The 60,948-nt window shown below is 48.0% G+C and overlaps 1 protein-coding gene across 2 annotated transcripts; it reads left to right on the top strand.

The window, feature by feature from the left end:
* Positions 1–2,882: 2,882 nt before the first annotated feature.
* Positions 2,883–43,023, top strand: NCMAP (non-compact myelin associated protein). 2 transcript variants are annotated; one of them, XM_053898798.1, is made up of 4 exons: positions 2,883–2,975; positions 34,032–34,120; positions 36,838–36,922; positions 40,220–43,023. In XM_053898798.1, the coding sequence occupies exons 2-4, from the start codon at positions 34,039–34,041 to the stop codon at positions 40,359–40,361; spliced, it is 309 nt and encodes a 102-aa protein (XP_053754773.1). In that variant the 5' UTR covers positions 2,883–2,975; positions 34,032–34,038; the 3' UTR covers positions 40,362–43,023. The 2 variants fall into 2 exon arrangements, with proteins under 2 accessions (XP_053754773.1, XP_019317370.1); XM_019461825.2 differs by lacking the exon at positions 2,883–2,975 and adding an exon at positions 30,854–31,036.
* Positions 43,024–60,948: the final 17,925 nt, after the last annotated feature.

The following is a 60,948-nucleotide window of genomic DNA, read 5'->3' as shown; positions in this document are numbered from 1 at the left end:
AAGGAAGTTATTAGCAAAAAAGATAAGGTATTGTTTCAGGCAAGGTCATTTTCCCTGTAGGGGAAGGGAAGAACAGGGCGTTTTATCATGCAGATTACCTCATCTTTCTTTGGAGAACAGAGAGGGCCCATGTGACAGATTACGTCACTGGTGCTGACCAGAAAATTCCTGACTGATCCTTGAAGGCTACATTTCTGGGGGAGGTTGAAACTGCAATTAGATTAGGTTTAATCCTGAGTTTTGTGACTTGGCCTAGCATAAGTGACTCCATCTTGGGCCTGTGGTTTTCTTCTTAACATCCTTCAGGCTCAGCTCACCTGTCTTCTCCTGGTAGGTGGTCCTTACCCTTCCTTCCCTGAAGGGACCCCTGCCTCCTACTTGTAGTGATCAACGACAGCATGTTATTATTTCTTTCAAAGGACTTTTCATAGATTGTCTTTCTCTCTCACAGTTGCCATCTTTTTGTGCTTGAGTATCAGCTGTTTCCCCCACCTCCGCTGGAAAGTGAGGTCTACAGGGTGGGGCAGGACCTCTGCTGACTCTTCTCCACCTTGCAGAGTGCCTGGCCTGTAGTGAACATTCAGGAGGACTTAATGAATGCATCCCCAGAAAGATGAAGGTTACCTAGAGCCTTTCCATGCTTCTGCCTCTCTGGGCTTGGCTCAGGTGTCTGACCCTGGTCCACTCTTTATGGAGGAGGCTGGTGAAGGGAGGGGTTCTGTTCCTAAATCTAGGAACAGAAGTATGTGCAAAGTCATTCTGGTATAGCAGGTGTCCTATGACTTGGTTGGTCTGGGTTAAGGGAGAAAGCAGAAGGCGGAGGGGGGCGTGGGCGTCAAGCCATGGATGGCAGATGGCTGAAGACCACCAAATCCCATGCAGGGGGGACCTACCCAGAGACGTCAAGGTCCCCTTTGTGTTAGCACATCCCCGTCCCCAGCCCCTATCACTTAGCATAGTAATTCTCCCATGTATCCAGCATTTTATAAATATTATCTCACTTTTTACTTTATTTATTTTAATTGTTTTTGATGTTTATTTTTGAGAGAGAGAGACAGAGACAGAGCACGAATAGGGGACGGGCAGAGAGACGGAGGTAGACGCAGCATCCGAAGCAGGCTCCAGACTCTGAGCTGTCAGCACAGAGCCCAACGTGGGGCTCGAACCCATGAACCATGAGACCATGACCTGAGCCAAAGTCGGGCACTTGACTGACTGAGCCACCTAGGCGCCCCAACATCATCTCAGTTTTAATCCTCATCAGAACTATACTGGGGTAAGGATATTATCTTCATCGAACCAAAAGAAACTGAGTCTCAGAAAGGTTTGAAAAAACATCCTATCGTGGCACCTGCGTGGCTTAGTTAAGCGTCTCTTGGACCTGTCTCTGGGCTAGGTCATGAGTTTGAGCCACGCATTTGGCTCTGGGCCGACAGCGCAGAGCCTTCTTGGGATTCTCTCCCTCCCTCTCTCTCTCTGCTCTCCCCTGCTTGCTCTCTCTCTCTCAAAATAAATAAACTAAAAACATTTTTTAAAAAAAATTTTAAAAAAAATTAAAAAATCCTGTCTTGCAATGAAGTTAGGATCAGAACCCGAGACCACTGACTTTGGAGCCCTTGACCCCTGCACATCCCAGCAAGAGCTTCTGGCAGCATCTGGAAGTGGCCGTAGAGATCTCAGATCCCAGAGCCTGAGCAGACTGTCAGTGGGTGCCCCTCCCTTCTTCATGGCCCCTGCTTTGTGGACAGGTCCCCCTCTCCCGCCACAGTGAAGCTCTTTGAAGCCAAGGGTTGTGTCTCAGTTCTTTGGTGAAGCAGAATCTCAGAATTATACTTCTTTAAAAAAAAATTTTTTTTAACATTTATTTATTTTTGAGAGAGAGAGAGAGACATAGAGAGAAACAGAGCACAAGCACAGGAGGGGCAGAGAGAGAGGGAGACACAGAATCCCAAGCAGGCTCCAGGCTCCGAGCTGTCAGCACAGAGCCCACGCGGGGCTTGAACTCACAAGCGTAAGATCCTGACCTGAGCCGAAGTCCGACGCTCAACTGGCGGAGCCACCCAGGTGCCCCTCAGAATGTACTCTTCTCAATCTTTGTGAATAAATACTACCTGGAGTTTCCTGTGAAAACACGGTGGACTCGGTTCTGCCAACCTGGGAGGAAGTGGGCAAGGCTTGGACGGCATTTCACAGGCGGCCCGTGGCAAAGCCAGTAGGCCCATAACCCAGCACTCTCTGTAAATACTCCTGGTTCTGTCACTAACCTTTGATGTGACTTTGGGCCACTCGCCTCTGCTTCCCAGGCCTCAGTTTCCCTGTTTAGAAAAGGAGAGGGCTTGGGATTCTCCTAAGACCTCTTCCCTCTTTCTGTACATGTTGGTTGAAGGCCTGTGGTGTGTCAGGGTTAGAGTGCCGGGGGTACGGCAGCGAGCCGGTCTGATCGAGGAAACGGGGCAGGTTCCCCAGGGCAGAGTTTTTGACCCTTGCTAGTTATCAAACCTGCTGTAACACCTGGCGGCTGTCTAAACCCCAACCTGCCCCCAAACCTTCCAATCAGATGAACACAATCCCACTTTAAAGATCCCTCCATCCGGCCTGCGGTATCTGTCAGGTGCCTTCTCCCCGCTTTCGCCCTTGGAGAAAACGGACCTGGAAGAGGTGGCCGGCTGGGCTGCGCGTCCCGGACGAGGAGCCAGAACTGGAATCCCAAAAAGGACCCAGGCCCGGGAGAGGCGCGAGGACACCACGGGGAGGCGCCGCCACTCCAGCGTCCCTGCCCTGGCGCCCCCGGGGCGGTCCCCAAGGCCGTGGGGCCGAGGGGCCGAGGGGCGAGCTCGGCCCCTCCCCAGGATCACCTGCGCCGGGTGGGGCGGGGCCGGGGGCGGGATCCCCGGCGGGAAGAGCCCGGGCGGCGGCGCCGGCGCCGGCGGGAGGGCGAGCGGGCGGCGGCGCGGGGCGGGCGGCTCGCCGGGCAGGTAAGGGGCACCGGGACGCACCCGGGTCTGCGGGGGGCACACGGGCGGCCGGGCTCCGGCGCGGCGGCTCGCGGTCCACCTGCCGGCCGCCCTGGGCGAAGGAGAGCCCGGAGGGGGTGGGGGGAGTGAGGGGTTCCGGGTGTCGCCCCACTTTCGTTAGAGGGAGGGCCAGGAGTGTGCGCGCGGGGGCAGCGGTCAGGGCTGGTGGGAGGAAAGTTGATCATCTCCCGTGGGGCTTGGAGATGGGGATGGGGCAGGCGTAAAGGTGCCCGGAGTGCCAGACAAGCTCAACTGAGAGCAGGGAAGCCCCCTTGGACTGCGTTTGGGGGGTTGACACTTCGGCATGGAGGAAGCAAGTCGGTCCTTTGTCCCGCCCCCCAGCACGCCTCTGCGGAGAGCCTGAGACTCCCCGGAAGAAAGGGGAGCTGACCTGGCCGGCCGGGAGGTGGAAGGGGCTTTGAACCGCTCAGGACCAGTGTTTGCTTCATCTGTGAAATGGGCGTCTTGGTGGGTGGGCCCTATGCGGAGGCCCCCACCCCTCCGGGAGGAGGGTCTGCGATTCTAGGAGATGAAAAGCCACGTTAGGGTTCGGATCAGCAAGTTCAGTAGACACGTTGCAGCAGCTGCTGGGTGGCTCGCCTGACAAGCTGCTCCAGAGGAAAGAGGCAGGCAGGGCTGCTGTTCAACCGCCTGGGGACCTGGGTGGGAGGAGGAGATGGGTGTGTCACAAATACTAGGGCTGGTTTAAGGGGACCAAGGAAGCCCTCTAGTCTGGGAGGAGGATCCAGAAGGCTTCCCGGAGGAGATGGGATTGAAAGCACTGTGCTTGGGGGCCGGTGCTCTGCAATCAGTCAACCTGGGTGTCGGAATCCCTACAGCGCCCCTTAGCCGGAGGCTAACTTAGCCTTGGGCCAAAGCCTTCATTCCTCTGTGGTTCAGTTTGATGTACTCGTTAAAAGAAGCTGTCTCTCCGAAAGATTAAGTACTATAATCCATATAAAGCACTCAGTACAGGGTCTGTATATAGTAGGTACTCCACAAACATAAGCTATTAATTTCCACTAGACTGAAGCTCCTGGGGGACAGGGACAATGTCACAATGTCCGTTCGGTTTGCCATTATATCGGCATAGAGTAGGTCTCACTACATCTTTTTTTGAATGAACGAATGATGAATGGGTATGTAGTAACTGTTTGACACGTGGTGAGTAGTCAGCAAATAGTAGTGAATTTAGAAATGGCCAGATCCCAACAGGAGGGTATGGATATAGAAGACAATGGTTTAAGCGGACGGAATAGTGTAAATCAAAGCCCAAAATAACAGATCCGGGATCCCTGCTTCCTATGGGGAGGAGAGGTAACATGATTAGCATATCCAGAGCATAGAGGTAGGGAAGGGCACCCAAAATCCTGGAATCCCAAATCCCACACGGATTTGGTGAAGGAGCCACATGGTAATAGGTGAAGGAGCTGGAAGTCTGGGTAGGTCAAATACCTTTCTCATGTCCTCTCAGTGACCATCTCAAAGTTATGGGGGTAAAGGAAGGAAGGGGGCCAAGAAACAGCAAAGGACCATGGGTACCTGATGGGAGCAGAAGATGAAAAGGGAAAGGAGCCCCCGGGACCCCTCCATGGGGGTGGGGCGTTCCTCACCTTGACCCTGCTGGTGTCTGTGCCACCGATGGTGAGGTGGTCAGAGGGGGCAGTGTGGTGCCAAGCAGGCCAACCGCTGGGTGTGTGTGTGACAAGCCAGGCACACAGTGAGCTGGGTTAGAGGAATGTGCTGTGACTTTAGGGGAATCTGCTGTAGTAGTTTTATATCAACGGCTAATCCTAGAGGCCAGTTCCTGTGCTCCCTGTCGCTCTATGGACTGTGGCCAATCCAGCCTCAGGCCGGGAGGAACTGTGTCTTTGGGAATAGAACCACTCGAAGTGAAGTGAAGGGCCTTTCTCTTTTCTGAAGTCCCGGAAGGCAGATGTTGGGTTTCCACCTCCCCGGGGTGACCAGGAAGATGTAAGAGGCAAAGGTCGGAGGTAGAGGGGAGAGTTTGGGGGGGAACACATCCACAGATCAGAGGCACTGTACCCCTCGAAAGAGCCGGGTTCATAACTTCTCCTCATAGCGCTTTCCATAATTTCCATAATCATTTGTTCAATTTGCAATTTGCCCTGGACAAATCAGTGCCCCAGAGACCCGCGGGGGTCCGAAGAGAAGGAAAACAACACCCACACTGATCCCCTCCCCACTGGTCCTGGGACACAGGGTCACAGTGTGTGAGGGCTACGGGGACCCTTGGCAGTAAGAGAGGGCGCCCTCCATTTAAATTTGTTTTTTTTAATGTTTACTTATTTTTGAGAGAGAGAGAGAGAGAGGGAGACACACACTCCGAAGCAGACTCCAGACTCCCAGCTGTCAGCACAGAGCCCGATGCGGGGCTCGAATTCACGAACTGTGAGATCAGACCTGAGCCAAAGTCAGACGCTCAACCGACCGAGCCACCCAGACGCCCCAAGAGTGCACCCTCCATTTAAAGGTGTGGAAGCAGAGGCCACCCAGGCAACCCCCTAGGCTGAACTCTTGCTGTCAGATGGACCTGGGCAGATGCACACTTTGCAGGCTGCCTTCGAAGGGCCCCTGAAGGTGGCCTCGAAGCCACAGCCTGTTTATTTCTCCTGGACAATGTCCAAGCCCTGTGCGTGCTGCCCCATCACCTTCCCCACCTCCATCCAGCCTGCTGATGCAGTCATTGGCATCTTGGCTTCTGGCATCCCACTCTTTGCTTTGGGATCTGGCAGGATGGATCCCTCTTTGTTTTCCCTCAAACAAATTCCTTATCGGAACCAGAGATCCTAGGGCAGGCAGGAGGTAGGAAGAAGGGGGACTGAGCCAAGGCAGAGAGCGGCTGTGGATTCCTGAGCAGGGCTGGGGTGTAGGTAAGGCTGAGGGAGGTGTGGCAGGGGAGGCGGGAACCTCTCCTGTGGTTTGAACTCCCGGGAGTGGTGGCTGCAGGCTGGCCTAAGGAAGGAAAAGAGGGTGTGCCAGTCTCTCAGACAGAGAGGCCTGTAATTCGGCCAGCTTCAGGGCCTGCTGTGAGCGGCCTCCTGCCTGGGCCGCCACTCCTGAGCCGCTGGGGCCCTTGGTGGGACTGCCACATCCTATGGTGGCTGCTGGGGGCCTTGAGGAAGCGGGGCAGGTGGTGCAGACCCCGGAGAGCCGGTGCGCCCTGCTCCAGGCCAGCCTTGGGCAGAAGTCAGCAGCAGGCCTGGGCGAGGAGCAAGGGGTTGGACCTCTGCTTTGGAGTTGTGGGGTCTTGTTTAAGCCATGACACCTCTCTGAGCCTCAGTTCCCTAATTTATTAGAGAGAAAACTATCCACAGCAGTCACTCAATAGATATTAGCTTCCCTTCCCCTTTATTTATTTATTTAAAATATTTATTTTTGGGAGGGGAGCGGGGAGGGGCAGAGGGAGAGAGAGAGAGGATCTGAAGCAGGCTCTGTGCTGACAGCAGAGAGCCGGATGCGGGGCTCGAACTCACAGACCCTGAGATCATGACCTGAGCCGGAAGTCAGACGCCTGACCCTCGGAGCCACCCAGGAGCCCCTCTCTTCCCCTTTTAAGAAACTTGTGTCTTGGGAACTGTGGAGCCAACCTGGAGGGCAAAGAGCCTCCGAATTTTTGAATTCCTGCACAGTTTACACACCATTCACTCATCCCACTTCTCCAGGGCTACCAACGCCCCCGGCCTGCACTGGGGATTCAGACACACCCCCGGTTTCTTGCAGACCCCCCAGCACAGCACCCTGGCTTTGCTCGGAAGCTTCTGTATATTCCTGCACCTGGGGTATCTCCTCAGTCTCTTTCTTGTGCCGTCAAAAGCAATTGTGTAACTAGTTCCCCACTGCTGTACCTCATCCCATCATCCCCCTCCCCCAGATTCTCTGAGGTTTCAGCCTGCAGGTCACAGAGGGAAACAAAGGCGCGCCCACACGGTGCTAAATGCTCCCCGCATGCCTCCCTCCCTGTAACACCCACAGCATCCCAGGAAGCGAGTTAGGAGAATTCCCTAGTTCCGTACCAAGGTTCGGAGACATGTGCAACCTTCCGGTTGTCACAGAGGTAACCAGTGATGCATCCTGACTTTCCTAGGCGGTTCTGCCTTCAAGGGCCCCTTCCTCCATAAAAATATCAAAAGTTTTATTTACGACTGCATTGAATAATTAATTAATAATTAATTAAATAATTAATATTTAATTTTTAAATTCAAACTTTTAATTTTTAAATTTAATATATTTAATATTTAATTGAGTCTATATTTAAGTAATATATATATTTAATATACAGTTTTGAAGTTTATTTATGTTGAGAGAGACAGAAACAGCGTGAGTGGGAGAGGGGTGGAGAGAGGGAGAGACAGAATCCCAAGCAGGCTCTGCACAGTGTGGAGCCTGACCCGGGGTTCAAACCCACGAAGGTGCGAGACCATGACTTGAGCCAAAACCAAGATGACACTTAACCGACTGAGCCACCTGTTGGTTAGTGGGGAGCCCGCTGTCTCCCCATGTCTCCCCAATGCCCCACTGCATGGGTATATTAAAACATTTTCTTCAACCTAGAAGTTCTTCTTTTCTTCTGTTTTGAAAGAAATGGAAACATTTTTGTGCGCCCTGGAGCTTTGTCTCCTGTGCCCAGTGGCAACGTTGGCCCCAGAGCTAATAGGCCTGGAAATCCAGCCGACGCCCGTGGGGTCGCTGTGAAGTTCTAACTCCTCCCTGCGCTGCTCTTTAGCAGTTAAAAAAAAAAATGAACAAAGAACTGGGGGAAAGGACTGGTTATCTGAAACCGTACCACCTGGAGTGGTATTAATAGTTCTTTCTGGAAAAGGAAACTTGATTCGTATATCCCACACCCCCGCCCCCCCCCCACCCTTCAACCCCCTCCCTGCCTTGCTGGTTTTGGACCAAAACTTTAAAAACATTTTTAAAAATATTTATTTATTTATTTATTTATTTATTTACTTATTTACTTATTTTTGAGAGAGAGAGAGAGAGCGCACTAGTGGGAGAGGAGCAGAGAGAGAGACAGAGAGAGAGACAGAATCCGAAGCAGGCTCCAGGCCCTGAGCTGTCAGCACAGAGCCCTCCATGGGGCTCAAACCCACAAACTGTGAGACCATGACCTGAGCCGCAGTTGGATGCTAAACCGACTGAGTCACCTGGGTGCCCCTTGACCAAAACTTTTTAAAGGTCAAGCCCGCTGAATCCTCCTTCTCAAAAACTCCAGATGCCCTACCTGGGGCTTTTCTCCAGTCACAGACCTTAAGGAGAACTGGTTTGCCCAGAGGACAAAGGGGATTCATTTATTTTTTAGAAATAGCTCCAAGTTCCTGCCTAAGCCCCGAAATCAATATCGTTGGTCATAATAATAACAACCACAATAATTAACACATTTGCGCGCTCTCCGAGTGCGGGGTGCTGTGCCAATCCCTGGGTGCACGTTGTTTCCTAAAAGCCTCGGTAACCCTAAGGATAGATACTGTGATTATCTCCATTTTGCAGATGAAGAAACTGAGGCTTAGGGAGACTGAGTGGCCCAAGTGGCAGGGGGTCTGCTGGTTGATTGTCAAAGCATAACCTCCACGAGGGCAGGGACTGTTTCCCACTGTCTCCCCATCACCCGGCACGATGTCTTGGTACACACGAGCCTTCAATACAGAATGAATGTTTGACCCCAGAGCCTGACCTCCTAACCTCTCCTCTGTCCTGCTCTTTAGGGAAGCTTACCTGCTTCTGGTCCTGCCCTTACGGGGCAAAAATTGGTAGCTACAGCCCAGGGGTGGTCTGGGACGGGTCAAAGCTGGGGGCAGACTTGAACAGAACAGGCAAAGGTGGAGGCATTCACTGCCCCATCAACACCCCTCCTACCACCCCCACCCCCAGCCTATGGAATCCCACTGGGAGAGTCTACCCCCTCGCCCAGGCCGCTGCCCAGCTAGGAACTCAAAGGTGCAGCCTGACAGTCACGCAGGAAGAGTGCGGCAGGAAGGGGATGGCCGAGGGTGTCTGTGTGGCTCTCCACCCTGGGGCCCATCTTTTTTCCTCTCCTGTTAGGCCTTTGGCCCTTCCCCGGGGTTCATTTACAGCCAGATAGCTGGTACCCCCAGGGGAACTTGAACTCACCTGACAAAGTAATTAGACACCTAAGAAATACAGCTACTGTAAAAGAAGGACAATAAACCAAGCTACACGTTCCATCTGAAGCAGAATTATTGAAGCAGAGGGACCAAGATTTGAAAAAAAAAATTTTTTTATGTTTATTGTTTTGAGAGAGAGAAAGAGCACAAGCAGGGGAGGGGCAGAGAGAGAGGGAGACACAGAATCTGAAGCAGGCTCCAGGCTCCAAGCTGTCAACACAGAGCCCTATGCGGGCTCAAACTCATGAATCATGAAATCATGGCCTGAGCCGAAGTGGGATGCTTAGCCGACTGAGCCACCCAGGTGCCCTGGGACCAAGATTTTAAAGTAAAACCTGATCATAATACTTAAGGAGATAAGAGCAGACATTTGTAAAATGATGCAAGAATAAGAAGTCATGGGTGAGAACCAAGTGGAAACATGAGCTATTTAAAATAAAGGACCGAATAGACCGGTATAAATATCAGGATGGATACCACTGAAGAATTCACTAGTCAAGAGCCAATTCGGGTTGAGAATTATCCCCCCCAAAGCAGGAAAAGATAATGAGGTAACAAATAAAAAAGAAAAGCAGAGAGAGATGGAAAGTAGGAGCAGGAGTCCCCAAAGGAGAGGAAAACAGAAATGGAGAGGGGAAATAAGGAATCAGATGATGGAGAGTAAACATTCCAGAATTAAAGAAACATGGATGAACTCAGATTAAAAGGGTTCCCAGAGGAGCCAACGGGAGAAATAAGGGAAAATCCACACTGATGGGGGTGAAATTGAGACTATGAAAGACAAAGAGGAAGAGCAGAGAGAGAGAGATGATGACCCTTACCAAGGAGCCAAGAATCTGATGGCCATTCTATTCCTCACTATGGACTCTTGATAAAGGAAGCCACAAAGTTATTAACAACTGAAAGAGAAGGACTCTTTCCATCCAGAGTTTTAAAGCCAGCCGAACTGTCACTCACACATGAGGTCATAATAAAAATATTCCTAGGTAAATAAGACTGCCAGAGGGGAAGTACACAGACCCACACTGAAAATCTTCTTAGAGGAGATACTTCAATAATGAAAGAAACAAATCCGGGAGAAGCTGCAAGAGCTAAGGGGAGTCGGTGCTTCAGGCCAGGCTGAGTGCAAGCGGCAGGGGTGGTGGTCCTCAGCATTTTAGGTGGGAAGAGGGTCTGTAAACATATTGGAAAGACTGGAGAATGCCACGACACGACGGACTGGCCAGACCAGGGAGCTACATACAGTGCCTGCTCTGATCGGGAAAGTGAGAGAATCCCAAAGCCGCCCCTAACTGTTGAAGTTAAGGACACAGTGGCCAGAGCCGTGCGATCCAGGGTCTGGAAGCTGCTCTGCTGTAACTGCCCGGATCCTGGAACTCAGAGTCCGGCTCCAGTGTTACCGACAAAACTTGCTCATCTTTTCAACAAAGAGAGGGTCAGCCCCGGGCTCAGACACTGGGAGGTAACTGTCCAGCTAGAAAGCTGGAACTTAACGACATTGATCTGCTTCATCTAATTTATTTTGTTACCTTCTGTTGATGGCAATGGACATTTTTTTTTTTTTTCTGTTTTCAGAAGTGATAGGAAATTTCTGTTTCAAATAAACTGGTAACATATTTCAAAGGAAAAGTAGGTCCCGGAATCTCAATACAAAGTCATCATGATTAGTGTAAACACTTATTAAAAGAGGTCAGAGGTGGCAAAGGTGACCTGGGGAGGAGGGGGCGGTTAGGTCTCATGATCGAGGCAGGTTTAGCGGGCTGGAGTTGGGAAGACGTGTTCCTGGGGAGCCAACTGCTCCAAAACTTAGTGGCTTAAATCAACAATTTATTATTTTTTCTCCTGGCGCTGTAGAGCTGAGAGGTTCTCGCTCAGGATCTCTCACCAGGTTGCGGTCAGATATTCAGGCGACTGGCCTGGGTATCTGAGGTGGTTCATGTGCATGGCCACCTGTTGACCCTGGCTGCCAGTTGGGAACATAGTTGGGGCTGTCACCTAGAGCATCTACCTGTGGCCTCCCCGTGTACCTTGGACTTCTCACGGCATGGCAGCTGGGTTCCAAGAGGGAGGTTCCCAGGAGCAAACACGCAGGAAGCAAACCATGGCACCTAAGGGCTGTACCCAGAACTGCCAGGGTCACTCCCACCATATTCCAGTGGTGCTAGCTGTCACAGGGCCCGCCTAGATTCCAGGGAGTGGACAAGTAGACTCTGCCTCTTGGTGGGATGAGTGGCCAGGAGACATTGCTGGAGATCTTGTGGGATGGAAAACTGTGCAGCCAGAATCCGGGAATCCTGGGAAGCACCCGTGAGTTTGGGAGAACGGAAGTGGCTCATTCTGCCTGGGGCAGGAGGAAAGAAGGAGATCCGTGCTGGCGGATCAGACTGAGAAAAGTTCATGGAAGATGTCGGGTGCCAAGACTAAGTCAGAAGGGACCTATGGTATTGGAACGGCAGAGAGACCCCGTGCAGAAGACTAAGGTCTTGGCCGTTCTACACTTTGAATTCCTTTTGCAACAAGTAGGTCCCCAGGGAAGAGGCTGGTGGCTTCTGTTCCTTCGCAGTGACATATCCCAGCCCCGTGATGGAGTGAAAAACACTCTGCCCTCAATCCACTGGGCAGTTGTTGGATGGTTATCGTATGCTGGGTGCTTGGCCAGGCCAGGCCAGGTACTATGCAAGTAAGTCCAACTCATGAACCACTGGCCATCCTGGAAATTCCACTATTTCTATTTTCATTCTGATGCTGGCGGGCTGGGTCTGGGGACCCAGAGGGGGTCCCACAAGACCAGCCTAGAGGGTCCTTCATAAAGGATAGAAATTGAACTCGAGGGGCGCCTGGGTGGCTCAGTTGGTTAGGTGTCTGACTCTTGATTTCAGCTCAGGTTATAATCTCATGGTTCATGGGATCGAGCCCTGCGTCGGGCTTTGTGCTGATAGCGTGGAGCCTGCTTGGGATTCTCTCTCACGCTCTCGCTGCCCCTCCCCTGCTCACGCTCTTCCTCTCTCTCAAAATAAATAAACATTTAAAAAGAAATTAAATTGGCACTTGTTATGAACAACTATTATCTCATTTGACTGTTGCAACCAGGAATTAGATAGAAATCACAAAGCCCAGCTTGCATAGGAGGAAACAGGCTCAAAAGAGGTTCAGTCACAAGCCCAAGGTGACTCCATTCAGCCAGATTCCAAGCCCGGGGGAACTCTAAAACCCCTACGTCTGGCCTAACTCTAAAACCCATAAGTCTGCCCACTGTAGCACACTGCCAGTTCACAGGGACCAGAGTACTTGCCAAGAGAGGGGAAAAACCTTGTGGGAAGGAAAACTCGAGAGTCCCAAAGAGCCAAGCTGCGGGGTGTGTGGGTGCCAAGGTGGAATGGGAGAAGGGGCAGGAGAAGATGTGAAGGGCCTTGAATGCCAGGCCAGGGGAGGGGCGGGGCCTTTATTCTATCTGCAAAGAGAACCGACCGAGGGATTTGTGGCTCCCAGCCCATACTGGAGTCTCTCCTCCCAGGTCACTCTCCCATGAAAGCTAATGTCCACGTCCTCTGACGCGGAGCCAGGCCCTGAACACGGGTCTCCTGACTCCCAGCCCAGAACTCACTCCACACCCAGTTTCCTCCCTGTCTCGGCCTCCCTTGCAGGCTGTGGTGTTTGCTCAGAACCTGAGCCCAGGGCAGAGAGCACAGAAATATTTATTTATGTCACGGCCAACCCTGCCTCCTGGAGGCCCCCAAGGGGTACCTCACAGAGAGGTTCAGTTATATAACCCCAAGTTGACACAGCAGGAAGAAGTTATAATTACTCATTTTTCTCAATCTCGGACACATTTTGAAACTGACTAGCTTAATGTTTTCCTCTCTTCTTCTCCCTCCCTCGTCTTATTGGCCTCGGATTTCCAGGATCTTGGTGGTTCTAGATCAGTTGTTGATTTTAGCCTCGTTCTGGTGAGACGGGGGGTTTGGTGGGATCTTCCTACATGGGGCGGAGGGGAGAGAAATGAATGTATTCAAGTTCTCCTTTGTGCCAAACCCTACCCCAGGGGCTCTGTAGTCATGATCTCATTTCCCCCCGAAACAGCAACCCTATCCAGAAGGTCCCATTCATTACCTTGATCTTACAGAAAGGAACGGAGGTACAGAGAGGTTAAGTAACTTCCCACAGGGCACCCAGTAGAGCCAGGTCAATCTGGCTTTGATGCTTCTGGGGTTCAAACCTCTCACACGGATATGTAACAGGGATTCTTGAGAGAGCAGGGTGCTGGCTTCTCCCAATCCCAGTAAAAGGGGCGCCTGGGTGGCTTAATTGGTTAAGCATCTGACTCTTGTTTTAGCTCAGGTCATGATCTCACAGTTTGTAGGTTCGAGCCCCACGTCAGGCTCTGTGCTGACAGCAAGAAGCCTACTTGTGCTTTTCTCTCTCCCTCTCTCTGCCCCTGACCTACTTGTGTGCATACTGCCTCTCTCTACCTCTCTCAGTCAAAATAAACAAACATTAAAAAAAAAAAAAATCCAGTAGGGGCGACTGGGTGGCTCAGTCGGTCAAGCATCCAACTTTGGCTCAAGCCATGGCCCCACAGTTCATGGGTTCGAGCCCCACGTCAGACTCTGTGCTGACAGATTCTGTCTCCTTTTCTGTCTGCCCCTCCCCCACTCGTGCTCTGTCTCTCTCAAAAATAAACATTTTTTAAAAATCCCAGTAAAATATAATAGCAATACCAATAATAATAAAACTTATAAAGTTTTTAGAAAACTGCTTGGCACATACTAAGCGATCATTACATGCTTATTCTTAACATTGAACCCTCAAAATATGGAACAGACGCTAAGTCAGGTTGCCTGGGTTCGTGCCCCATCTCAGTTGATGACCTTGGACAAGTTATTTAACCTCCCTGGGCTTTGGTGTCTTTCTTTCTTTCTTTTTTTAAAGAACATACTTTAGCTTTTTTTCTTTTTAATGTTTATTTATTTATTTTGAGAGAGAGAAAGAGGGTAGGAGCAAAGGGAGAGAGAGAGAGAGAGAGAAAGAGAGAGAGAGAGAGAGAGGGAGAGAGAACCCTTAGCAAGCTCCACGCTCGGCGTGGAGGCCGACATGGGCCTTGATCCCACCACTGCAAGATCGTGACCTGAGCCAAAATCAAGGGTCGGATGCTCAACCTCGGCAACCGAGTCACGGAGTCGCCCAGGCACCCTGGCCTCGGTTTCTTCATATACAAAATTTAGATGGTAATATGCTTTCACTTCTGGTGGATGAGACAGTCAAAGAAACATAAAGTACTTAGTAGAGAGCCTAGCACTTAGAACCAATGCCAGCTACTATTACATTACTGGGATTCAGACCCAGGTCACTCTGTACCCCCTGCCCCAACCCAAGAATTTAGTGACCACATAGTACCACTCAAACTCCACCCTCCCAGGCAGGCTGCCTTCCTCCCCCCAACCCCCCAACCCCCAACCTCACCCTCCTCAGTGCCCTTTCTCTGAGCTCCGCAGCACTCACAGCCTGTCTTGTGTCTTCGTGTCTCGTCTGCATCACTGTGGCAGCCACATGTGGCAGGAAAGCACAAGCCAGATGATCTGTGCTTGATCCTGGCTCGATAGGGCCATTCAGCCAGCAATTACTGAACATCCTCAGCCCCTTCACTAAGCCAGTGGTTTATTTCATTCAGCAACTATGTGTTCACACCTGCGGTGTGCCAAGCAGTTTTCAAGGCTCTAAGGATTCAAAAGGTAAAAATCAAAACCCAGACACGGCCCCTGCACTCGTGGAGCTGAATCTGGCATGGGACATGAACAGCCATCAAACGGAAGATGCTAACTAACCAGCGGGGAGAGAGGGACGTGGCGTTGTGAGAGTGCGCAACACGGGGATTTGAAGTGATGCTTGGGGTAAAGTATCAGATGTGTCAGTAGGTGAGGAAAGAGTGCTCGGCACGTGCAAAGGCCCTGTGGCAGGGATGGGAGGGCCTAATAGAGAGGAGAGTGGAAAGGTCTACAGGATCCAGATACTGTACAGAAGACTTGTTGACCACTGTAAGTTCTAGAGTGGGGTAGCCTTGAGGTTTTTGGAGACGGCTGTGGCTGCATGATGAAGGGTTGCAGGGCGGAAGCAGGCGGGACCCGTTGGGAAGTCTGGTGCCAGAGCCTCCGTTGTAGCATCCTGCACCGCTGCCCATGTGGCATCATCTTCATTTCCTAAGTGCTTCCTAGGGTGCCAAGAACCGTTCCAGGCACTGGGATGTCACCTCTGGGTGAAAAAGACAAGCTCCCCACTCTTGCAGAGCTTAGGGTCTGGAGAGATGGATGGGTCACAAACAAGACAGAGCTGGTGAAGGAAATTCACGGGGGTAAGTGAGATGATTTCTGGGGGCAGGGTAAAGGGAACATCTCAGAAGAGTGACATGGAAACTGACACAGTCATAAAATTGCATAACCACGTGGTAGTTCAGAACTCCAGCGGGGAAGAGGGGCGGGCGTAACAAACTCGTGAAGCAGCATTTTTTTGGGGGGGATGGGGAGCATGGGACATAAGTTTTCGAGGTATTTGAAGGTTTGGTTTTGAAGTGTAAGTAGGAGTTCACCAGGCAGACGGGGTTAGGAGGTCACCCTAGAGAGAAGCACAAATACGAGAGAGACAAGTAACGTTATGAGGCGTGTACAGCACAAAGGCTTTGGCATTTTTATTTTATTTTATTTTTTTAACGTTTATTTATTTTTGAGACAGAGAGACACAGAGCATGAACGGGGGAGGGGCAGAGAGAGAGGGAGACACAGAATCGGAAGCAGGCTCCGGGCCCTGAGCGGTCAGCCCAGAGCCCGACGCGGGGCTCGAACTCACGGACCGCGAGATCGTGACCTGAGCCGAAGTCGGACGCTCAACCGACTGAGCCACCCAGGCGCCCCGGCTTTGGCATTTTTAAAGTGTGGTCCTCCAGCTCCATGTGGGCTCACATGCAGGGCCTGTGTCGTTTCCTCTTCGTCTCCACTGTTGAGCACCACCGCTAGCACATAGCACACGATTAGTGAGTATTTGCGGAGTGGATGCGTGCACGACCAAAGGAATGAGTGAGTGAGTGTCGGCAGGGGAGGCAGCAAAGAGAACGGGTTGTCCAGTGCAATGTTATGTGAAGCACTCATGTAGTTTTAAATTTTCTAGTAGCCACATTTAAAAAGTAAAAAAAGATGAAAGGTAAAAAGAAACAGGTTAAGGGGCACCTGGGTGGCTCAGCCGGTTACGCGTCCGACTCCAGCTCAGGTCGTGATCTTGCAGTTCACGGGTTCGAGCCCCCGCGTCGGGGTCTGTGCTGACAGCTTGGAGCCTGGAGCCTGTTTCTGATTCTGTGCCTTCCTCTCTCTCTGCCCTTCCCCCGCTTGCGTCTGTTTCTCTCTGTCTCTCAAAAATGAATAAACATTAAAAAAAGAAGAAGGGGCACCTGGGTGGCTCAGTCGGTTGAGCGTCCAACTTCAGTTCAGGTCATGATCTCATGGTTTGTGAGTTTGAGCCCCGTGTCGGGCTCTGTGCTGACAGCTCAGAGCCTGAAGCCTGCTTCAGATTCTGTGTCTCCCTCTCTCTCTGCCTCTCTCTCTCTCTCTCTCTCTCAAGAATAAATAACCATTACTAAAAAAATAAATAAATAAAAAAAAAAGAAGAAAAAACAGGCTAAATACATTTTGAGAATGTATTTTATTTAACTCAGTATATTCCAAATAGTATCAAACAGGTAATCAAAGCTTAAAAATTCCTACTGAGATATTTTCAATTCTTTTTACTTTGTACTAAGTCCTGGGGGGTCCCATGGCTATTTTACAGGCACCACACGTCTCGATTCAGACCAGCCACATTTCCAGAAGTCAGTAGCCACATGTGGCTGCCATATTGGAAAGCACATGTCTAAATGCTGCCAGGCAGTAAGAAAACCTGCTGAGGAGTTTGGACTTCACTCGTCTTAGCTGATGAGAGGCCGCTGAAGGTCTAGGCAGGGGACAGCAGGGTCAGATCTGTTGCCTCGGGTGGCTGTGCAGCAGATGGTTTTGCGAGTGGACAGGCCCATTCTGTCCTCTCTGCTGTGGGAAGGAGGGTCGCGCTCAGGGCGTATCTCACTCCACCAGGCTGTGGTGTGACCCGAGAGGGGAAGATCGGGCCCTCTCCCCAACTAGGAATCCCCCCTCCCTTGCTGAACTCCAGAGCCCAAGGCTCCCGCCCCCGCAATCAGCCACTTCTGTGACTCAGCCTGTCTCTCCCGAGGCCATCAGTGGTCTCTGAACAGGGCAGGCTTTGGCTGAGCACAGCATCTGTGTAATTTGTAGGTAAACAGATGTGGCTCTGGGCAGCTGGGCAAGGAAGCGAAGCACCTATTAGCGTGTTTAGCAACAGCCCCACCTGGCCTAGCTCCCTCGGGGTCTCCTGGGGACACACTGGCCCACGGAGGCACGTGCTCACATACTCGCCTCCCTGCCCCGTGCAGCTCAGTACCCCCAGGAGTGTTGCAGATGCCCCTGGAAACCCCTTACATCCTTCCTGCTCGTTTGTGTATTTCCCTGGACCCCAGACTCACGCTGCCTTGCCTCTTCTGCACGCCCTAAAGGTCTCTTCCACGTTCCCTCCAACTTCAAGGACGGCAGAGCGAGTGCTGGGAGGTGTCTGGTTTGGGAAGCAGAAGACCAGGCCCCAACCCTGCCCTGGTAGCTCTGCGACTCCGGGTGGGTTACGGCCTCTCTGAGCCTCAGTTTCCTTGGGTGAAAAGCAGAATGGGTGCCATACGGATTAGATGAGACTGTGAGCGTGAAAGCCTAAGTACAGAGCTGGGCACAGGGGAGGGGCCCAACAGAAGCAGTCATGACTGCCTGCTAAGTGGCCACCATCCGCCACCCCCGTCCTGGGGACCCAGGCCCCCCGCACACACCCAAGGCCCTGGATTCTTGCAGCCTGCACGCCTGTGGTCTTCCCAGGTTGTCAGCCTCAGGACAGGGCTCACCCGGCATTGAAGCTAGGGGGTCCTGCTTCAGGGGGTCCCTGTGCTCAGCTCTGTGGGTGTGAGGTATGAGGTGTTGGTATTCCAGGACTCTGAGTTCCGTGGGCGACTCTTCAGAGAGGACACCGGGGCCCTCAGGCCTTAGAGACAGCACCCGGGACAGGTCAGCACCGAGAGAACCCTGAAACAATATCGGCCTGGCTTACCCACTGGGCACGACAGACACAAGGCTCATGAAACTTGTAAGGACTCCTGAAATATTTTAATTTCTTTTAAAATCGGGGTGGGGGCTGGGGTGCCTGGGTGGCTCGGTCAGTTAGGTGTCTGACTTTGGCTCAGGTCATGATCTCACGGGTCGGGGGTTCGAGCCCCGCATCGGGCTCCGTGCTGACAGCTCAGAGCCTGGAGCCGGCCTCGAGTTCTGCGTCTCCCTCTCCCTCTGCCCCTCCCGTGCTCATGCTCTGTCTCTCTCCGTCTCTCCAAAATAAATAAATGTTAAAAAAAATTTTTTTTAAATCGGGGTGGGGGGCAAAGAAAACCAACTTTGAGTGCAGAAGAAAATGTTTCCAATTTTTTTCCTCACATCAGGTAAGGAAGATTTAGAAAATATTTAGAGCCCATGAAAATTTATTCTGAGGTGGGGGGAACCCACAAAAGCCATGACGCGGCTCTGACTGATTCTTCGTTCGGATGCTTTTGTCGGGCAGGGTACTTTCTGTCAGTTCTTGTTCAAGCCTTAAGCTCTGGTCCAGCCACACACCTCTCTCTGTTACCTCAGAGGAGGAAAATGAGACGCACAAAGGGTCACTGAGTTGCCGGGGACAGGGAGCTCAGAGGTGACAGCGGTGGGATGTGGGCTTGGGTCCACCTGAGTCCAAACGCTTTTACTTCGTGACAACACACTATTTGCAAGTTCGTCATTTTACTTAATTCGGTCCCCACGGCAGAAGGGTGGGACAGTCCCTCCCATTTGAAAGCTGCGGAAACTGAGGCCTGGGAAGGAGAAGGAAGTGCCTTGCTCGCGGTCACTTGCCTTGTCGGTGAGGGAGTCGGGGACTAGCCCTCTCCTCCCGAACCCTGCCTACGGCCCCGTTGCCTCCACCCTCGCCCCCACTGTGCCACCCTCGCCCCCACTGTGCCACCCTCACCTCGGCCACCCGGCGCGCGCGTATGGCTCCCCTGCCCTCCTTCCCAACCTCCGTCTGCCCGTGTTCCCAGCTACAGAGGGGACGCTCGGGTCTGTGCAGCGTCCACTAGCAAAGCTGGGGGCTGGTACTGCCCCCCGAGAGGGTGGGGAGGAAAGAGAGGCCCTGGGCCAAAGGCCAGAGTGAAGGTTTGAACGAAACCATGGGTCCCCCGGACAAATGCGCCTCTGTATCTCAAGGCCTGTTGTGACAGGCCGGGGGCCAGCTCTCACCGCAGGCGGCTTAAACGGCCGGGGTGGTTTCCTCGCCTCCTGTCCTCTGCAGGCCAGTGCCTGCCAGGCCCGAGCTTGGGCAGGAAAGGGCAGGGGTGTTCCCTCTGGAATGGAGGGTGTGGGAGGCAAACAAGAGTTGGAGAGGCCGAGGGGCCATGTCCTGAACCAAACTGGGAGACTGCGCGAGTCACAAGACGGAAGGCGAGGGAGAGGGAGGTCACCGAGTCCCCGCTCTGCGTCTTGCGGGAGAACAAGTCAAAGCCCAGACAGAACAAGCGACTTGCCCAAGGTCACGCAGCAAGTGCGTAACAGAGGAACTCGTGACTTCCAGCCCAGGGTCCCCACCCGCCGCGGCAGGCGTCCCTGTCAGAGAGGCGGCGGTGGCTCTGTTAAATAGGTAAGGTGGTGAGCTCCACGGACCAGGCGAGAGTGTCACACGTTAACATTACAAAGGACTGAGTTTCCTAGAATTCCATGTGAACGTACAGATACTCCAGACACAGTTTACATCCTACACTCATTAATTACAAACACTTTGAGGTTAGCCCGGCCCTTGGGAAAGGCAGAGAACCAAAAGCAAGACCACTGAGGGGCACCTGGGTGGCCCAGTCGGTTGAGCGTCCGACTTGTGCTCAGGTCGTGATCGCACGGTTCGTGAGATCAGTGAGAATTCATGCGAGTTCAAGCCCCACATCGGGCTCGCTGCTGTTAGCGCAGAGCCTGCTTTGGATCCTCTGTCCCCCCTCTCTGCCCCTCCCCTGCTTGCACACTCTCAAAAAGAAACACTCTAAGAGAGAAAAAAAAAAAAGCAAGACCATTGAAAGGTTGGTATTAGGGACAAGTCCAGATTGTTCGAAAACATACCACATGAACTACCCACGACTTTCCTGTCTCCGTGCCCCTGGTGCCTCACCGGCCCGCAGTTTCTTCATTTGTGAGGAGAGGGCCGCGGACCCAGTCGTTTTCAGGCTGGCTTCCGTGGGGTCCTGCGACCGCAAGGAGTTGCCCCCCCCCAGGACCACCCCAGGGGTGTGGGGAGGGGTGAATGAGAAATAGAGGCGGGGGTTGGAAGGGAGGCGTTTGGTTCCCCAAGCCCTTTGGGGAAGCTTTTCTATCATAAATTCATTCCCCAAACTCTCCCAGAGAAGAGTGGATTTCCTTTCAGTCTGGACCCACACACCAGAAAAGCGGCCAGTTGCCCTTTCTCTGGCTGGCGGAACCCCCTACCCCTCCGTCCTCCCCCGAGTAGGACAGGTGACCGCCAGGCTGCTGCAGGGCACCGCGCTGGGCTCCCCCGGGTCCCCAGATCCCATGTCCTTCTCATACCTTGTTTGTTCCTCCCAGTCGACGGGGCCTGTCCTCCAGGAGCTCCTGGGGAAAGGTGACCGGGGTGGGGTGGGTTTTTTTTGAAGCTTCGCATGGCAGAAAATGTCGTTCTTCTACCCTTCCACTCAATATTTAGTTTGGCTTACTGTACCCTTCCAGGCTGGAAATTATTTTCCCTCAGAACTTGGGAGCCTTGTCTCAGAGCTCCCGGTATTGCTGCTGTCAGACTCTGATTTCGTCTGACTGTTGGACCTTTTATTTGTATTCGACCTTGTTATTATTGTTTTTTTAACCCACAGACATGTATGAGATATTGTCTCTAGGCCCTGTGTTCTGAAAGGTCACAACGATGAGCCCTATGGTGGCGGGTCTGCTTTAGTTACTCGTTGTTCTGGGGACTCAGAGGGGCCTCTCCTTCTGAAAACTCATGGCCTTCGTTTCTGGGAAGCTTTCGGGTGTTCTTTGATAATTTCCTCTTCTCGATTTTCTTTTTTTTAAACATTTCTGGAATTCTTACCAACATGATGTTGGGCCTCCAGGAGCAATCTGTTCTCACCTATTTTCTTTATCTTTTTTGTTCCACTTTCTGAGAGATTTTCCCCTCTTTCAACCCTTCTATTGAAGTTTTTGTTTTGTCATATTTTTCTTTCTTGGCACCCTTTCTTGTTCTCAGAATATTCTTTTCTTATAGCACCCTGTTCTTGTTTTATAGATGTAGTGTCTTTATCTCTCTGAAGACAAGGAAGTTTTCTTCTGCCCTTTGTATTGCCTGCTTGTTTTTTTTTTTTTTTATGTTTATTTATTTTTGAGAGAGAGACAGAGCATGAGTGGAGGAGGGGCAGAGGGAGAGAGGGAGACACAGAATCTGAAGCAGGCTCCAGGCTCTGAGCTGTCAGCACAGAGCCGGACGCAGGGCTCCAACTCAAAAACTGTAAGATCATGACCTGAGCCGAAGTCAGAGGCTTACCTGACTGAGCCACCCAGGCGCCCCTGTCTGCTTGTTTTAAATGCCTCCAGCTGTTCATTTGTTTTGTTTACTGAGTTCAATCACGTTTGAGGCTGTTTCCCCCAAAGGTCTATAGACCCTTAACTATCTGTTTTTATTTAAGAAGAAAGCATTAGAAAGCTCATTAATTTTTTTCTAAGTTTATTTATTTTGAGAGGTGGGACGGAAAGAGAGAATCCCAAGCAGGCTCAGAGCTGGCAATCCAGAGCCCAAAGTGGGGCTCGATCCCACCAACGGTGAGATCATAACCTGAGCCGAAACCAAGTCTTGGATGCTTTACCAGCTGAGCCACCCAAGTGTCCCTAAAAAATTCATTAAAAAAAAAAAAGAAAACATCATGAGAAGCTCTGGGTGTGGGGGTGGGCTTTTCAACTCATGACGCCATTGGCTGATTGGCAGGAACCTGGTCATTTCATTGGAGGATCCTGTAACTTGAGGCAGTATCTGTGTCTGTTCTCTTTGGCTGGTCAGGCTCCCCAGCCCCTCTCTAATTTCCTGCCTGGAGGTTAAGCCTGATTGTCCAGAGTTCTGGCCCAAGGAGCTAAGGGGACTGAGTGAGCCCCACACTTCAGGATTTAGACTTTCCCTTAGCTCCCTTTTCAGCCAGGAATTGACCACCACCAGCCCTAGGTTTCTCTCCTCTGAGTCCCAAAGTCAGATGTGCATTGAATCACCTAGGGATCTTGTAAAAGGTGGTTTCATGTCCAGGTTCTTATCCAGTATTCCTGACGTGGCCCGAGATTCTGCAGTCCTGCCAAGGTCCTCAGAGTTGCCGATGCCGCTGACCCACCAGCCATGTTTGGGGAAGCCAGGGTCTAGGGCAGTGCTGCCCCATACACTGTGTGCACCAGTGGACCCTGCACCCACCAGTAGGGGGCCACAGTGCACATTCGGCACTTGAAATGTGGCTGGTGCGATGAAGGCACTGAACTGTGATTTTATTGAACTTTACTTGGTTTTCATTTAAATTTGGGTGTCCACAGGGGGCTGTCACCTAGGGCAGTGCAGGTCTCACCGTACTGTGCAGGACAGAGAGGCCAGTGGCAGGGAGGATGGGGGAGCGGGGCTGGAGCTGAAACTTTCATCTTTCTCTTTTGAGCCCCATTTGGCACCCTGCCTTTTGGTGGCACTCGTTGCAACCTGTTCGTGAGCTTTCCTGAGCTTCTTCAGCTTCTTTTGTCGGTTTCCCCCCGATCTGCAGGTTTGGGCCACCTCGGCCTTTTCCAGCTGCAGAGTCATCAGCTCGTCCAGCTTTCAAACCTGGGTCGGCCTCTCTCCAATGTGGCTTGTTCTCGCCTTTCCCTTCGGCCGTGTGGATACACATTTGATTCCTTTCCTGTCCTCCATGGGGGTTTGGGGAGGACGCAGAGATGAATGTTTGTTCTCCCTCCATCTGCTATGTGTAACCAGAAAGGCCCTCTGCAGTTTTGTTTTGTTTTCTAAGATTTTATTTTTTTAAGTGATCTCTACAGCCAACGTGGGGCTCAAACTCACAATCCTGAGATCAAGAGTCACGTGCTCTACCCACAGAGCTAGCCAGGCACCCCCTGTCTGCAGTTTTTGAAAGATAAAAATAGATCCCAGGCTTTGTTTCTCCCGGGATAATGCAGAGCTGAATTTGGCTGTTCCCTGTCGTTTCCTATGGGCCAAGAGATTTGTCACGCTCGGTAGCCTGGAGAAACCATCCGTAAGTCACTGCAGAGCCTGGGAGCTGCTGGACAAAGTCAAAGGCTCTGCCTGGCTGGGGCGAGAGAGCCTGGCTCACCCACGCAGGGTGGTTTCTACATCAGAGCAGGGCAGGGAGTGGATTATACAAGACTGAAGGCTTTCGAAGCCCTTGGCAGGGGGGAGATTTGGCAAGGACAGACTGAGAATGGTTGCCAGTTGACTGGGCAAACAAATCATGCAGATGGGACCGAATCCTAGCTGGCAGGGGCTGGGCTGGGGGGGTCCTTCGGGACAGACGAACTACAGCTGGATGTATTTGAAGCTTAGGTTGGAGGTAGGTGCTGAGGCTTACGGGAAATCGGCTTGCGTGGTGGGAGTTGCCCACCTGAGCCCACATCCACGCCCGTGTCCCCGCTGACCCAGGGTCCCCAGGACTCTCTCTGCTCCTCTCCAAAGCATTTCTCACATACTCCTTCCCGATGTGTGCTGGTGCCCACCAATCTCTGGCTACGTGACCCACCTCCACATCCCCCACAGCGGCTAGGTACATCTCTTCAGGCACAGGAGGGGAGGCAGGAGTAGATTGAGTACAAACCTTGGGGCCAGAGAGATGAGAGTCTAAGTTCTATGTATTGGGCTGAGTGATGGCCCCCGTGGGATCCACATCCTACCCCCCAAAATGTGGGATCATGTTCCCTTACATGGCAAAGAGGAGTTTAAATTAACAGTTATGAGGGGCGCCAGGGTGGCTCAGCCGGTTAAGCATCGAACTTCGGCTCAGGTCATGATTCATGATTCATCTCATGCTTCAGATTCTGCGTTTCCCTCTCTCTCTGCCCCTCCCCTGCTCGCACTCTGTCTCTTCTGTCAAAAAAGAAAGAAAGAAACATTAAAAAAAAATTTTTAGGGGCGCCTGGGTAGCTCAGTCGGTTGAGCGACTGACTTTGGCTCAGGCCACGATTTCCCGGTTTGTGAGTTCGAGGTGAGTTCGGGCCCCACGTCAGGCTCTGCACTGACAGCTCGGAGCCTGGAACCTGCTTCGGATTCTGTGTCTCCCTCTCTCTCTGCCCCTATCCCACTCATGCTCTGTCTCTCTCTGTCTCAGAAATAAATAAACATAAAAAAATTTTTTTAAATAAATAAATAAATAAATTTTTAAATAAATTAATGGTTATGAGGTGGGGAAATTATCCTGGATTGCCTGGGTGGGGCCGATATAATCAAAAGTCTTTAGAAGAGCAAGGCAGGAGAGCCAGAGAGAAGGAGGCAAGATGATGGAAGCAGAGGTCAGGGACAGAGAGACAGGAAGATGCTACACTGTGAACTTGAGGGAACTCCACCGAGGGTCGAGCTGGAGGGCCAAGGAATGCCAGTGACCTGCCTGAGCTGGAAAAGACTAGGAAACGAGATTCTCCTCTAGAGCCTCCAAAAGGACCACGGCCCTGCCCTCACCTTGTTTTTAGCCCAGTGAGACTGATCTAGACTGCTGATGTCTAGAGCTGTCAGAAAATTAATCTGTGTTGTTTTGAGTCACTTCCTTTGTGGTAATTCTTTACAGCAGCCCTAGGAAACAAACACCTAGATCGGCCATATGTTAGCACTGAGACCGTGGGCTGGTTGCCTAACTTCTCTGAGCCTCAGGTCCCTCGTCTGGAAGACACAGGTAATATACATGAGGAAGTACATGGGAAGTCCTCGGCGTGGGAGTGGGTATACAGCAAGCCCTGGATGAACTGGCAGCTGTTGTGTTTGTGGTCATCGTCACCGTCGTCGTCACCACTGAGCGTCTGTCCGCAGACGTAAGTACAGACGGGACATTTCCCTTGTTGCCTGGACTTTCTTGGGTCTCAAGGATAGGGAACTGTCAAGACGCGGGCCGATCGCTCGACTCCGGTAGTTCTCGGCCTGGGGCGATCTGCCTCCCAGAAGATGTTTGGAAAGTCTAGAGACTTTTTTTTTTTTTAATGTTTATTTATTTTTGACAGAGAGAGAGAGACAGAGCATGAGTGGGGGAGGGTCAGAGAGAGGGAGACAGAATCCGAAGCAGGCTCCAGGCTCCGAGCTGTCAGCACAGAGCCCGACGCGGGGCTCGAACTCACAAACCTCGAGATCATGACCTGAGCTGAAGTCGGACGCTCAACCGACTGAGCCACCCAGGTGCCCCTAGAGACATTTTTGGCTCTCACACCCCAAGGGTGCTGCTGGCATCTAGTGGGTAGAGGCCGGGGATGCCAGCCAAAGACCCGGGTAGCCCCCGCAACAAAGAGTTGTCGAATGTAAACCGTGCCACGGTGGAGGAGCCCTGCCATCTGCTGAAGGTTCGTTGTGGCTCTTGGGCCCAACTGTTAACGAGTAGAAAGAAGAGTGAGCACAGGGCAGGTGCCCCTCAGAGTGTCCCCAGGAATATTGCTTACCTCCTGCGACGCTTGGCGGCCACGGGCAGCCTCAAGGTGGGAGGTGTGGGTTTGAGACGCAGCTTCTCCACTCGCTCGCTGTAAGACTTCGGGCGAGTCGCTTCACGTCTCTGAGCCTCCGTTTCCTGTCAGCAAAGTGGAGACGAGAAGGCCTGCCTTGTACTGATCAGATGAGAAAACGCGTGGAAGCCCGGTGCCTCGCGCTTTGTCGGTGTCCCCTTAAATGGTCGTTCCCTTCCCTTCCTGACTAGAAGGTCAAGGGGGAATTAATTACTTCCCTCTGACGTATTCATGTAGGGGCATAAACTTTCTAACCTTTTAAACTTCTTCCCCCTTCGGGACAGTGGGACACACGGAGACTTACATGAGGGCTCGGACGTGGTTTGAGGGCTTTTGGGAGCTGGCCCTTGGCTTGGGCCCCACGACCGAGGGGCAAATGGAAGCCACGGGTCACATTCCAGCTCTAGGTCGGTCTCCACCACAACGCCCACAGGTCTCCCTCCTGCTGACTCCTGGCACGGCCCGTGCTGCCCTTCTGGCCCGAGGCAAAAATCCGCCTTGTGACCCCTTTCCTCTGGGATTTCTATTTATAACTTTTCGTACATGGAACTTCCCAGGCTTGTAGGTCTTGGTTGGAAGCTCTTGGGACACCTTTCTTTCCGGTGTGGGCCACAAAAATCAAAAAGGAAGGGGGTTCGAGCCAGAATGTGGCAGGATGGGTAAAAAAGACTTAAAAGATATGGTGGGCTTGAAACCCAGACTTCCAGATCCAAAGGCTACTCACCGCTTTTTCCTTAGGACTTTCGTATGATATTGATCAGACACCCCAGTGATCAGTGCTGGGCGAGGCATGAGGGGGGGGTGATCCCCACTAAATACTGATTGGAGGAAAGATTCTTAAAGGAAACAATTCCATTCTCATCCTCTGTGTCTGAGCTCTGGAGACGTGATCCCCATGGTTTTTCTTTGAATCCTCTTAGCGCGATGTACGCGGTGGGCCTGGTTGGATGAATGACAGGGAAAATGGACAGACGAACAGGTGGAAGGATGAATGTGTTTATAGTAGAGGGTGGGTGGCCGGGTATATGAGTGGATGAGTGGGTAAAAGAATGGATAAATACACGACATAAGAAATTTGCTTCCTAGTTTCAGGGAACCAACCAGAAGGATTCAGCATGTAATTGTGTATGACCCCAAATTCAGGAGAGTGTTAAGCCAATTCAGACCCCACCTTTGGGAGCTGTGACACACAATGGGACAGAGTCACGCAGATAGGGCAGGCGGGGTGGGGGAGATGATGCAAAACCTAACAGGAATGGAGAGTCTAGGTGGTGGCCATTTAGGGTTCAGCTAGACTTGGGTCAACAGAATGTTTGAAGGCTCATTCCTAAGCATCCTGTACGCAATGCTGCTGACAAGTCAGAACGCCTCTGTGTGCTCCTCGGTTTGTTCCCAGTCTCAGCTGCCTTCGAGGAAGGATTCCTGCCTTCCAGCCTGAACTGCACCCACTCTCCTCTCTCTCCTAACATCTCCAGAGTCAATATCTGCAAAGAAGAACGGGCTTTTGGAAAACACTGGTTCTTAAGATAAGCCATGAATGGCTGCAGTGTAATAAATAGAACCACAGATTTGAAAATCCCTTAGTGATCACTAAGGGGGGTCATTTTATAGACAGGAAAAGGACCCAATGATCACTGGGTCATTTTATAGACAGGAAAACCAAGGTCCAGAGAAGGGAGAGGACTTTCCAGAGTCACATGGCCAGTCAGTGGCAATGGGAGCCCTGGTCTCCTGGTTCTCACCCCAAGTTACGAATCTGTGGCACACGCTTCCCCACCCCATCCGGCAACCCTCATGCTCTACCAGTCCCTTCAGGATTTTGCCTTCCTGGCAGAGGTTTTACTGTTCCTCAGTGGAAATGCAAGAGCAGGTCAAACCCTCCAGAAGTCTAGTGAATCCCTCTTCCATTCCCCTCCCTGGGACACCATATTCATGGTTTGATTCTCTGACCTCCCTGTTCATACTTCAGTTTGGCCAAATGCAGCAAACACTTGACCAGGTAGAGGACTCGGGGCTCAAGGGCCAAGGAGAGCAGGGAGAACACAGACTGATGTCAGAAGAAAAAAAGAAGGGGGGCCAGGAACTGACATTTACCGCTCACCCACCATCCACCAGGCACCCTGCTGGGTAATTATATCTCACTGATTCTCACAACCTTACGGGATAAAGGGTGTCATCCCTGTCTTACAAATGGAAACACCAAGGCCCACAAAACTGCCTTGGCTTATAGAGCTGGTCAGCGATGAGGCCAAGATCAAAACCCAGATCTACCTGACCCCAAAGCCCTCTCCGGGTCATGAGCTCCTAGACAACGTGCGCTGTTATGACAGAGCACCACAAGTTCTCAAGAGCCACCCAGAAGGAGCTGAGGGCCCACATCAACAAGATCAAGGTTACCAGGGGGCCAATGCAAAGTCTTGTATTTGAGCTCAAAATGCCATTGGCACAAGAGCGTAGTGGAGACCTGGTTATTGGGCAGCAGCTGATCATAATATCGTCCGCATCGCAACGCAGCTGCTCTTGCCTTCTATTTCCAAAGCACTTTGCAGTTTAGAAAGCCTTTCCTCTTACCAACCTCAGGGCTTTGACTGACTGGAAACGAGCATAAGACTAAGTCCGAAAAAAGTTTGGGGTTGTATCAGTAGGGGGGTGTGTGAACAGTATGCTGTGATTGCCGATAATGAGCTATTTGTTTGCATTAACCCAGGGTAATCTCAACAGACTTTGTGCACAGCCACTGTGCCAAATATATTACATGTTTTATCTCTGTTGATTCTCACAACGGACCCCGTGGAGCTTGCAACTCCTGTTTTACAGATCTGAAGACCAAGAGGTAAAGAAAGTCGACCAAGGCCACATAGCTAGAATTCACACTCAGGTCTGATAAGTATCAAGACAAATGTCATTCTGGACATTTCAGGCCCCCTCCGGAGTTATGTGTCCCGTTTGGGGTGCTCTGTCTAAGGGAGACATTGACACACAGCGAAATGAGGAAACCATGAAGGAAACTGTCATTATAAAGATTGTTTGAAGGAGCTTAGAATATTTATCCTGGAAAAAAATAACCAGAGAACATATCACTGCCGTGTCCAAGGGCAGAAGGCTCCTTTAAAAACAGATTGGGTTCGCAGGACTTTTACCAACCGTTTTTGGGTGGGGTTAAACGGGGTATACTGTAGCCAACTGCTATCGCCACCTATTGGTGGGAGGTAAAATTGCTGTGCTGATACCGGCTGCTGTCATTGTTCTATCCTTGAAGTTTTGCGTTTCACCGTTCATACGTAGAGGTGCTTTTATTATTATTTTTTTTATTTTTTAAATGTTTATTTATTTTTAAGGGAGAGACAGAGACAGAGAGCGAGCCAAGGTGGGGGGAGAGAGAGAGGGAGACACAGAATCTGAAGCAGGCTCCGAGCCGTCAGCACAGAGCCTGACGTGGGGTTCAGACTCACAAACCGTGAGATCATGACCTGAGCTAAAGTTGGGTGCTGAACTGACTGAGCCACCAGGAACCCCCATAGAGGTGCTTTTAAACCCCTCAGGGTGTCATGTGTAAGAGGTAGCACATTTACCTTCGTGGGAAGAGAATTAGGACTGATGGGTGAAAATTACAAGGTGGGATATTTTGGTTTCAACATGAAGGTTAATTTTCTGAAAAAAACATCCCGCAAACTCAAGAGGCTACTTGGGAGTAGTGGGGCTCAAGTCTGTGCAAGAAACCACGTCATGCCGAGTTTTCCATGGTTCAGGAGGTGGGGAGAAATCGATCCCAGTGTTTTGGTGGGTGTAGGACATTCATGGGTGACCTACTCTGAGTTACCATTGGCCAGTTGCATAGCGGTCTGCCAGTGTTGGTCGTGTCTTTGTCATCTTATCCAGGAGGGAGCTTTTAGGCCAGGCCAGAGGGAAAGAGGGTACCACTGAGGCAGAGGAGTAGGGGAAATATTTGGGACCGGTGGGATCTGGCAATGTTTATCTTCCAGATATGGCTCTAACATTTGAGCAAGGGCTAGGGAGAGAGGAATGACTCAGAGAGTAAATGGTCCTGACCTTCCGTCACTTCCCAAACCAACCTCCCACACAGGACCGTTTGTAAACAACCCAAGGGAACAACAGTTCCTTGTAGATTCTGTAAATGTGATTAAGGTTCTGCTGAAGACAGAGGTTCAGAGTGTGCCCAAGGGCAGGGGCCAGGAGATAGGACCAGTCAGGGGTCTGGGGTCTGGGGCAAGGGCTGAGCTGCAGCCTGTGTGAGTTTTCTCATCAAAGTGTTACGCTGATTTAGGCCCTGGGTATTGGGCCATTTGTGTCCTGTGCGTTCCCTCGGAGGCAGTCCAGTGCGGGTTTATGGAGAAGGGGGTGCAGAATAGGACAGCCCCTGGCTTGACTCTGAGCCTGGCTACATATTAGCCTTGTGGGTTTAGGTTAATTGCTTCTCTGCTGTGAGTGTCAGTTTCTTCATCTGTAGAAAGGGCAGTAATTTCGCCCTCCTTACCTGATAGGTATGGGGACTGAATGAGACCTCCCTGCATAAGGCACTGAGCACCATGCCTGGCACACGATTTATTATTATTATTGTTATTATTATTATTAAATTAACCTCTGTCTGTGAAAACCATTCTCCCCCTCCCTGCACCCTCTTTGCTTTTCTATGGCCGTGAACCTGGTCACAGACACATTTGACACTGAAATCCCCCTGCTGGACCTCACTTGGTTAACAAGAATCACTGGGTCCCACACATGAAAACACCCACATCCTTGGCCATCAGTGTTCCACCACCCTCCCTCCCACCTTCTCTGATGTGGCAGGAACAGAGATGTCATTCAGAGCCTCCGGTCCGGACATAAGGCAAGAAATGCCCTGAGATTACTCACTGTTCCCTCAGAAGGAAGAGTAGCCGGCCCATCCGTAAGGAGGTCTGCACCCAGCACTGGGCACCCCCGAGGTCACCTTGAAGGGCCTGCAGAGGAATCTGTGTCCTGGTGGCCTTAGGCAGCTGCACTACTGGTCAGTGTGTGTGTGTGTGTGTGTGTGTGTGTGTACATGTGCACGTGTGCATATTTCTGTAGTTACCTGTCATGACCCCCTCTAGATGCCCAGGTGCCAAGAGCAGGTTGATGCCGTGGGAATTACACAGGCTTTGAAGTTTGCAGGGCCAGGTGCAAATGCCAGGTCTGTATCTTCCAGGCTGTATAAGCAGGGAGAGAGAGCTTGATATCCCCAAGCCTTGGGGCCCTCATTTGATCAAGGCAAGAGGAAAACCTGTTTTGCAATGCATTTGCTAATTGAATCAAGGCATGGATTAAAAAACAAACAAACAAAAACCTGGCAAAAGGTCTTGGCACATAGCAGGCACTTGGATAATGGCTTCTGTCATTTTTGTGCATGTTGTTTCAATGGCAGATGTGTCCACAGGCAGGGGTTAGCTTGTCCAGGGATTACGCCATGTCTCTGTCACTAAGCGATCCTTGACCTGTGGCCACCTATTTGCTTCTCTTCTGTTTTTAAAAGGAATTCGAAGAAAGGATTATTGGTGAATCTTCTCAGCTTGATATTGGTAGGGATAGAAGCAGAAGGTTTAGGCAAAGCATAATAAAACTCTTTCCGATGGGACGGGGAGTGGGGGAGGCGGGGGCAGGTGCCTCTCACTGGGAGTGGGAGTGGGGGGGCAGGGGGTGGGGGAAGACTTTCATCCCATGTTCCCCTACGGGTCCCTGTGTATTTTTGGAAAAAGAATTTTTTCTTGCTTTGACCTCCAGATCCACCTGTTTCTCATTGAGTTCGGCAAATGTTTGCTAATACCCACTACAATCCTGAGAGCTACCATTTATTGAGCACTGAAAGCACTTTCCGTACTTAACCTCGAACCCTCAGCTCCCTTGGGAAAAGCTACCTCGTTTTACAAATGTGCAGCAAACCAAGCTGGGAGAAGTCCAGTCACTCGCTCCAGAACTTCTAACTGGCAGCGGTGAGAAGAGCCAGGCGCTCTATCTGGGAGAGGTAGAAGGATATGAAAAAGACCCCGAGTAGCCTCTACCTTCAGGGCCCCAACAGTGAACACGGAAGGTTAACCAGCAGACACAGCGACTGAGACACATGCCATGGTGGCTACTTGGCAGGGCGCTGCCGTGGGGGCAGAGGACAGATGGCTGATTCCGGCTGGGGGACGGGGAGTCCGCCTAGGGGTGGCTGGGCTCAATCTTGAAGGATGTGTTCATTTTGGAGGGGGAGCAGGCAGTGGAACATGGCCCGCGGGCCTGTTTCAGACAGTCAGGAGACAGGAAGCCCAGCCAGGAAGAAAGGTTGGCCCTTGCGGGAAGGTCAGGCAGAGCCCTGCAGGGCTCCTCGGGAGAGCCCGAGCTGCATGGGTCCTAAGGCCCTAGGGTCTTTGGTAGGAAGAGACAGACAAGAACTGGGGGTTTTAGGCAGGGCCCCATGGCTTAAAGGAGGGCAGAGAAAGTGAAGGCAGAGGGGGTCTTTCTGAGTCTGAGGCCCCCACGGGGCGGGGCAAGCCACAGCCTCCAGAGCCCCAGCCTGGGTGCAGTGACCTGTCCCCCCCCCCCCCAAATGGAGGGACACTGACCCTTTTCCATCAGGAGCTGGGGGCCTGGGGAGCTGCTCTCAGGAGAGGCCCACTGGGGGGACCTGGGGAGGCCAAAGCCTGGGGCAGCCAGTCTGCCGACCGCAAAGACCAGGAACGACGGGGGAGGATGGAGCGGTCCGTTGTCACAGAGGTTGGGCAGAGCTTGGTACGAGGAGGCAAGAGGCTAGGAAGAGGGCATGGAAACAGCCAGGGAAGGGTTTGTCCTGCCAGATACGCAAGTGTGGGCGCTGAGAGACAATTGTGTTTGAGCCCAAGAATGCCGTGATCAAAGCTACGGCCTCTCTCACTAGAATGTGAGCTTCTGGAGGCAGGGAGTCTGTCTCGTGTCTCGTAGTGTTGTTCCCAGCGCCTAGCACAGCGTCAGTCACTGAGTAGGGGTTCGATTCCGGAGGGATCTGGCGGGAGGGTCCGGACGCTTGTTTCTGGGGGGTGTGAGGTACTAGCCGCGTACCTCCAGGCTCACTCCTCAAGTGTAAGACCACGGGGGTGTGAGTTTGGATTCCTGTCGCTTTCGGGGCGAGGGGATAGGACCGTGCACTCGGCGAGTATGTTTGAGCCCAAGCTCCACGTCTTCCTCGCTGTGGGACTTTCGTCGAGTCACTCAACCGCCCTGAGCCTCAGTTTGCTCAGCAGCAAAATGCGATGATGCTTGAGAAGATTAATGAGTGAGCTGATAGAGCGTGTGAAGGTGCCTGTGACAGAGCCCGGTGGTCGCTCAACACGCATCATCTGTCCTCCTGCCGAGGGCTTTGTGCCACCTGGCCTTCGTCCTCTCTCCTCTCCTCCCAAACCGGGCCCGTCCCTCAAGGCCCATTCCAATTTAGCTTTTCCTCGAAATCGTCGGTCACGACCCAATGATGGCTCATGTCACTGGCTGTTTAACAATAGTAGTCAAGGTTTCCCTCTGCTTATTTACTTGTTTATGTTCGCCTCCTTAGATTGGAAAACTTCCGAAAACAGGAACATCATTTCGAGCGTTGTAGGGGGTTTCTGACAGTCCCACCGGCATGGGAGGCGGGCGCCCTGGGTTACGTTCTAACTTGGGGCTCCATGAAGCTTTGGGGGCTTCACTTTCATCCGGAAGATGGCAATAATAGCCTCCCTCACAGAGTTTCTAGAAGACCAATTTAGACGTTCTGTGTGAAACCCAGGAGACATTTGATAAATATTGTTGAATTAATTTAAACTGCTTCGAAACATAAAGTTCTTCACAAATGTCAGGCATTAGTTTTAATTCTCCCTAGGAGATAGCGAAAGGCCTTTTATTTACTTGCTACGAGGAGAAACCGCGTGCTTGAATATTCTCCCGTCATCCAGGTGAAGAACGAAAGAGGCGTTGTACAGGGATTATAAAGCTCACTCTGGTTTTAAACAAAATGTCATCTTTGTTCTTACCAGGATCGAGATGACCACGGCCACCCCGTTGGGGGGGACTACCTTCTTCTCACTGAACGTGACCACCAGAGAACAGGACTTTCTGTACAAGAGTAAGGTCAACTTGGCTTGGCGACCGGGGGAGGGAATGGCGGGAAGAGGACCAGGGGCAGCTCATGGTGTAGAGGTCAAGAGCACGGGCTCTGGAGATGGGACTGCCTGGGTCTCAGTCTCCGTTCGACCAGATGCCCGACATGACCACTGCGTGACCCCGAGCACATGACCTCACCGCTTTGTGTCTGAGTTTTTGTCAGTAAGATGGGGATATCACGGAAGCTACCGCATGAGGTAGATGGGAAGACGAAACAATATAATCCATGTCAAGAGCTTGGAATAGTCTCGAGGCACACAAAGTACCTGATGAGTATTATCATTATCATTACTGTCATTACTGTTATTATCATCAGGGAGTTTGGGGGTCTAGAGGGCAACGGACATTTGACTCTCACGTGAGATGTCTTTAAACGAGTCACCTTAAAATGTAACTACTTTCATCCCACTTTTGTAAGGCGAAAACATCCCATCAATTCACAAAGGAGTAAATGAGTAAAGCTGGGAGTAGTCTGGGGAGACACCTGCCAGGAACGAGAGGTCCCCAGAAAGAAAAACTTGATGACCGCTCTTCAGAACACCACTGAATTGTATTAGGGGAAGTTGGGCCCATTTCTGTCATTTCTGTCGATGCCTCTGCACATGGAACGGGCCTCCCAACACTGAAGTGTTTCCCCGGTAAGAACAGCTCCAGACCATGGTAGTGGCAGGATGTCTGGGTCTCTTCCATGGAGACCCAGAAAACATCACTCTCGGGACACGGTCCCACATTAGCCTGCTTCATGCCAGGTGGGGGGACCTTCAGAAACCTGCTGAAGTATTTCACAACAGTTCTCAAGGGAAATGTAGGGGAGCTAGAATTTTCGTCAGCAAGATGGGAATAATTCTGCTTTCATTTAACTAAAAGTGATGACTCTCAGCTAGGCAATTTTGCCCCCTAGATAAAATTGCCAGATTTAGAAAATAAAATACAGGACACCCAGTTAAATTTGAATTTAAGATACCCAATATTTGTTGAGTATAAGGATGTGCCAAGCAATATTTGGGACACGCCAAAAAAATAATTCATGATTTGTCAGAAATTCTCATTTAAATAGGTATTCCATACTTCATCTGGCCACTCGACTACCAGGGGACATTTGACGATGTTTGGACACTTGCCTGTCACAGCTGGTGGGGAGGGAGAAGTGTCATTGGCATCTAGTGAGGGCAGAGATGGTGCTAAATATCCTACCATGCACAGGACAGTCCCCACAACAAAGGATTTTCCAGACAAGGTTGAAAAACCATGAACTAAAAGTATTATCGCTGGGCTCCACAGGAAGGAAAGAACACCAAGCTATTCTATGATGGATCCCCCACCCTACCCCCTCTTTCTTTCCTTCCAGTCTTACTTCCTGTCAATATTTGCACGTAGTTTTGTTTTTGTTTTTGTTTGGTAAACCTTTTATAAGAGCATTGCATACCTTCCCAAAAAATGCATGAATCCTAAGTGCACAGCTGGATGAATTTTCACAAAGTGAACACGCTTGTGTAACCAGCCCCCAGATCAAGAAACGAACCACCACCAGGTTCCCAGAAGTCCCAGCACCCCTTGCCACACGATCCCCACCTGCTCAAGGGAATCTGCTGTTCTGACCTCTCACAGCAGTCCTATATCCGGAATATAAATAGTATCGTAACTAACATCGTCATTCATCTAGCTTTTTCTGTATTTAGGATTATCCCCTAAGATAAACTCCCCACAATCAAATAGATTGGCCTAAAGTATGACTCCCCCTTTGTGGGTTTTTTTTTTTTTTTTTTTTGTATTTTCAATAGCAATTCTGACAAGCATGTTGATCTTGAACATGGACTTAGAGGTGGACATTGGGCGTGGGCATTGATATTGAAATTAGAATCTGAGATATTAAGCTACAAGGACATTCACCATAGCCTTGTTTTTAATAGGGTAAAATTGAAAACAACATAAATATGCTTAATAGAGAATTGGTAAACGAGTCCAAACAATGGAGTGCTACATAACCATCAAAAGTCATGGAAAAAATGCAACTGCATGGAAAGATGATTAGGATAGTGTTGTAAAACTGTGTATGGAACATTGTTCCATTTTTATCAAGTGCACATTTTCCCACTTTTATGACTACTTCCTTGAGGTGGATTTTCAGACATAGGATTAATACCTTTATTCAAAAAAGACCAGGTAGATAGGTATTTAATATGCATACATGCGTATACATGATCACACTGGAGAACGTCCATATGTGTAGATGATCAACAGTTCCTGGGGCGAAGAGTTCTTTATCCTCCCCCACCCTTTTTTTTGCTTGTATTTATATTTTCAAAATATAACTACAAAAATCACATATTACCTTTGTGTCATCAAGAAGAGGGACAGGCGCTTTGCTTGCCTGTTGACACAGGAAGCTTGATGCTATGTTAGGACTGATAACAACAGGATGGCCTGAGACAGAATTTTGGCAGGTGATGTGCTGAGGACCCTGCCCTCAAGCCCCATTGGGGGTAGGGGTACTCTGCCCCTGTAGATATGCATGTCTCTGTCCTGGGGTCAGCAGTCAGGGTCCCAGGACATCACATTCTCTGCCCCCCTTGATCCAATGAGGATGCAGGATGCCCTGTGTAAGCCCCCGTGCCAGTCTCTGAACACTTCTCTTTATTTCAGTTCACACGTTTGCCATTTCCACCCCTCTCCTCGTAGGTTCCGGAGCCATCGTTGCTGCCATTGTCGTGGTTGTCATTATCATCTTCACCGTGATTCTGATCCTGCTGAAGATGTACAACAGGTACGGGACGCCCTGGGCTCTAGATGGTCTTGTCCCGTCGGTGATGTCAGAATGAATGGGAACTGACACTGTGAGTGCCAGTCGCGTGCCCAGCGGTATCCCTAAGTCCGTCGTCAAGCGCTCTAACCCTTTGGGTATCCTTTTTTGACATCTGTTCTGCTGTAGAAACCTCATGGTAATATTTTTGCATCTGGAGAAATATTTTTTACATATAATAATCAAAATGACAATGATAATGGCCTTGAGCACTGTGGGAAGCCCTCGTATGTAACTTACAGTAATAGAGGAATATTTCAATCCTTTTCTCTCAGGGAGCCTTCTGCTAGGTTGTGTTGAGCAGACTACGTAAGTAGTTGAGGTTTCAAATACTGGAATGCCTGTACCCCCAGCTCCACTTTCTGGGACCAAATAAGACAAAATATAATTTGATTTCATAAAGAATAAATGTTGGGGCGCCCGGGTGACTCCGTCGGTTACGCATCCAACTTCAGCTCAGGTCATGATCTCACGGTTCATGGGTTCAAGCCCCGCGTCGGGCTCTGTGCTGACAGCTCAGAGCCTGGAGTCTGCTTCAGATTCTCTGTCTCCCTCTCTCTCTGCCCCTCCCCTGCTCAGGCTCTGTCATTCTCTCTCTTAAGAACAAACAAACATTAAAAAAATGTTTTTAAATAAAGAATAAATGTTGTGTTATCACCTTATGTGTTAGCACCTCTAAGTCGCAACTTTGCTAGAAGGTATTCTTTCCAGGCAAGAAATTAAAATAGACTATAAACACAACCACATCATAGCAGACTTGGAAGCCGTTAAAAAAAAAAAGATATCATAGAAGAGTTTTATTGATGAGGACAACCATATACAGTATATCGTCAGTTTACAAAAATAATGTGTACGTTATGACTATACATGTGGATTACTCACACACACTCAAGAAACATTCAAACGATACACAGCAAAGTATTGACAACCAGTGTGTCTGCACAATGGGATTGCTATTTGGTTCGTTGGTTGGTTTTTGCAGAGGTGCATATATTTATTTATTTTCGAGGAGGTGTAAACATGCATTGTTTTTATTTATTTATTTTTAAATGTTTACTTATTTTTGAAGGAAAGAGAGAGCGTGAGCAGGGGAGGGGCAGAGAGAGAGGGAGGGGCAGAGAGAGAGGGAGACACAGAATCCGAAGCAGGCTTCAGGCTCTGAGCTATCAGCGCAGAGCCTGATGTGGGGTTTGAACCCACAAACCGCGAGATCATGACCTGAGCTGAAGTCAGTCGCTTAACCGACTGAGCCACCCAGGTGCCCCAAGATGCATTGTTTTTATAATAATGTTAATGTTATTTATAAAACATGTATTATATGTTTTATATTATATATTATGTATATATTTTATATAATATATATCTCATATATATTATATAACATATATTGATCTCTTAATATGTGCCAGGCATGATTCCAAGCTCCTTGTATGTATTAACTCATTTAATCCCCCACAACAACCCCACAAGGGGGTAATTTTATACCCCCCAATTTTGTAGGTATGAAACAGGCACCAGGAAATGAGCTAACTACTCAGCCCTCCGTGACAGAGTTGGGATTCAAAGCCAGTACATGTGGTTTCAAAGAAAATGCTCCCACCATTACATGTAATAATAACACTTAATGAGTTATTATTAATATTTGGGGGGGGGGGGTGGGTATTGCAATTTGGATCCATCCCAGACCAGGAAGTGGCATCAAACCACAATGTCTGCCCTTCATTCCTGTCCATCATTGCTGGCGCTCTGAGTCTGTTTTCTGGAGTGTGATTTGGATGGAGACTCTAGTCACCAGTTTACAGTGATGCCTGGGCTGAAATGGAGAGACCAGGGTTCAGTCTTTGGTCTCTTAAAGGCAGCCAAGGCATTTAACCTCTCTGGGCCTCAATTTTGTCATCTTTATTTTTTTTTATTTAAAAAAAAAAAAAAAATTTTTTTTTTTTTTTAACGTTTATTTATTTTTGAGACAGAGAGAGACAGCATGAACAGGGGAGGGTCAGAGAGAGAGAGAGGGAGACACAGAATCTGAAACAGGCTCCAGGCTCTGAGCTGTCAGCACAGAGCCCGACGCGGGGCTTGAACTCACGGACCGCGAGATCATGACCTGAGCCGAAGTCAGACGCCTAACCGACTGAGCCACCCAGGCGCCCCTGTCATCTTTATTTTTTAAAGTTTATTTATTTATTCTGAGAGAGCGCGGGGGGAAGAGAGAGAGAGAGAGTGAGAGAGAGAGAACACACAAGCAGCAGGGGAGGGGAAGAAAGAGGGAGAGAAAAAAGAATCCCAAGCAGCCTCCGCACTTTCATCGAGGATCCTGATGCGGGGCTCCATCTCATGAACTGTGAGATCATGACCTGAGCCGAAATCAGGAGTCTGGTGCTTGTCCGACTGAGCCATCCAGGCGCCCTGATTATGTCATCTTTAAAGTGGAAGGCTCTCCAAGTGTGATAACTGAGTGAGGATTACATCGAGAATGCCATTGTTTTGAGGAATATTTAGGGGTGAAGTGGCACGACCTTTGCAACTAACTCAAATGGTTCATGATTTAAAAAAAACAACCGTGCGCGCGCGCGTGTGCGTGTGCGTGTGTGTGTGTGTGTGTGTGTGTGTGTGTGTGAATGGAGAGAGGGGGGCAGGAGAGAGAGAAGGCAAATGTGGCAAACTGCTAGCCATCAGAAAATTGTTCCATGAAGGATATTCAGATACTAATTGTACTGTTTGTGCAACTTTTCTGAGCATTTGAAATTAAAAAAAAAAAAAAAGAATTATGTTAAGTCAACAAGATGAAATTTCATGCAGACATTAGAATTAATGATTGTTGCCAGTCACTGCATTTTCTGGCATATAAAATGAAAGACTGGATATACGTTTTGAGTCCATTCTCTTTTCAACTACGTAAAAAGTTCTCAAATATTTCTAGCAATAAACTTAGGAAGCACAATGAAACTGCAAAATGTAACTCACGCTACGACTTTGGACAGAAAAAAAACCATAACGTCTTCATTTCGTCTCTAAGAATAGTCACCTATCTGACACCATTCGTTAACAGGGGAAAAAAATACAATTAAATATCTAATCTAGGTTACACAAAAAATGGAAGGGTCAGACGAGCTGAAGTCTAAGGCCCCTCCCACTTGCAAAATTCTGTAGTTGGCCATCAAGCTATGTGATTTAACGATGACCCACGTTAATCCTGTCAGAGCCAAAATCATTGAGTCCATGGGGCAGAAGACTCCAACATGCATGCGTATCTCGTTCCAGGAAAATGAGGACAAGGCGGGAACTGGAACCCAAGGGGCCCAGGCCATCCTCCCCTTCTGCCTTGGGCCCAAACAGCAACAGCAGCCAACACCCTGCAACTGTGACCTTCAGCCCTGTTGACGTCCACATGGAGACTCGGTGACCCCCACCCTGGTGCTATCTTGGCCACCATCCAAAGAGCCTTCTCCCGTCAAGACCCAGAAGCACATTTCTCCTCTGGCAGCTTCATTATGAGTTCCTTCTGGTCGATAGGGGCATCTCTTATTCAATTCCTGATGCTTCAGGCAACCCCTAACCCTGTCCCGCCCCGCACCACCCTGGCTATGTCCATATCCCTATTCCCCCCCCCCCCCCCTTACAAAAAGCTATGGAACATTCTTTTGCGATCTGATGAGGTAGACCCAGGTTGGGAATCCACTGAAATGGATGTGGCTGTCTTCCCCAAACACAGTTGCTAGACAGACAGACAGACAGACGGATAGCCCAGGAGTCTTCTGGTCAGGAGGCAGGGGTTAGGGCATGCCCCCGAGTGTACAACAGGGTCTGCCACTGGGGTCAGATCAGAATGAGTGCCATCTATATCCACGGCTTTGCAGAGCAAAGTATTCAGTCCCATTAATCAGGCACAGGGGAACTAACTTGGGCTAACTAACCAGAAAACCAGCTTGTTAATTTATAACTTGTTCCAGTACTGGATGACCGCTAGCTAGCTCATGACAACCGGTCGGCACGTTTCACCCTCTTTAAGAAACGCTATGGGAGAAACTAAATTCTTCTTGAAAGGTTTCTACTTCATTTGTAAAGAGTCCGAGAGGGACTAGGGTGAACTCCAGGAATGATGGCCTCTAGGGCAAAAGCTTATTGCTGTGTCGCTGGGCCTTGAATGAGTCTGGGGCTAGTCAGAGCCCCTCTTCTCCCTTTGGGGCTGCGTTTAGCCTGACTCAGCCTCATTTCCTGGCTCTCCTCTATCTGGATTCCCAGCAGTCCTCTCTGTCCGGGTAAACCTTCCTTCCAAGGAGCAGTATTAGAGACTGATAAGATTACAGCCCCGTGTATGTTACCTGCGCCCTTCCCGGTCACCTGCAGAGATTCAGGGCACGTTCTCAGCACCACATTCGCACACCGTGTCTCTGCACAGAGCTGATCTTTTCGACTCTTTAGCCTGGAGAACAATCTGTTGAGAGGGGAAAGCATTTTTGAGATTAAGAAGACTTGTCTCCCAAGACCTGCCCCCTGGTCGTGTGGCCTTGGAAGAGTGACTTGAGCGCTCCATAGTCGGTTTGCTAACCCCAAAGTGGGAATGATGACATCTGCCCCCCCCCGGGGTTACGATAATCAGCCACGGACATAGTGAAGCACCTGGGGTAGTGCACAGCACCCAACAGATGCTTAATAAATGACAGCCAGCATTGTTTATTGCAGTCAGAATATGTCTTAAAATCGATGGGTCCGTTAACGTAGTTGTACTTTTTCTCTCTCAAAAAGCTGGTTTTTAACCAGTTGTGCATCTTACCGTTGAAGGCATCTTGGAAGCAAGGTAATAAATCCTTATCCTGTTCTAGAAAGTAACACACGCTGCCCTTTAACCTCACATTCTAGGAGTGTCTCCCTCTTGGAGTCAGAAATCTCCTTTGAGGGGAAATCGAGGGTCAGGAAGGTAAGAAGACTGACCCAGGGTCACAGAGTCCTGCCATCCCACGATAAAAATGCTCGCTTGAATATGTCTGGAAAAATGCTTGCAAATTCTTCCTCCCCAGACAACATTTGTCCCTACTGTGTTTAAATATCCATCAAGTACCAGGTCCTTGGCAAGATGCTTTCACATAAATTGTCCCATAGGATTTATTTTTCCTAATAATCCTGGGAGGTATTATTTTTTTCTGTTTGCAGCTGAGAATTGCAAACTCAAGGAGAAAGGTACTTGCCCAAAGTCCCACAGCTATTAAGTTGCAAAGACAGGACTCAAACTCACGTCTCTTCGACTCCAAAGTCCCTCTCTCTCTGTTGTACCAAATTATTCCCTAACCTCCTGGCTCAAAACACAAGAGTGTGAGCCAAACAAAAGGAGGACAGGGGTCCATGTGTCTGAGCCGAAGTCAGGAATCTAGCTTCCAAACTAACAGCGGGGACAAAGCCATTCTGGTAGCCTCCTTTGGGCTTCCATGATTGGAGCCAAAGGACCCCTTTCTAAGCCCATGGAAGCCCTAAAGATTCTCATCTCATTTCCCCTACCATTTTCCCCAAGGAGCAAGGGGTAGAATGGCATCCAACCAGGGCAAAGCCATTTCCTTAAGGGCTCAAACCCCAAATAGATACGTTTCCCAGAGATATTCTGCTTTAAAAAAAAAAAAAAGACGTTGGGAATGTTCCAGCCCTAAAACCAAACTCTTCTGCCCATAGTGAAATCTAGTAATTCCGACCAGAGGAATTATCCTCTGGTCTATGTTGTTCTGCTAAATGAAAGCTTGGAAGTGAAGGAGGGGGGAGAGGGAAAGAGGAAAGAGGAAGGCCAAGAAAAGGGTTTTAGTGTTTTGTTTTTAACTAATGGAGATAACTCAGTAATCCTTTATGGGCCCCTGTGTGGAAGTTGAGGTGCCACTAAACACATTAAGTCATGGTCCCCGTTCTCAAAGAGTCTGCAGCCGGTCTCCCGAGACAGGGATCTTGCAACACCGCAGAGTTATTTCATTTCTGACAGGTGCATTTCCTAACAGCGCAGATGCTGCCTTATTGGGCCACTGAGTCAATAAAAGATACTAAGCATCTAAAGAAAAATGTCTAAAAATAAAGAGGTTCAAACCAAACATTCCTTGAGTTGACTTCGATTTCATTTAGAGTTAACAAATACCTTTCCTAGGAACTCCCTTTCCCTGACACTGTAAATAGGGTTCTGCAGGGAAGCCTGAGCTGTTTTGAAACTGTGCCGTCGCTCCTAAAGGCCGATGGAAAGGGTGGGCTGCCAGGCCTTCCGTGAGTTAGGAAACTCGTTAATTTGATTAACTATTAGAAAAGGAATCTCATTTGAAAGCCTGCTGTTAAACACGAGACGAACTAAGGTGTCAAAGTTTGGGGACCGCTGAGAGAGAAGTAGACATATAAGAATGCAATCTAAGTCCTATCTAATAATGATGTTTACTGTTAATTGAGCTCCTCCCTAATGTGTACCAGGTATATGAGTGTGTGTGTGTGTGTGTGTGCCTATATATATATATATATATATATATATATATATAGGCATTTTATACCCACCAGCTCCTCTAAACACAACTCCCATGCGTAGGAGCCATCATTATTTCTATTTTTTTGGATAAGGAAACGGGCTCAGGGAGGTAGCTTGTCATTGGGTGATGCCGTGGACATGTGTCACTCTTTTGGTGGCCATTCTTGCGTTTGGAGCGTCCACTACTTTAAGAGGCAAGAACACCTCCTGCTAAAGCTGTAGAGGACAGACACTCATTTTCCTGGAGTCCCCTGCTGCTAGGGTGAGGGCACAGCGCCCAGGCCTTGCCGATCGGGGGCACTCCCGCCGTGGACTTTGAATCGAGAAGTTGGTGACATCCAGGGATACGCCTCGTGCGACATATGCTCTGGGCTGGTGTGTTGGCACGCGGCCTTGCGAGAGGCCGCCACATCAGGGGTTCTGGCGGCAACGGCAGCCTCATTCTTGAGTCCAGGCCAGTGTCCACGGAGTTGGCCACGTGAGCTTAGTTTGACCACAGCAGCCACGGTGTCTGTACCAAACTGGTTCTTTTTTTTTTTTTTTAATTTTTTTTTTTTCAACGTTTTTTATTTATTTTTGGGACAGAGAGAGACAGAGCATGAACGGGGGAGGGGCAGAGAGAGAGGGAGACACAGAATCGGAAACAGGCTCCAGGCTCCGAGCCATCAGCCCAGAGCCTGACGCGGGGCTCGAACTCACGGACCGCGAGATCGTGACCTGGTTGAAGTCGGACGCTTAACCGACTGCGCCACCCAGGCGCCCCCAAACTGGTTCTTTAGTATGACTTTAGGCACCATACCTGACATACCAGTGAAGGTTCTAGCCTTCTGGAAATTCCAGCAACTTGCTCATTCCCTCCTCTGCTTACATCAGCACTCCCTTCCTGCTGCTTGTACCTAAGTACTGTGTGGCTTGCTCATGGCCACCCACCTCGGAAGTGGCTGGCACGAGGACCCGGGTCTTCAAAGCTCTCGCTCTTTCCTTACACATGCTTCCGGCTGAGGCTAAGTGATCAAGGGGTCCACAGAGTGCTATGTAGACAAGGTAGAGTTGCCTCCGATCACATGTATCTCGGAGACTTTGTGACTGTCAACGAGGAAGTATTTAAAAGGACCTGGAAGAATGGGTAGGATTTTTAAAAAAAATTTTTAATGTTTACTTATTGTTGAGAGAGGGGGAGAGAGAGCTGGAGCATGGGGAGAGGCAGAGAGACACAGAATCGGAAGCAGGCTCCAGGCTCTGGGCTGTCAGCCCAGAGCCCAACCCGTGAGCCGTGAGATGGTGACCTGAGCCAAAGTTGGACGCTTACCTGCCTGAGCCACCCAGGTGCCCCCGTTACCATTTTTCAAATAACAGCTTTATTGAGATATAATTTGCATGCCATCAGGCTTACCCTTTAAAAATATACAAGTGGGTGGTTGTGAGTGTATTCACGGAGCTGTGCCGCCATCACCACGAATCAAATTCCAGAAAACTTTCATCACAAACTCCATACCCATTAGCAAATACTTCCCATTGTCCCCTCTCCCCAGACCCTGACAACCACTAATCTACGTTTTGTCTCTATGGACTTTCCTATTCTGGACATGTCATATAAATGCAGTCATATAATATGTGCCCTTTTATGACTGGCTTCTTTCACTCAGCTTAATGTTTTCGAGATCCATCCATGTTGTGGCATGAAACAGGACTCCATTCCTTGCGGTGGATGAATTTTATGCCATTATACGGCTATCCCACAGTTTGTTTATCCACTCTCCAGGTGACGGACATTTGGATTGTTTCTACTTTTTTTGCTATTGTGAATAATGCTGCCGTGGACATTCATTTACAAGTTTGGTGTAGACGTTTCATTTCTCTCGGGCATTTACCTTAGCGGTAGAATCGCTGCATTATGGGATAACTCTGTTTAATCTTTTAAGAGAATGCCAAACTTGGTTTCCGAAGTATGTTTCCACCAGCCCTATGAGGGTTCCAACAGCTCCACATCCTTGCCAACATTTTATTGTCCATCTTTTTTTTATTTGACTGCAGCCGTACTTGTGGTTATGGAATGGTATCTCATTATGATTTCAACCTGAATTTTCCCTAATGACTAATGATGTCTTAGTTTAGATTAATGGTGTCTTTTCATATGCACATTGGCCATTTTATATCACTTTTGAAGAAAGGCCTATTCAGATCCTTTGCCCATTTTTAAATTGGGTTATTTGGGGTTTTTAAATGAATATTGTTGACCTTTAAGAAATCTTTATATATTCTGGTTACAAATCCCTTACCAGATTTATGATCTGCGATCGTTTTCTGCCATTTTGTGGGTTGCCTTTTCACTTTCTTTAACTTTCACGTTTGTAGCACAAAAGTTTTTCATTTTGATAAAACTCAATTTATCTTTTTTTCCTGTTGTCACTTGTGCTTTTGGTATCGTATTTAAGAAACCACTGCCTAATCCAAGGTCATGAATATTTACTCCTATGTTTTCTTAGAAGACTTTTATGGTTTTAGTTCTTAAATTAATGATATGACCCAATTTGAATTAAGTTTTGTATATGGTGTGAGACAGGTATTCAGTTTCATCTTTTGCACATGGATATACAATTGTTCCAACGCTATTTGTTGAAAAGACTATTTTAGGGGCGCCTGGGTAGCTCAGTCGGTTAAGCGGCCGACTTCAGCTCAGGTCATGATCTCGCGGTCCGTGAGTTCGAGCCCCGCGTCGGGCTCTGGGCTGATGGCTCAGAGCCTGGAGCCTGCTTCCGATTCTGTGTCTCCCTCTCTCTCTGCCCCTCCCCCGTTCATGCTCTGTCTCTCTCTGTCTCAAAAATAAATTAAAAAAAAACGTTAAAAAAAAAAGAAAAAAGAAAAGAAAAGACTATTTTAGCCCCATTTAATTGACTTGGTATCCTTGTCAAAAATTAATTGACCATAAATACAAGGGTTTATTTCTGGACTCTGAATTCTATTTCATTGATCTATATTTCCATTCTTATGCCAGTACCATACTGTCTTGATATGTAGCAAGTTTTGGAATCTGGAAGGGTGAGTCCTCCAACTTTTTTTTTTCTTGCCCAAGATATTTTGGCTATTCTGGGTCCCTTACATGTCTACATGAAGTTTAGTATTAGCTTGTCAATTTTTCAAAAATGGCAGCTGAGATTTTGATAGGGACTGCATTGAGCTTGTAGATCATTTTGGGGAGTATTGCCATCTTAATACTATTAAACCTTCTGATCCATAAATATGGGATGCTTTTCCATTTATTTTGGTCTTCTTTAAATTTTTTCAATGAAATTTGTAGTTTTCGTTGTGTAAGTCTTACACTCATTTTGTTAAATTTATCCCAGTGTTTGATTGTTTTTGATGCTATTATAAATGAAATTGTTTTCTTAATTTCCTTTTTAGGTTGTTAATTGCCAGTGTGTAGAAATCCAACTGGTTTTTTGTGTGTTGATTTCATATCCTGCAACTTTGCTGAATTTGTTTATTAGCTCTGATAGTGTTTTGTGTAACATCTTTAGGGTTTCTACATGTAAGATCATGCCGTTGTGAATAGAGATCATTTTACCTCTTCCTTTACAGTTTGGACGCTTTTCATCTCTTGTTCTTGCCTAACTGCTCTGGTTAAAACTTCCAGTACTATTTTGAATGTAGGGATTGGGAGCAGACATCTTTGTCTTCTTCCTGGTCTCAGGGGGAAAACAGCCAGTCTTTCACCATTAAGTATGATGTTAGCTGTGTTCATAGATGGCCGTCGTCACATTGAGGAAATTTACTCGTATTCCTAGCTTAAGTATTTTTATCAGGAAAGGGAGTTGAATTTTGTCAAATGATTTTCTGTATCTGTAAGATGACTGTATTGTTTTTGTCCTTTATTAATATGGCGTATATACTACATTGATGGATTTTCATATGTTAAACCAAACTCCCATTCCTGGAATAAATTTCAATCGTGGTGTAAGATCCTTTTTATATGTTTGTTGCTAGATCCTTTTTGCAGTATTTTGTTGAGAATTTTTGCATCTGTATTCTAAGAGATGTTGTCTATAATTTTCTTCTGGTGTCTTTGTTTTGGGACCAGAATAATACTGTCCTCACAGAGTGAGTTGGCAGGTGTTTCCTCTTCTGTTTTTTGAAAGGGTTGATGTTAATTATTTAGACATTTGGTAGAATTTACCAGTGAGGACATCTGGTTATTTGGGTCTGGGCTTTTCTTTGTTGGAAGTTGTTGCTGTCATTTTTTAATTACTATTACTAATTCAATCACTTTACTTGTAGATTTATTCAGATTTTCTATATCTTCTTCAGTTTGGTAATTCATGTCTTTTTAGGAATTTGTCCATTCCCTCCAGGTAGCTAGTTTGTTGGCATACAATTTTTTATAGTATTCTAATTCTTTTTATTTCTGAAAGATCAATAGTGATGTTTCCTCTTTCATTTCTGATTTTAGTAATTTGAGCCTTTTTTTTTTCTTAGTTCATCTAAAGGTTTGTCAATTTTATTAACTGTTATAAAGAACTGACTTTTGGTTCTGTTGATTGTTATTTCTCTATTGTGTCTGCCTTGCTAACTCGCTTACTGGTGTGTTTTAATGAAAATAAGTTTAAAAAAATTTTTTTAACGTTTATTATTGAGAGACAGAGAGACGCAGAGCATGAGCAGGGGAAGGGTAGAGAGACGGGGAGACACAGAACCTGAAGCAGGCTCCAGGCTCTGAGCTGTCAGCACAGACCCCGACCCGGGGCTCGAACTCACAAACCGCGAGATCATGACCTGAGCCGAAGTTGGTCGCCTAAACAACTGTGCCACCCAGGCGCCCCTAATGAAAATAAGTTTTTAACGTGAATGATAATTTACCAGTGTTTTCCTTTTTTGTATCCTGTTTAAGGACTTTTTGTATCCTGTTTCAGAAATCGTTGCCTACCTAAAGTTTTGAAGATTTTTTTTTCCCATACGTTTTCTTCCAAAAGTCTTAGTACTTTACTTTTCCTATTTAAATATACAGTCCACCTGAAATTGATTTTGGTGTGTGTGCAAGGTAAAGTCGAGATTCATTTCTTCCATATAGACGTCCTATTGACCCAGAAATGTTTTTTGAGAACACCATTCTTCCTGTGCTTTACTGCAGCATGAACTTTCTCATGAATCAAGGGACTGAGTACATGTGGCTTGGGTAGGAATTTTATGGACAGGAATGGTCAGGTAGGGGAAAGAAAAACTTGGGCGTCAAGGAAGACTGTTCAGTTCACTTGCTCTTTCTTGATTGCTTGCATTCATGAGTCCATAGCAGAGCCTGGAGATCCAGCGGTAAGCAAGATGGATATGGTCCCTGACCTCGCAGAACTTACCGTGTAGCAGGGAAGACAAACAATTAAGCAGACGAATACAATTTGGAACCACCAGTTTTGCGACAGGAGGAATTTCAGGGTTTTATAGAAGCCTCTCGCTGGAGTACCTAGTTCAGCTCGGAGTTTGATAGGTAGGGAGCGGAGCTCCCCAGAAGAAATAACATGTAAACTAAGAGCAAAAGATTGAACTGGAGTGAGTCCAGGGAAGAGTGGAAATTTAGAAAGAGAGAGCGAGAACCCTGCTGCAGAGAAGCTTTAGCCTAGCACAGGTCCAAGCGAGCAGTGGGAGATGGGCGGGGAAGAGAAGAGAGGTTCCAGTATGAAGGATCTTCAATGCGTGGTTATTTTAAAGGCAGCGGGGAGCCATTGAAGGTGCTTGAGCATTGGAGTGACAAGATCAGATCTGTGCTTTCGGGAGACTAATCCTGCTATAGTGTGCAGAATGGGTTGGCGTGGGAGAGACTGGAGGCCGGGAGAACAATTTCGAGTCCATTGCAAGAAGCAACAGGCGCATCTGTGTATCTGTTAGTTTTTAAATGCTTTTTCTAAATAGCCCTCTAATTGTAAAGCTTTGTGCTTTTCCCTTTTTTAAGTAGCTCTTCGTGGGTGTGCAGTAACCCAACAAAAATGTCTCCAGGAATGGCCTGGGGCCCACTGGATGGGAGCACACAGCAGGGGCATTGTGTCAGCTCTGTAGCCTTTTGTCCCAAGACACCCATTCCCTGCACAGAAAATTTCCTGGCAAAGAAGAAAACTGCTGTGGTTGAACAGATAGTACTGTCCCGGACTCTGACAGTCAGCCCACGTTTGGGTGAAGCAGGTAGAAACATGACTGACCTTCAGATCTCTAGTGATATGAACCCCTCGGTCTGGGGACAGCCCAGGCACTGTCAGAGAGCGTTCCCTCCCGGCTCAAAATCTCCTCTTGAATGAATTTTAGTGGGGCCCCTTCAAGAATGCTGTGATGCCTTAATTGATCTCCGAGAAATGTAATTACCAACTTATTCCTTCTTGGCAGCTTTCCAGTTCTTGCCTTGGTAGTCACTTGAAAGTGAAAGAGATTTACAAAAAATATTTTACACACTTATTTATTTCTGAGAGACAGAGAGAGACAGAGCACAAGCAGGGGAGGGGCAGAGAGAGAGAGAGAGGGAGATGCAGAATCCGAGGCGGGCTCCAGGCTCCGAGCTGTCGGCACAGAGCCTGAAGCCCACTTCAGATTCTGTGCCTCCCTCCTTATCTGCCCCTTCCCCGCCCGTGCTCTCTCTCTCAAAAATAAATAAACATTAAAAAAAATTGTTTTAATAAAAACAGAAATTATCCTTGCCAGATCTACTCCTTGTTCATCTCCTCTACTCACAGCAGGATGAGGGATGGCCTATCACTCCTTCCTGCTGGAAATACTTTCTCACTTGGCCCCCAGGACCCTTGCCTCTCTTAGTTCTGCCCTCAGTGACCATTCCTTCCCCATCTCCCGTGCTGGCTCCTCACCACCTTCCTTCCTTCCTTCCTTTCTTCTTCTTCTTCTTCTTCTTCTTCTTCTTCTTCTTCTTCTTCTTCTTCTTTTAATGTTTATTTATTCTTGAGAGAGAGAGACACACACACAGAGAGACAGCACAAGTGGGGGAGGGGCAGAGAGAGAGGGACACACAGAGTCCGAGCAGGCCCCAGGCTCTGAGCCATCAGCACAGAGCCCGATGCAGGGCTTGAACCCACAAACCGTGAGATCATGACCTGATCTGAAGTCAGGCGCCCAACTGACTGAGCCACCCAGGTGCCCCCACCTTCCTAACTTCTGAATGACGAGCGCCTCAGGGCTTGGTCTCAGACTTCTTTGCCGTCTGTCCTCACTCTCTTGGTGACTTCCTCTGATCCCGTGATGTAAGTACCATCTATATGCCGCAACTCTCAACTGAGCATCATCGGACCTCTCCCCAGATTCTAGACATAAATGGCCAATGAACCACATAATAGCGCCACTTGGATATCTAACGCGTATCTCAAACAGCCCAAAGCAAACTCTTGCTTTTCCACCTAAAGCTACTTCTCCCCAGTCTTTCCCATCCTGTGAAGAGCAACTCGGTTCTCCCAGTTGTTCAGGCCCAAACCCTCAGCCACATCCCTGATTCTTTTCTTTCTCTCACACCCACCCATTAGTAAATCATCTGCTCTATTTTTAAATTGTGTATCTTTTCCCACTTTGCAACTTGTCTTTTTCCTCTTTGTGGTATCTTTTGATGAACAGACTGTAGTCATATTTATCAATGTCTTTTTTTTTTATGGCTAGCACTTTTAAAACCATCTTGTTTCAAGAGGTATTCCCTATCCCTAGTCCTTAAAGATACTCTCCTGAAGCTTTTTTTTCTTTTCTCTTTTTTTTCTCTTTCTTTTCTTCTTTTTTTTCTTTTCTCTTCTCTTCTCTTCTTCTCTTTCTTTTCTTTTCTTCTCTTTTCTTTTCCTTTCACCTTTGACATCTTTTCCATAACCCTACTCTAAATCACCATCACCTCTGTCCTGGGTCACTGTAATAGCCTCCTCCCTGCTCTTCTGGCCTCTAGTCTTGCCTCTGCACAGTAACCACGATGATCTAAGCTGGATTGCTTCAATCCCCTGCTAAAAAGCCTCTAAGGGATTCTCATTTCATTCCAAGCAAAATCCCAGCCACCATAACCTCTCTCACTTCCTGTACCTCCCTCCCTCACTCCACTCCAGCCACACACTGATCTCCTTAATGCTTCTAAAACATGTCAAACACACGCCCATCTCAGGACCTTTGCACCTACTGTTCTCTTTGCCTGGAATTCTCCTCCTCCACATAGCCACAGTGTGGCTCCTCCTCTCAAAGCAGACTCAAAGGTCACTTTATCAGAGAGGACTTTCATGGCCACCCTTTGTCAAAACAGTACATCTTGTTCATCAACAGTGTCCGTCTCGTGTACCTCATTAATTTTTCCTGATTATCTGTCTTCTTGCAATAGAAGCTCCATAAAAACCAGAATTTTGTTGTTTGCTGCTGTATTCCCAATGTCAAGGGTGGTGCCTCACATAACAAATAATGAGAAAATACTTAACGAATCCATAATTGAATGAATGAATGTGCCTTTAAAAAAATACAGTGTTCTTTTTTTTTTTTTTAAGTTGTATGTATTTATTTTTTAAGAGAGACAGAGAGAGTGAGCAGGGGAAGGACAGAGAGACAGGGGACAGAAGATCTGAAGCAGGTTCCAGGCTCTGAGCTGTCAGCACAGAGCCTGACACAGGGCTCGAACTCACGGACTGTGAGATCGTGACCTAAGCCGAACTCACGGACGGGGAGATCATGACCTGAGCTGAAGTCGGATGCTTAACCCACTGAGCCACCCAGGCGCCCCTTCTCATCCATCATTTACACAGTTTGCCTCCAGATCCAACTACACACACAAAATAAGAGAAACATTCTCAAATATACACCCTTACTCATCTGTATGTGAGGTCTTTTTGGTATGGGGGTGGAGAAGGGGGAACATTTTTATGCCTTGGCGTAGAATTGCTGAGTCATAGAACACACATTATATTTAATTTGACTAAGTACAGCCAGAAGGCCTGCCTTTTAGAAAGGCACACAGTTTCTACCTCCAGGTATAAACAGGGCAAAAGCACACACAGTTTCTACCTCCATCAGCAATTCGTGGAAAATACCCTGTTTCCTCCATATCCTTATGGGCCCTTTGAATTATCTTGGGTTTCTAATTTTTTGGCAATATTATGGTTATAAAATATTATCTAATTGCTACTTTTGTTTGAATTTCTCTGATTACCAAGAAAGGGCACTTAGAGTTTTAGTTCTAGAATCTGTGATATTTTAGATTTTTTGGGGGGGTGGGGTGGGGAGGAGTTCAAGTTTTTAGACACTAATAAAATTGTTTAAGTCATTTATTCGCCTTTACCACCCCCCCCCCCCCCCATATGTCATTGCTTTCTTCTGCATTCAGTTCTCTTCTTTAGGAGTGATTTCAAAGAAGGTTTTTATGTGGCAACATTTCTGAGGCCCTGAGTAAATATTTATTTTACTCGAGTATTTAAATGACAGTATAACTAGAGATAAAATTCTAGTTTCAGAGTTCTTTTCCTCCATTACTTTGGACTATTACTCCATTGTCTTTTTGCACAGCAGCTCTTAAGAAGTCCTTCTGTCAACAATCTAACCGTATTGCCAGGAGTTTCCCCCACCCCTGCTATACTGTGTTATATTTGTAAAATACCAAATAAAATATGTAACATTAAAAAAAAAATGGCTCTGAACACTCTCCACTCAACTCCAGAGTTGGAGCATTACCAATACTGTTTAATAATTTACTTCTGTGTTCTTTCCCTATCTCCTCCTCCATTCTGACCCCGGGGGGAACCACTTTCCTGAACGTTCCTCACCTTAAAAATAATTTTGTCGTAAGGGCATGCTTCCCTAAAACAGTACGTTGTTGAGTTTTGCTAGCTTTTTCTTTTCATTTTTTGATAAATGAGCTCACACTGTGCATAGTCTTTTGCAACTTGTTTTGTTTTTTTCAGTCTCAATTTAATTTTTTTAATGTTTATTTATTTTTGAGAGAGAGAGCGAGAGAGAGAACAAGCAGGGGAGGGGCAGGGAGAGAAGGGAACAGAGGATCTGAAGCCAGACACGGGCCTAGCCGAAGACGGACACGCGACTGACTGAGCCACCTAGGTGTCCCTTTCCAGTCAATTTTAAAGTTTTACCTATTTTGTGCCATGCACCTGTACTCCATTCCATTTCCTTTGAAATTCCATTTTAAAAACATACTGCACCAGACTTCTTAACGTGGAAGAAGTAGTCCAGTCCATACCAATTGGCATCTTGTGATCTTGATTTGCATTTCCCAGATCGCTAAAGAGGTTGATAGACTCTTCTGTGGAATGCTGGCCGGTTCAAGACTTTGCCCATCTTTCCATTGGGTTGTCTGCTTTTTTCCTTACTGGCGTGTGACCGTTTTGAAAGAGCGGATTCTACCTACGAATCTTTTTTCAGCTACAGTGACATTGTCACAAATGTCTTCTCCCGGTTTGCAACTTGTCTTTTTTACTCTGTGGTATCTTTGGACAAGCAAACATGCTTTAAAGTCAATGGACATTTTAAGAATTTAAGAACAAAAAGTTGGCTTTTAATTTTTTTATAAATGCTTGTTTATTTTTCAGAGACAGAGAGAGACAGAGCGTGAGAGGGAGAGGAGCGGAGAGAGAGAGGGAGACACAGAATCCAAAGCGGGCTCCAGGGTCTGGGCTGTCAGCGCAGAGTCCGATGCGGGGCTTGAACTCACGGGCCATGAGATCATGACCTGAGCCGAAGTCGGACGCTTAACTGAGTCAGCCACCCAGGCACTCCAAGTTGTTGCTCATTTTAAATGCAGTCAAGAATGATTTGAATCACTGATCGCTTAGGGCCACTACTGCCCTGATGGTCCAGGGCCTGACACAAAGAAAATTCACCCAAGCCCCTCTGGCTTTCCCTTTCTTTCACCCGGTTTGGGCGCAGACTGGGAGGCATTTGATGACCGGCTACATTCCCTCCTCCAGCTATTTGCTTAAACGCCTACAGATAAGCCATTAGTGATGTCGTGGTCCCAACTCTCAGCAGACAGACCAAACCCTAAAAGTGAGTTCTGTCGTATGCGGGCTGTGTGATTTTAGGCAACGCGCTTCTCCTTCCTGGGCCTCCTTCTGCTCATTTCTACAATTGGGATAGCGATGTATTAATTTTCAAGAGCTGCTGGAACAGATGACCACAGACTGGGCGATTTGAACCACAGAAATTTATTTTCTCACAATTCTGGAGGCTAGAAGTACAAGGTCAAGGTGTTAGCAGGGTTGGTTTATTCCGAAGCCTGTCTCCTTGGCTTGTAGTTGGCCGCGTTCTCCCTGCACCTTTGCATGGTGTTCCTGTCGTGTGTCTGTGTCCTGATTTCCTCACGTAAGGACCCAGTCGTATTGGATGAAGGCCCACCTAGTGACATCACTTTAACTTAATTACCTCTCTAAAGACTCTATCTCCAAATACAGTCACATTATGATGTACCAACGGCTGAGGACTTCAACATGTGAATGTGGGGTAGGGGGACACAATTCAGCCCGCAACAGCCTACGAGGTATTATTGTTAGGACTGAGTTAGCTAATGCGTTTAAAGCACTAATGATGGGGTTTTTGGGGTGATGGTGGGGGTTCGGAGCTGACGGCCAAGAAAGAATTCTTGAAGACGTCTTTGGTGCAAAAGGGTGATTTTATTAAAGCACGGGGGATTGGGGCGCCTGGGTGGCTCAGTCCGTTGAGCGTCCGACTTCGGCTCAGATCATGATTTCGCAGTCTTTGAGTTCGAGCCCCGCGTCGGGCTTTGTGCTGACAGCTCGGAGCCTGGAGCCTGCTTTGGATTCTGTGTCTCCCTCTCTCTCTGCCCCTCCCCCACTCATGCTCTGTCTCTCTCTCTGTCAAAAATAAACATTAAAAATAAATAAAAAAAAAAAAGAAAAGAAAAGCACGGGGGACAGGACAGATAGAGCTGCACCGAGGCTGTGAAGGGTGACTGATTACACACCTTCAGGTTGGGAGGCGGTTAGGGATAGCATAAGTCTCAAAGGAATTTTGGAAACAAGGTTTCCAGGACCTTGAGGGGGTAGGTGTTGTTAGGAAAATGTCATTTATTACTGTTTAGTGAAACCTCAGTCATGAGACCCTTCAGATGTATATCAGGGGCCATATGCCTGGAGTATAATTGCCAATATATACTTGGGGGCTAATGATAAAGGAGGTTTGCAAAGGAATTTTTATGTGTTTAGGGACACTCACGGGATCCTGGGGGCATCAGGATAATGTTAAGCCAAGATTCCCTTTTGCCCCTAGCAAGGTGTCATCATCGAGGCAGCTGAGCTCCTAGAGGGAGGTCACTCTGCCTGTTTCAAGGACTCCTCGATGGGCTGTAGGCAGTAAGGGAACTTGATTTTTCATTTGCCTTTGTTTCTCCCATCACCGTGGCAAGCACCTAAACCCCCTTCCATCTTGATGAGGGTGATATGAGGCCTCCAGGAAACGGAGTCTACAGGTTTCTGGAGAATAGGCTATGGATAAGATTGTCCTTTTCTTGCCGTTTACTAAGTTATCCGTAAACTGAAGGAGACTTCTGTCCTGCATGACTGTGATCTCTGACGCGGGATCGTGGGGCAAGCTGAGGGCAAAGTACAGGCTAAGAGCACCTCCCCGCCAACACCAGGTGGGATACATGTGATATTCCTCAGACACTCCTGGCTGCCCAAGGACAGGGGAAAGGAAAGAAAGTAAATGGTTGACTCTTTTAAAAACATGCCAACACAGGGGCACTGGGTGGCTCAGTCCGACTTCGGCTCAGGTCATGACCTCACGGTTCATGAGTTCGGGCCCCGAGTCGGGCTCTGTGCTGACAGCTCGGAGCTTGGAGCCTGCTTCAGATTCTGCGTCTTCCTCTTTGACCCTCGCCCACTCATGTCTGTCTCTCTCAAAAATAAACATTAAAAAAAATGTTTAAATAAAAAAATAAAAATTAAAGTAAAAATTAAAATTAAAATTAAAAAAATATGCCAACACAGGGGCACCTGGGTGGCTCAGTCGGTTAAGCGTCCGGCTTCGGCTCAGGTCATGATCTCACAGTTCTTGAGTTCGAGCCCCACCTCGGGCTCTGTGCTGACAGCTCCGAGCCTGGAGCCTGCTTCGGATTCTGTGTCTCCCTCTCTCTTTCTGCACCTCCCCCGCTCATTCTCTCCTATCTCTCTCTCTCCCTCTCAAAAAATATATAAACATTAAACAATTTTTTTTTTTTTTTAATATGCCAACACAGTGCCTGAATATAACATCTGTGGGGGAACTTTCTACGTGATGGAAAGCAAAGCAGGCAGTTACACTGTTGTTATTACATGTGCCTGTTGCTGTTATCTTTCTGGCTATATTATAAGCTCCCGGAGGACTATCTTAAAACTCCCCTTGTTATACCCACGAACTACATGGTGAGCACATAGTCAGGGCTCAGTAAAACCCAACCAAACCACAGTTGTCTTTATGATAGCTCTCTTCCTTCTGAGAGGATAGAACGCCATCTAGTGAATCTTGTATTAGACTCAGAAAGTGAGATTCGGAAAATCCCAGACTGTTGGTCCATGTCTTACATAGCTGATATTTATATATGCAAAAGCAACTAGAAATCTCTTATAGTTTGAGCTTGATATTTTTTCATTTATTAGTTTCTTAAAATTTACATCCAAATTAGTTAACATATAGTGCAATAATGATTTCAGGAATAGAATTTAGTGATTCATCACTCACATGTAACACCCAGTGCTCATCCCAACAAGTGTTGGAATGCCCCTTGGCCATTTAGCCCATCCCCCCACCCACAACCCCTCCAGCAACCCTCAGTTTGTTCTCTGTATTTAAGAGTCTGTTATGGTTTGTCCCCCTCCCTGTTTTCATATTATTATTGACAGCTTGATATATTAATGACAAATTCAAGTAAGCTTTTATTTTCCTTTATTGCCAAGAGATTTCTGGCTTTCGTAGAGTTAACCTCATAGTGAATCTGATTAGTTATAGAATGGAAATGCCATAAATAAAAGTGTCATGCAACTATGAATGACAATAAAATAAAATGGAGACGGCCATGAGAAATTCAGCAATCATAAAGTGTCCATTTAGTATTAAAAATGTGCAGCATAGGGGCACCCGACTGGCTCCGTCAGTGGAGCATTCAACTCTTGTTCTCAGGTTCATGAGTTTGAGTCCCACGTTGGGTGTAGAGTTGTTTTTTGTTTTTTTTTTTTAATGTGCATTATAGTGAGTGCAGGAACACTATGGTGCCAAGAAGCTATTATTCCTGCCTGTACTGTAATGCCAGACTTAATTTGACTACTAAAGACTTTAACAATAAAGTTGTAATTACAGCTGTTGTTAAAATTTTATACTTTCCTGATACAAGTTTATTCTGTATCCAAAAGTTTGCTCTATGATGGCAATCTTCAGCTTTAGCAGAATATTGTTTTGAATACTCAACTATTGTGCATATGGCCAAAGTGTGTATTTGATGCACATATACTTAGAACCTATTATTTGTCAAACTCTGTTTTGGGCACTGATGATAAAGAGAGGAGACATAGTTCCCACCTTCAAAGAGTTTTGTGTGGTGGTAGGGGGTCGATGGGGTAGGAGTAGAGATGAACACATACATGATTAGAATATAATGGAAAATATGCTAATAGGTAGAATATGAGGAATCTGTTTGGGAAGGTCTACCATTGGGGTTTTGGGGGCTCAGCAACCCCCTAAAAGATACTTAGATGGAAAAAAACAAAACAAAACAACTCAGATGGCAAGTACTAAGTCCCACTACCAGAAATGCTTCCTGGAAGAGATTACATCTAAATTAGAAGGGCGCCTGGGTGACTCAGACAGTTAAGCATCTGACTTTGGCTCAGGTCATGATCTCGTGGTTTGTGGGTTCAAGCTCCCTGCCAGGCTCTGTGCTGACAGCTCAGAGCCTGGAGCCTGCTTCAGATTCTGGGTCTCCCTCTCTCTCTCTCTGCCCCTCCCCCACTCATGCTGTCTCTCTCTCTCTCTCTCTCTCTCTCTCTCTCTCTCAAAAATAAACATTAAAATTAATTAATTAATTAAACCCTAGAGGAAGAATTAGAGCTGGCTAGTTAAAAAGGATTAAAGGTAGAGGGACAAGGTGGGGAGAGCAAGGCAAAGCCTGGAAGGGAGGGAACAGTGATTCTGGATCAAGGGAACAGAATATGTGCAAAGGTTTCTGAGGAGAGAGAAAGAATGCAATCCTTTCTAAATCTAGAAGTATACAAACTCTTGTACTTACATATTCTTTTTTATTTTTATTTTATTTATTTAAGTAATCTTTACACCCAACGTGGGGCTCAAACTCATAACCCTGAGATCAAGAGTCGCATGCTCTTCTGACTGAGCCACCCAGGTGCCCCTACGTTTGCAACTTACAAATACTTATCCCAGTAGCCAGCCTCCAAGATGGTCCCCAATGATCCGCAGCTGCTAGTATCCACACTCTTGTGCTGTCCCCTCCAAAACTGATTACGAGTAACCTGTGTCACCAATAGGATAGTGTGGAAACTATGGTGTGTGTCTTTTGAAGTTAGGCATTAAAAGACACCATGGCTTCTGTCTTGCTCTCTTTTGGATCATTTGCTCTGGGGGAGGCTACCAGGTCATGAAGACACCCAAACAGCCTATGGAGAAGTCACTGTGGCAACGAACTGGGGCCTCATGCCAATAGCCGTGTGAGTGAACCTTCTTGGAAACACATTTTCCAGGCCCAGTTGACTGTAACCTAGGCCAATATCTTGACTACATTCTCTTGAAAGACCTTGAGCCAGAACCATCCAAAGAAGCCACTCCGGATTCCTGATGCACAGAAATAGTGCATGATAGATAACAAATATTTAATGTTTCAAGTTGCTAAATTTGGGGAGTTATTCGGCAATAGGTAACTAATACACTCACTGATGTGCTCAAAGACACCTTCCAGAGCAAAACGCATCAGCTTTTATCCATCAGGCATTTTCATTTCAGTTATGGGATTATTTTAGTCCGTGGCTTGTTTGCTAAATTTGCACTTGGTTTTTGAGATATTTTGTGAAGACTGTTCATCTGTTTTATCTAGGAAACACAAATGCAGAGCTGAAAGAAAGAAGCAAATGACAGAGACAGATGTAGAGATGAGAACAAAAGCTGAAAGGGGTGAGAAAATCACACAAGATGCACCTCCTGGAGGGATGGTTATCTTCAGGACCAGTGGCTTTAAAGGACAGAGGGGATAGGGACCAGGTGAAACACTTCTATCAGGAACAGCAATCAATGAACAATGAGGAAAAGTGGTTGATGAAATGAAGAAGTCTTGGACTCTGGGCCTAGAGGATCAACACTCAGGTTGGCTGCCCATTAGCTTTTAGAGGCTCAGGACATATTTGAGGACTTAAAGACCAGACCTAGCAAAGAACCACTAGAGGCTCACTGGGGATGGCTTCTTGGCTTTAAGACCCATTTTGATCTGCACAGCATCAAAGTGAGCAGGAGATAGCGTCTGCAAATACCTTCACTGCCAAGTACTTCTACACCGCACCTGCTGGGAGAAGGCTTATTTGCCTCAGCAGAGTTTTCAATGTGAACTCCCCTTATAGAATCAAAGGTTACTATTTCAAAGAACAGACTCACTCATTGGTAGAAATGCCTGTCGTTACTGGTCCTGACTCTTACTCACGCATTTATTCACCAAATATTTACTGAGCTCTAAGAATGTGGCAGATACTCTTCTAGACACTAAGGCTTTAATGGTGAACAAGAAACTCATAGTTTCTTCTTTTCTTTTTAATGGGGGCAAAACGGTAAGCATGTAAACAAAATAGATAACAATGTCAGATACTATTAATTGCTATGAAGAAAAAATAAAGCCAGGTATGATAGAGTGAGTGGGGAGAGGGTTCAGCTATTTTCAGAAGGCTGGTCAGAAAAGGTTTGTTTGAGGAAGTGATATGAGTCACCTCCTAGTAACTCTAGATTTACCAACATACAGACAAGAAACTGACTTTTGAAACCTAACCTGCTCATAATTAGACCACATCTGTAGTTCAGTGTGGCTGCAGCTTAGAAGTGAAGGATGTGGCCAGGAAGAGGATTGGTCCATGTGATGAGTCTGAAGAAGGGAGCAATAAACAAATCATAAAGGGTTTTGTAGGCCACAATAACTAGCTTGGGCTTTATCTAGAGGACAATAGGGAGCCACAGAAAGGTTTTCAAATTGAAGGGTGAAAGGATTAAGACTATCACCTTAGAAAATCACTCTCAATATAGGGTGGAGACATCAACTCTGAAGGGAGGGGAAATCTTAATAGGTTGTGGCTGCAATGGCCCAGACAGTAACCCAAATTAAAGAGGCAATGGGGCAAGAAGGAAAGCAACAGAAATGAAAAGGCAGGAGTCTGAAGAGTATGAATGATGACAGATAGAAAGGTAGGCTCATTCATTGAAAAATGGGAAAAAAAAGGGTTGAGGCAAGTGAAAGAAGATGAAGACATTTTGGGACATGTTGAGTGTGAGGTACCTATAGGACGTCCCAAGTGAATGTCAACAAGAAGTT

This window comes from Panthera pardus, unplaced genomic scaffold, assembly GCF_024362965.1.
Source record: "Panthera pardus isolate Hobbes unplaced genomic scaffold, ASM2436296v1 HiC_scaffold_11, whole genome shotgun sequence".
Classification (NCBI taxonomy): domain Eukaryota; kingdom Metazoa; phylum Chordata; class Mammalia; order Carnivora; family Felidae; genus Panthera; species Panthera pardus.
Note: the sequence above shows the minus strand (reverse complement) of the source record. Positions and strands in the feature narration are given on the sequence as shown.

What these genes read in the sequence shown, in the direction of transcription:
- NCMAP (XM_053898798.1), top strand. Translation starts at nt 34,039, where the DNA reads ATGACCACGGCCACCCCGTTGGGGGGGACTACCTTCTTCTCACTGAAC. An exon ending in ACAGGACTTTCTGTACAAGA is followed by an intron (nt 34,121 to 36,837) that starts GTAAGGTCAACT and finishes CTCTCCTCGTAG; the next exon opens with GTTCCGGAGCCATCGTTGCT. An exon ending in CTGCTGAAGATGTACAACAG is followed by an intron (nt 36,923 to 40,219) that starts GTACGGGACGCC and finishes ATCTCGTTCCAG; the next exon opens with GAAAATGAGGACAAGGCGGG.